Raw genomic sequence first — 69210 nt, forward strand, 5'->3', positions numbered from 1 at the left:
TCATGGCAAACTCCCACTGCTGGGGTTCCCTGACTGTCCCCCCCCCCCCCCCCGCCTCCTCACAGGACAGGGCAGGACAGAAGTCTGAAGACTGTGGGGTGGGGGGGCGGGGCTTCTTCCTACAGCGCTGGCTGGATGGCCACCGCGGAGCCACCCGAGAGCAAGGGCCCTCACCAAGGTGGCCAAGGTTGAGCACCGGTGCCGATGGCCACTAACGACCCGGATGAGTGAGGCTTGGAAAGTCCTGCTCTTGGAAGACGTGGATTGGAAGCCAACCTCGGACTGCTCATCAGCAGTCGGTCCGGCAGTCAACGTGCCTCGGCCTCACTCTGCATAAAGAGGTGCTCTCTGCTCCTCTGCCGGGAGCCTGACCCTAACGCCTGTGGGTTCCTGAGAAGCCAGAGCCCCAGCTCCTTCTTGTTAAGATGTAACAGCTGCTGGGAGCCGGCTTGGATTTCTCTCCCTGCCCATCCCCTCTCCGGATTCCAGAGAGGCCTGGGGACAGATGCACCGTTTAGAATTTCTTCAGGGGGGCGGCCAACAAGGGCATTCTTCCTATTCCTTGGGCTTCCCTTGCCCAAAATGGGAGATGAGCTGGGGGACAGCTGCACAGGCAGCAGGTCCCTGGGGAGATCCTTCCTGCCCAGGGTAGTAACACAGCCTCAGGAAAGAAACCCTCGGGAGCCGCCGCCTCCTTTGGCCTGGAGAGAGGTGCCTGCACCCAAGGGAGGTACAAGAGCGGGACTTGGGACCCCGTGTCGGGAGGGACGCGGTTTTGAATCCCGGCCCTGCCACGTGCTGCTCTGTTCATTTGGGCCACCGCCTGTTGCCCTGTCCCCAGTGTGGAGATAAACATCCCTAAACATCCCTACTCTCTAGGGTTGTTGCTGGGGTTCAGTGATGTGCCTAATAGCTTCTATTACAGCATCTGGCCAATTCCGGAGCGCGGGGACTACTGGGCCCCTTCTCTGCCACAGAGCGGGGGTCAGATGACTTTCTGTACTCAGCACAGATTAACCTTGGGGCATGTGGGTATGATGTGGCTTCTAGCACTGAGGGGCCCCAGTTCTGGAAAGTTCTCTTTGTTTTTTTTTTTTTTGGTTTTTTTTTTTTTTGGTGTTTTTTTTTTTTTCCACACAGGGTTTCTTGCAGTTGGGGTCTTGAAGCTTTCAGGTGTGGTATGCCTAGGCCTTGTTGTAACCAAACAGAGAAGGACATGGAAGAGGATAGAACTGATGGATGAGAGAGAGAGAGCCCTCCCACTGTAACGAGCTCCTGAGAAGACGGAAGAGGAAGAGCCAGACTTCACTGTTTGAAATTCCGCTGTTCTCTACCGTTTTGAAAGGCAGGGAGCGATTGGCTGTTTTCCTAGCCTCAGTTGTGCCGGAATCCCTGGATCTCTAGGAGAGTGGGAGCCAGCAGCACAGGAAGCACGAGGGCACCCTCTCACCTTTAAGACTTCCCACTCCAAGGGGCACCTGGGTGGCTCTGCCCGTTAAGCCTCCGACTTCGGCTCGGGCCATGATCTCATGGTTCACGAGTTTGAGCCCCGTGTCGGGCTCTGGGCTGACAGCTCTGAGCCTGGAGCCTGCTTTGGACTCTGTGTCTCCCTCTCTCTCTCTCTCTGCCCCTTCCCCCACTCGTGCTCTGTCTCTCTCTCTCTGTCAAAAATACAATAAAAAATATACGTTAAAAAAAAAAAAAAAAAAAAAAAAACAACTTCCCGCTCCATTTGCAGCCCGTGAAATGTATCGAGTCTCGGTTCAGGCCTCAGCTAGCCACGTGAGCTCCAGTAAGCACTTTATCTTCTGGAGTTCTTGATTTCTTCATCTGAAGAATGTGACTAATAACCCCTGACTTGTCTGTGTACGGGACTGTCCTGAGGACCCAAAGAACTTTGAGAACTTTGAGCGGGTTCCCTTCCACGTAGGCCACAGACACATACCTGCCCAGCCGGACTCGGGGACCGTCCCCCCACCGCCACCTCGAGTGATTGCCGTGGCAACTGAGTGCCCGGCTAACTCCCGCTCCTTGGTCTAGTTTCAGCTTAGATGTTGTTTCTTAAAGGTCTTCGGGCCTCAGACTGGGTCTCCCTCCTGTAAGCTCTCATAGCATTCTGCAGAATCCTCTTATCACGTGTGTCAGGAGTTGCATAGTGTGGTTGTGTGACCGTTTAGCATGTATCTTCGGTGCCAGACTCTAAGCTCCAGGAGGAAAAGGAGTACGTCTGTTGCACATCATCAGATCACCAGCACGTAACACAGTGCCTGGCACCGGACAGGTAGGTGCTCAATAAAATCCTTGCTGGATGAGGGAGTCAATTGCCTGCCTCGACCCCCTTTTATCCTTCAGTCAACCCCTGCTGCCAAGCGCCCATCTATTACGTCCCTCTTGCCCAACATCTCCTTATAAGGAGAAGGGCGACATCTCTCCTGTCTTCATAATTCAAGGAACAAGTCAGCTAGATCATAGTTGGCCTTCTTCCCATCTCCCATCACAGCAGACCTCGCCCAGAACCCAAGGCTGCAGGTGAGTAATTGCTAGTTATTTATTTATTTATCCTTGCGCAAGGCTGCCCTCTGGTGGTTAAACATGGAAGCGAGCACGGGAAGGATTGAACCGCCCCGGCTGAGCCGGGCTCAGAGGGTCCCCAGTGTGCCAGGAACAGGTAAGCGTTACAAGGAGGGCATCTGGGTGAAGATTCTTGTCAGTCTCCGTCCTTATTTTTTTTTATTAAAAATTTTTTTTAATGTTTTATTCATTTTTGAGACAGAGAGAGACAGAGCATGAGGAGGGGAGGGGCAGAGAGAGAGGGAGACACAGAATCCAAAGAGGTTCCAGGTTCTGAGCCGCCAGCACAGAGCCCGACGCGGGGCTCGAACTCACGAACCGCGAGATCATGACCCGAGCAGATGTCGGACGCTCCACCGACTGAGCCACCCAGGCGACCCTAGTCTCCATCCTTATGAATGTCTCCCTCCAAATCTAACAGGAAGCCCTTGGCCTAGGAAGAGCAAGAAAATAAAGCCTCATAGAAACCCCACCCTACCCTGGTGGGCGAAATAACTATTCTGTCCTCAGTGGTGAGCTGGCAAATGTTTAACAACCATCTCTCTCTCTCTCTCTCTCTGTCTCTCTCTCAGAGAATCCCGATGTGTAGCATTGACTGATTTCCATGGTAGAACTTCTCTCACCATGGCCGATTTCAAACTACCAATGTGATGTCACTTGAAAGTGTTGTTGGGAAAAACAAGCACTAAGGGGCCCGTCGCTGTATACTACATCACGGATGCGAGTAAGTCCAAGAACTTATTGGTTACTAGTAAAATAATTGGGAAGTCATGAGTTTGAGTATTTATTACATGTGCTTTCAACATCATATATCTAAATGCGAGCTTGTAATGTAATCCTGAATAAAAGCCCTGTTCAGCCACTGGCTTACAAAAGTCTGGGAAGTGTAATAATTGGTTCTGTAAGCCTCGTAGTAAGAGCTGGCTCCCGCATGCCATTGCTTCTCCCACTTCCCCCTTCTTTTTCTCCTCCTCCTCCTCTTCTTCGTACATGACTTCCCGGCATTCTGTGTGGGTAGGACGGATGGCGAGTATGGGAGTGAGCTTTGCTCCAGACGCTGCTATTTTCTGAGTCAGGAGCCATAAGGTGCTAAGGAAAGAGAATGAGAAAATGCAAATTTGGCTACTGCGGGACGCTTTCGCGTGTGTGTGTCTGTGTGCGTGTCTGTGTGCGTGTGCCCGCGTGTGTGTACGTGTGTCTGTGTGTATGTCTATGTTTCCGCGTGCACGTCTATGTCTGTGTGTATGTGTGTGTGTGTGTCTGTGTCTGTGTGCATGCACGTGTGTGTGTGCGTGTGCCTGCGTGTGTGTCCGTGTGTCTGTGTATGTCTATGTTTCCACATGCACGTCTATATGTCTGTGTGTATGTGTGTGTGTGTCTGTGTATCTGTTGTATGTGTGTCTGTGTATCTATGTGTGCGTGCATGTGTGTGTGTGTGTGCAGCCCGTGGGGGCAGGGGGCGGGGGTGAGTTTTGCAACTGGATCAGGGGGCCGATTCCGGCCTGGATGACAGACCACCGCGTGGAGGCGAGGCCCGCACCCTTCCCGCCGCACGGGGAGCGGTGAGCTAGCAGCAGCGGCCGGTGGGGAGGCGAGGCAGGCAGAAGTAGGCGCTGGGGAAGAAGCCCAGGTTGATGGGATTGCCGTCTAGGCGGATGTCTTCCAGCCGCCTCCGGCTGTGTTTGTGCTCCTCAGTGTCACAGAAGGCATCTTTCTGCATGGTCTCTATCATGTTATTCTGGAAAGAACACATTGACAGCTGCCAAACCTCCCCCTGGAGAGTCTGCCCCCAGGCAGCGCCGAAGGCACAGATCAATCCGCTCTCCCCACCAGCTCCCCTCTTGGGAGTGGAGAAACCGAGGCACATGAGGCCGAGGCCACGCAGCAAGGGGTGAGGAGAGAAGGCCCGTGGAGGATGGATATGGAGAGCAGAGAGGGAGGAGGAGGAGGAGGAGACAGAGGAAGGAACCAGCCGCCGGTGAGGTGGGGTGAAGGATGCTGAGGGACAGGAAGCATCTTTGGAAGGAAAGGAAGGCAGTCGCGCCGAGGCTGTGGGCGATGGCCTGGGCAAGACCTCGGCTCCAAGCCTCCAGTAAGCTCCCTGGGAAGGAGACCCCACCGCATTCTCAGGATGCCCCTGGGCTCTCTGCAATGCTCTTGGTCTTGGGCAGGCTGCTTACCTGCAGGTGCAGTGAGCGCAGGCTGGGGGGCAGGGGCCCGGGGATGGAGTCCAGCAAGTTGTCAGCCAGGTAGAGGAACTGCAGCTTCTCTAGCCCCTGGGGAGGAGGCAGAGGGCATGGGAGGCTGGCAGAGGTCGTGGGACCTGGCAGTGACAGGCGCCCAGCAGGGCCCCAGTGTTCACTGAGGGCCTCCTGAGCCTCAGCCACGTGTTAGGCTCGGGCCTGGGTGCTGCACGGGATGCCCAGTCTCTCAGGAGCTCACAGGCACTGACTCTCACCAGGGGCAGCAGGAGAGCTGCTGTCATTGAGGTCTGGCAGCTGGGGGAGGCTGCCGGAGCTGGTAATGAGGAGCAGCGAGGGGTAGGCGGGAGAGAGGGGGCGCGGACGGGGTGGAAGGGAGGACAAGGGGCCATCCCAGTTCAGCCTCAACTTTTCCCAAACGAGAAGTCTCCAAATCTGGTCCTGGAGGGGCTGTGAAGAGAATGTTCTAGAAACGTCTGGAATGGCAGAGTGAGAGCCGCAAGCACACGTGAGGCAGGCTGAGCGGGTGCGTGTGGCAGAGCTGGGCGTGAGCCCCTCCTCGCGGCCTCCCTGGCACCACTCCTGGAGCTCTCAGAGCCCTGTTGAGGGAGCAGTCGCAGGGGCCACGTTTGTGCCTCGGGTTTAGCCCTTTCCAGCACGAGTGGCCAGCCAGAGATCCATCAGATGGATGGATGCTCTCGCAAGCACTCGGTCAGAGAAAATCAGTTAGTAGTGGGCTTTTTTCCAAAGCCCACTTTTTTCCAAACTTTAGGTAGGGTTAGGGTTGGAGCCAGCACGATCGCAAGTCGCAGCACAGCCTAGGTTTTAGGGGCGTAGGTGCTGCGGGTGCCGAGAGGTGAATGGGACAGACGTGCCGAGAGGCCATGTGCCGGAAGAGGCAGAGAGAGAGCTGCTGACTCTCATTTCTGGTGCCAACCCCCCTCCCCCATTTCCAGGAACAAGCCCATGAGGCCTGCATTTCCTTTTCCTGGAAGTTCTTGGGATGGCGTGTCGTAAGACACCCTCTTCTGGAGTCAGAATCAGTTTCTTGAAACCAAAAAAAAAAAAAAAAAGTTTAATAAATGGGAACAGATGAAGAAAATGGGGTTTGATTTTCATACCCAGGATAGTGTTGGAGCAGGGACATCCCATGAGGGCAAGGTTGTGTGTGTGTGTGTGTGTGTGTGTGTGTGTGTGGTTGTGGGCATGCGTGGCAAGTGGTAAATGGAGGACTTTAGGCCCTGGCTCACCCTGAAGGCTTCGGGCTGTATTCCGGAGCTCTGGAGCCGGTTCAGGCGGACGTCCAGGACCTCGATGCCAGCGGGCAGCACGGGCAGAGCCGCCAGCTGGTTCTCTGGGAGGATCAGGTCCCGCAGGGCAGGCAGCAGGCGGAGGGCATCATCATCAATGGAGGAGATGGAATTGCTGGAAAGGTCGATCTTCTTCAGTTTTGCTATGGGGTATGGGGGAGAATACAGAAAGTCACGAGACGCGCTATCCTTCCTGGCCCTTGCTGGACCTACCTGTACCCTGCCCCATCCTTTTAAAGATAGGCAATGCCAGCCAGTTCTCCACCCGTGTGAGGTCCAAGCCAGAAGAAATGACGTGATAAACCAGGGCCTCCTGGGAAAGCCCTCAGATTCGGCCATACTTTCTCATGGAGTTCTGTCCTGTGTGGTGGCGGCCCGTGGATATGGGTTTGGTAGAAACCTTTGTAGGGCAAGACCCAATAGGCCCACCAATCCTTAGACCCATCCCACCCCCACTCTTCACCATTAGTTGACGTGAAAGGACGCCATGGCCCAGAAGGCTATGGGATTTAGTGGTAGCATCTGGATTTGAGCCCAGGTTTCCTATATGAGGCAGGGTATAAGGCATAGGAATAACATGCCTTAGGAATGTTAGGAATAGGAATAGGAATAGGTATAAGGCACAAGGAAAACACGGCAAACAAAAAATGGATAAATGGCGTCAGTGCCGTGGAGAGTCGACATAGCCTGGTCTTGTCCAGAGGCCAGGAGGGCACAGAGCTGTAGTGGCTGGGAATCCTGAAAATGGAGGCCTGATCCTATCTTCCCTTTCCCCGCTGTCCAGAGCTTTGGGGAGAACAAAGGTGGGCGGGTCGCTTCTGTTATCCAATATCTTCAAGGAAAGGAATCAGGGAGACTTGGGGCTATTTCCATTTGGTAGCTGGGGAGACTGAAAACGAACAGGGAAAGGCTAACACAGGTGGGACGCTGTGTGACAGCTCGTGTGGCTGGTGCCCAGGCGGAGGGCCCGTGGGCTTCCCTCCGCCAGTCCTGCCCTCCTCCTGTGCCAGAGCATTACATACTCAGCCCTTTGAAGTCTCCAGCTCGGATCCGGCTGATGCGGTTGAAGCGGGCGTACAGGTAAGTGGTTGTCTTGGGGAGAGGCGGGATGCTCTCCAGGTCAGCATCGTCACAGTACACGGAGGAACCAAGGCACACGCATACCAGACAGGTAGGCAGGCCTGGCTCAGCTGCAAGGCAGAACACAGGGAGACCCTTCTCAGACTGCCTTCAGCTTCCCCGACCAGTGGCCCTTGCTTGACCCAGGGAGTGTCTGAGCCACGGCTAGAACTCAATGTCGCAATGCGCTGAGGCAGTGCCGTGGGCTGCCCCCGACCCGGCCCTCAGCCCCCAACCCAAGAGGAGCAGATCCTCACCCAGTTGTCACCCAGTCTCGGCCCACTGGTCCTCTTATCAGGCCCCAATCCGATGCAGGTTTTCCCGGGCCTGTGTGGGTGTTTCTAGGACATCCATTGGTCTTTTTTCCATAGGGGCTCCTCTCTGGTCCCCAAAGGCACAATGAAGATAAACTAAAGGCAGAACTAGGCGAAATGGCTAATGGTTGCTGGTCCTGCCATCTGCCTTGTGGGCGAGGCGTTAGACACGTTCCGTCTGGCTCCGAGAAGCAGAATGAAGCCACGACGGAGTGGACAGTGCTTGCCTAGGATTCATTTCCCATTCTTATGGTGTCAGCATCCCAGGAAATAGCTCTCTCCTGTTCTCATGCCATGACCGGTGGTCATTAGACATAAGTCAGGCCTTCAAGCCCAAACTGGCTTTGAAAAGTTGGGACGGCTTTGCTGGCTCATACAACTGACTGGTGCAGGTAGTTTCTGTTACTTGCCACTACAAGAGATTACGGGAGACCACCGCTCATCCGACTCAAGGGCGAAATCCGTTAGCGGGGACACAGCTCCAAGATTAAGAGGCAGCTTTTCTTTGCAGGCAGTGACCACTATGGGTGGAGCAGAGAGGACCTCAGGGCCCTCCTTAGCCCAAGGCCTTGAATGGCAGATCAAGCCGAGGCCTTTTATGGTCTTTTTAAGCCCGGGGTTCTACAGCCCCGAGAGGTCATGGGTTCCTACGGATGCCCGGATACGCTAGATCCATCCAAGGCAAATATCTCAGGAGAACAGGAACCAGGGACAAGCAAGTCAGGAATTAACTGCATCCCTCCTCTGCATCAGTTTGATCCCCAAAGAGTGCCAACCCCTTATTGTCAGATGTGCCGGTGTCCCAGTCTCCAGGAGGGCATCAGGGAGAGGAAGAGAGCTGCTAAGGGGGAATTTAGAGCCGAAAAGCAGTATGACTGCTTCATCTGCCCCCATGCCAAGTGACAGCCACAAAGTTATTTATTCTCCTCTACAGGCTTTTAATTGTCTCTAATCTAATTACCACTCAACCCGCTCCCCTAGTGATGCTGTTAATTAAGGTAGGGTGGCTTTGCTAGGAAGAGTGGAGTTCTTGCTTTTCTTTTTTCTTTTTCTTTTTCTTTCTTTTTTTTTTTTTTTTGGCCTCCTATCCAGCAAAAAGCAGTAGGGACAGCTTACAGTAAAGGTTACAGTAAAGGTTAGCTTGTAACTCTCCCTTACAGTAAAGGTTAGCTCCCGACCCTTCCCTCCCTACCCCAACCGCACTTTACTGTAGTAGCCCCAGGGCTGGGTCATGGCTACATGGCCCATGACCTATGCGTACTGAGACCTGTGACCGTGAACTCACCGTGGCTGCTTGGGGAGCCTGGGAGGCCCAGCATAGTAGGCTTGGTCATGGTGGGCTTGGACGAGAGTGTCCTTGGATTCACCGTGCTCTGAGTGGAACCGATCCTGGTTGGAGGACCCAGGCTGGATCCCGCTTTGACCTGGAGACATAGCACGTAGCACACAGTAGGCCAGTTATTGGCTTTGGACTCTGGGGACCTCAGTGACCAATTTCAAACTTACAAAGAGTCACTGTGGAGAAAAGGGGGAGGGAGGAAGGGAACTTCTTAAAGAGCATCTGGTCCAGTATCTTCCTTACATGGAGGAGGAAATGGGCCCAGAGAGGAGAGCACCAGGGATCAAGGAGGCAGCTGGTGACCAAGCTGTCCAGAGCTGGAATCCATGTCTCTGGATCGCCCAGGCCGCCATGCTTCCTCTTGCTCAGCACTGAGCTCATGCAGCCAACGGGTGCGGGCTTCAGATCAGCCCCTGAAAAGGCCAGGAAGTGCTGAGAAAGAACTTCAGACTAGAAGACAGAGCAGATGGGGTTTGGAGCTTCTTTTTCTAGCGAGAATATGAAGACATCGCTGACTCCCACCCAGTGAGACGTGGCTTATGGTCTTATGTGACGGCAGGCTACAGATGTATGACTTCTATGGGGGATCCCGTCAAGTTTACTAGAAGCCGACAAAGAAACTGAACTTTTGCTGTCCTCTTTCTTAGCATTATCTACGTGATAAGTTCCTATGGAGGGACAAGAATTTCCACCTCCGGGAGAAAGACGTGGAGGCTTGAGATGCCTGCACTGTGGGCAGCTGGAGAGGGGCCAGGCCCCTGACACCCAGTTCCTACAGGGAACACAGTTGGTCTGCTGTGTGCTCCTTACCTCGGGGAGCTGGTCCCCATAGTCCATGAGCCCTTCGTAGTCGCTCAGGTCAATGACCTCATCGTAGTTGTCCAGGTCAGGGACGTAGTTCCCCAGATTCAGGACCGCGTAAGAATCTCCCTCCTCATTCGTCGGGTCTCTCCTCTTCCTCCCCTTTGGGGGAGAAGCTGTCCCTGCTTCTAGCAGCACCAGGGCCAGCAGGCTCAGGAAAGCCAGGAGCTTCATGGGGACCCTGGGAGGAAGTGGCAGCAGAAATGAGGAGGAGGTTAAATCACGTCGGAGCCCAGTCCTGGGGGACGGGCAGGAGGAGGGGCAGCCGTCTAAGAGGCAGGGTTCTCTCGGGCTTTGTGGGAACGACTCACTTCCCACCCCCACACTTGCCGACTCCATGTCGTTATACACTCAGTGCATCTATTGCGTGTGCAAGCCCCCTAACGGCTGGGGCTCTGTCTAGGGGGCTTCTCCTGCCAGCCCCTCCCACTGCCACCCAACTTCAGTGCCTGTGGGCTCTCACACACACTGAGTTTCGCTCACACAGGCACGTGTAGACACCTGGCAAAGGCTCGTTTACTCGTCTCATGCAAGGCTCCCTGTCTGCACACCTCCCTACTAATTAGGCATACACTCGTGCATTTATACAAATGTCCTCTCTAACGACCACATGCGCAGAGTACCATCATTAGTCACCAAGCTAGGTTTAGAGAAATCTCATCATCAAGGAGCCTTGCGGCTTTTTAAGAGATTATGCATCCATCACACATTTGCTCAACAAACATTTATGGGGCGTCTGTTATGTTCTGGGCACTGGACTCCTCTCTGGAGGTGCAGAAATAACTAAGGCACACCTAGCACGCTCAGAGTTCATGCTTTTCAAAACTGACATATAATGTAAAAAGAACGTTAGTTATAAAATATACTTCCTAAATGCAGCTTTTTTTTTTTTTTTTAATGCAGCTTTAAAAAAAAAAAACGTTTACTTGTTTGGAGAGAAAGAGAGAGAACATAAGTGGTGGCGGAGCAGAGAGAAAGGGGGACAGGGGACCCGAAGCAGGCTCCCCGCTGACAGCAGTGAGCTCGACCTCAAGAACTGTGAGATCATGACCTGAGCCGAAGTCGAAGTCGGAAGCTCAACCGACTGAGCCTCCCCGGGGGCACCCTTCAATACAGCTTTTTAAAAACAAATGATCACAGGAACAGAAAGCGTTCTTTGCATGTAGCTGGGGGGGGGGCATGTACACATCTAGAGAGTTCCCTAGATGTCTGCGTGTGTGCACCAGTGATTACGTGCGTGCGTGATGAGCACGTAAGCAGAAACGTCTGCGCGAGTTCCTGCACAGAGGCACAGATGGGTCAAGGAATGTGTGTGGTGCGGGTGTGAGGGAGCCGGCGTGTTTCTGATAGTGCAGCTGCAGAAATGTCTAGCACGTTCGTCTCCTTTATGCATTTCAGCTGGGCCCAGGGTAAGCCCTCTGCAGTGGCAAGAATGATTTTTTTCATCAGAGCTTTTGCCCCCCGAACCCCAGCGCCCAGCAGCCCCTTCCAACTTCTCTTGCCCAGAGGATGCGACTCCCTCCGTCCCCCTGCCCCCCCCCCAGTCCCTCCCAGCCTGCACCACAGCCCCTCATTTGCATACCAATCTCACCTCAAACCTTGAACCTTACCCCACACAATGCTGTTTCCGAAGGAACAGAGCCTCACAGCCTCCGGAGAAGTAGGGACTCTGCTGGAAAGGTCGTTTGCAGTGGGCCAGGGTAGACAGCGGGGTGCTGGCTGAGGCCAGCGTGTGGCCAATCAGACTTCTCTTCTTGCTGGTGTCCAGCTGTTCCCCCTTCTCTTTGCTCAGCGGGTCCCCCATCCTATTCCTTTGCTCAGTGGCTGGGAATTTCTCTCTCTCCCTCTACCTCCTCCACTGCCACCCCCACATGTACCGCCCCCCCCCCCCACCTCCCACTCTCTTCTCTCCTCTTTCTCTGTCTGCTGCTTTTCTCCTTTCCAGGCCGCTCTGAGGGGGCTGGCAGTTCCGACTCCCTAAGGGAACAGACAGCAGGTGGGGGGAGCATTCAGAGGGATGGGGCTTGACTTTCTTGCTTTCTTCCAGATAGAACCCGAAGATTCAAAGAGGCTGAGTTAAGGCACTCTGACCACACCACCACCCACCACCTGGAGCCCCAACATGGGGCCGTAACTGCCCAAAAGTCACCAGACGGAGGCAGTTCAAAGAGAAGGTGAACGGGGTTGGGGCAGGATTTGAAGACCCGGCTTCAAGTTCTCCAGTGATGATGACGATGATGACGGCAAGGAGGACACAAGGAATTCTCTCAGTCCACTGAGGGTGGACCCTAGAAAGGAATTCCTGATCATGAACACCAGGAGGCATTGTGTGGGGTCCTCAGGGGGCCGAGAAGAATCCTCTCCCCCCACCCCCCACCAAAGATGTATGTATCAGGAGAGATGCTCTTTTCCTTGGTGCCTCAGGCTAAGGGGTTCCCCAGTAGTCTGCCAGCCTGTGTGCTTGCCTGGGGGTGGGGGGTTCTTCCTTGCTGCCCCTTGCTCCCTACTCCCTCCCACCGACCACATACTGACTCCTGGCTGTGAAGCTCCCCGACGATCATCTAGTCCAAACCACTTACCCAACAGATAAGAAACCGAGGTCCAGCTGGGTGCAGTGACTTACCCAAGGTCACACCGAGCCAGGACCAGGGCTTAGATTTCTGACTCTCGGGCCAGAGAGTTGTCGTTTGTTCATATGACCCTGCCTCTTTTCACCTCATCCCCCATCCCCCACCCCAGCTCTGAGATCATGTGCCTCGATGCCCTCAGAACAGATGGCCTTGGCAGGACGCATCTCTGCCCTGGCATACCAGGTGAAGGGGCAGATCGAAGAGCCTGGCCCAAGGGCCAGTGCTTGGCCTGCAATGTTCCCGGGCACCAGCTGGTGTGGAGGAGGCATCCTCCAGCCCGAGGACCCGGTCACCGAAGATACGCCTGTTCCTGTGGCCCTGGTAGCCCACCATCTGGAGAGAGTCACCAACGGGGGCTCTGCTGGTGGAGGGAGAGATAGCCCTGGAGCCAGCAGGGTGCCCAGGAAGCAGATGGCACATTTGGCATGCTGTCCTCCCCCACTTTCTCTCCACAGCTTTGCAGGCGGAGACTAACCCTCCCCCACCCCAGACCCCAGTCAGGCTGGGCTCTGCCCACCCCCCCCACCATCCCACGCCATTAATTCCCTGCAAGCAAGGCAAATGCGAATGTTCATTCATTCCCCTTGCCGCCTGCTCCCACTCTCCCTCCCCACTTTCTCCGTGACGGCTCTGGCCCGAGACTGTTCCTCCCACACGCTCTGCCAACTCGGAGGAGGAGCCGGCGGGGCCCGCAGCCTGAGCCAGTCTCCTAGGGTGGATGCGCAGGCTCCCCCACATCCCGGCAAAGAGCCCCCTTCGGACTCAGGAGTCCCATCCTAGACCCCGTCCCAGCTTCTCCTCCCGCTTTTACAAGCTCTCCCTACACACGCTCTAGTTTCCGTGCATGTGTGTGATCTGTGGGAGCCCGCTCACCATCATGCGGTTGTGGCACACGGGGAGGGCGGTGCAGAGGCCCTTCTAATCCCCATGTCTCAGGAGAAGCACAAGGCATGCTGATGGAAAGGAGGTGGCAGGCAGTGGGGACAGGAGTCTGGCCAGTTGACCCCGTTGCTGCCCCTTGCATGGGCGGGGGTGGAAATTTCAGGAACCCTCCTGCTTTTTTGGACAACGTGTATATATTCCCTGCTGAGGCAGGCCACTCTGTGACCCTAAACACATTCCTCTTCCTTTCTCGGGCGTGCACACACACACACACACACACACACTGCAGGTTTTATATACTCCATGCCTTCCTACCTTTTGGCTTTTCTCTCCTGGTTATGTGATTCCCCCCCCCCCCCGCCCTTTCCCCCACCACGCAAAATCTGATTCATCCCTTAAGATCCAGCTCAAAAGATAGGAGTCCTTCTGGCGTCCCTCCACAGGGGTAGAGGCCCTCCCCACCATGCTCTTTGTACTCTGCCTTGCTACGAACACTTAGGACATGGAATTACTCCAAGGATTTTCCCCTTTACCAAGCTAAGAATTCCTCAAGGGCATGGACAAGGATATGGCCTACCCTTAATTCTGAGCTGGGAACCTTGCACATAGTCGATGTCCACTGAACTAAAGCAGGTATTAAGGGGTGAGGCAGTATCTGGCAGTTTTCGGCCTAAAGAAAATGGTGTAGGCCGGGAGGATCCCGAACCCACTTCTGAAATCGACCTTCTACCTGAAGGCAGATTTCTGGGCACCCGGTTCTTGCCCTTCTGCGTGGCCTGTAGAATCTCTCTTCTCGGCCCTTGATATAGCTTTGCCACTCTTCCGTGTTTGTTAACTACATCTCCGCAACTAAACCGGAAGTTTTCCTTGGTCAGGAACGGTGACTGTTTTGTGTCTTTCGGTATCTGGCTCAGTAATGAGCCTGTGGGAGACCCCCAACAATTTGATATCTGCGGGTTGAAAGAATCCAAGCCTTTGGGCTTCAAATGTAACTCTCAGATTGCCGATCTGACTTTAGGAACAGTGTTTTCTGACCGTTGTGAGTTTGGGAGAAATTTGCCGAGAAAAGGCGTTGGAATGGTTTTCTCAGAGTTTCTTAGGAATCAGATCCTTTCTCCACCCATCATCTCCTTAGAGCAGGTAAGAGGTGGGCGGTGGGAGGAGAAGGGTGGCAAGATAGCTCCAAGGCGCTCTTGACGTGTTCACACTGTCAAGTTCAAGCAGGATATTTTTCATATCACTTTATTTCCTCTGCTGTGAAGCGTGTTGGGATGTAGAAGTTGTTTCACAAAGTTAACATGGTTTTGGAGAAAGAACAGATCTATGTAGAGTAACCTACACACCTACTTACACACCTGGACGCGTAGATGTCAATGGCACTGAAAGAATGAACTTGTGTGTGGAGGAGGGGCTTCCTCAAATCCTAGGGAAATCCCTTCTGGCTTACAGCTGCAGGGAGCAACGGAGGAAGCAGACTTAATCTAGACGGGCCGATGGGATGATGCCGATTGTGTTGCTGCTGGAGCGAAACAGTTTAGGTTTGCAGGACCAGAAAGGACCCCTGCCCTCAGGGGAACCACAGGAGCTGTGCTCCCCCTGAGGGCCCCATGTGAGGGGCTGAGGTTTGCAAGGTGTGAAGGTGCAGAAGGGGGGCTTATCCAGGCTTAGCACGAGCTTGCTTATAGCCACAGTGATATACTGACTTTAAGCAGGAGCCTTGGAGAAACCAGCTGCAGCTAGGAAGAATGAGGCAGTTACATGGGAGCACAGCAGGGGTGGGGGGCACGGCGGGGGGAGGCTATGATGAAATGGGCCCCGTTTTCCGTAAATGAGCAAGAGAGAAAGACGAGATCAAGTACAATGGGAATTTCTTGAAGTTAAGGACCCGGCTTGATCCAATTTCTGAAACATCTCTGGAACTGGGTGGGCACGGTGTCTTACTTATTTCTAGAACATTCACCTCCACCAACATGTACACTAGGGAGCTGTAGAGGGGCCGCGTCCCCTGGAGGGCGGAAGGGACAGGGGATGGGAGCAGGTCCTGTGGGGTCCAGGCTCTGCTTGGAGGCCGGTCAAGCCCCTCACTTGGCCCGGGCAGGGAGGGTGGGGAAGTGTGAGGGGAGAGACAGTCCAGGTAGGGAATAAATTACTGCAAGGGAAAGGGATAATATTAGATAATTAGAGCATGGTTTAAAGAGTGGAGCTGCAGACTAGAGCATGAATGCTGGAGAGGCCTCGGTGCGCAGATGTGGGGACTGAGGGCAGAAGGGGCCGGCAAGGTCAGACAGCAAACAGGAACGAGCCATATCCTCACCTGCGTTCCTGAAGGTTCCCACTTGTGCTCACCCACGATAGGAATCAGCCCCTGGCCTCAAGGCCTCTGTACCTTCGCGCCCTTTGCATCCCAGAGGAGAGGGAGACTGTGCACTTCCCCCCTGGCTCTTCAAGTTGGAACCTGAGGCCGGCTCCTTGACTTCGTGAAACCACCCCAGAGAGAGGCGAGGGGGAAGACGGGAGCCAGCTGTGACCTGTACCAGCCACCAGGTGTCACTGATGCGTCTGCCTTAGAGGGGGAAGCCAATTTGAACTTGTGGAGGAGGCTTCTGGGAGATTTCCAGGTGCTCCGCCTCTCCCAGAACACTTTCTCGTGAACTGCTTCCGGGCTTTGGAGAGGCTTGGGCCGTCCACACTGATCGAGAACAGATGGCGGGGCAGGGCTAGTGACTCTGCACCCTTCCCTGTGGACACTGTGTTGCCTGAGGCCTAGCCTCATGTCTAGACGGGCAAGGGGCTGTGGGACCATCTGCACCCACAAGGGCCCAACCCCAGGGCTCTTGACTCCCTCCCCTCGCCCGCTGGCCGATACCTAGTTCTTAAAGCTACTTTCCTGGGCTGTTCCTCCCTGTCCTTCCTCTGGAAAGAGCGAGGCCCAGCCAGAAGGGTGTGTGCTGAGGAGAGCCCCAGCTATCCCTGTGAAGAGACTGCCAGATGTGGATCCTTGCAGGAACCCCGACCCTCTGCCTTCCTTCGGCCATTCCCTTGCATTTCCTTGCTGGAGAACACAGGCGGTAAAGAGCCAGCACGATGTGTGTGGTGCCAGTGGGCAGGGAGGTGGGGTGGCAGTGTTAGAAGGCGGGATCCTTGGCTAAGGGGCCTTCTGGGGCCGGAGCTGTCCATCATGGCGGCGTCTCCAGCAGGACTTGCCGAACCTCACCTCTGGGCTCCTCCCGACCGTCTTCGGCTTGCTTTGGCCAGGACCAAGTTCCGACGTCAGTCCATGGCCCGGACTTACCCAGCAGTGACAGGGAGGAGGAGGACAGAAGAGGATGTGAAGTCTTTAGCTCCTGGGGCTAGAGGTTTGGGTGTGCTGTGGGTGTCTGTGAGCGGGGTGAACCCCATCTAGCCCTTAGACGTCTTGCTCTAGAAGCCGCGGGTGCAGCGGCGTGTGTTGGCTAGGCCCTGCCTCAGGAAGGTGGGACGAGAAAGGCAAAGCTGGGAGCAAAAAACAAAGAGAAAACGAATGGTGGGCACCGGCACGTGGGCCACTAGCATTCAAGTGCGCTCAGAGGAGACCCAGGGGCAGCGTAAGGCCTAAATGACCACGGATTGCAGCAGGCGGAAGCACATCATGAGGTCCAGTGGGATGGGCGGCTTCAGGTGGTTCCCGTCCAGCCTCAGGTAGCGCAGGTGTGGCACGTTCTCCAGATCCGAGGAGAAGTCATGGAAGGCGACTAGATTGTTGGGGCAAATCTGGGTCCCATTGATCTCTGTGGAGGAAGAAGGGAGAAGTCAGCCAGCGAGGTGGGTGGGGGGTTGGGACACACGGGGCTGGAGGCAAACACGAGCAAGGAAGAGGGGAAGGACGGCTGAGGATAAGAACCCGGGCTGGCCGCTGTCAGCGTGGGGAGTCTGCTTCAGATCTGTCCATCTCTCCCCGCCCCTCCCTCTCCACCCCCTCCCCCCACTCTCAAAAATAAAAAGAATAAAATAAAATAAATAAAAAAGAATTTGAGTTCTCTTCTCTGGGATTGGCTGACCTTGGGGAGCCGTGACCTTGGGTGCATGGGTTTACTCTATTCATTTGCAGAACGAACTAAGTCAGAATCGATCAACCACTGTTAGTGGAAATTCACTCTGCAGAGTCCTGGAAGAAGTAAACTGCGAGCTGAACCTTCACACGTGGGTGGGACCACAGCAGGTGGAGACCTGGGGGATGGTGTTCTGATAGAGTGACCTATTCTGATAGAGTTGCAGAGGCCGCAAAGCTCACGGTGACATCCGACATCCGGGAGTAGTAAATAGCACGATGAGATGCGCCAGGGCGATAAGCTGGGCAGGTAAGCAGTGGCCACGCTGTGGTCGGCTTTCCAGTGGAAAACGAGATTCCACCTCTGCTCAGATGACATCAGATATGTCACCTTCCAAATGAATTTCTTAATCTCCCTAAACCTTGCCTCTTTCATCATCATCTGTGGGGTCAGCATCATTGTTGCTGATGTTGGTTTCCTTCTTCCTCTCAATTCCTCATCAGAGTAGCAGAAAGAGCCCCGACAGAGGTGGGTTTTCTTCCTATGACCGCTGTGACTTTGGCCTGTCACCTTACCACCCTGACATTTCGTTCAAATCTGCGAAATGGGGGGCGCCTGGGTGGCTTGGTCGGTTATGCGTCCGACTTCAGCCCAGGTCATGATCTCACGGTCCGTGAGTTCAAGCCCCGCGTCGGGCTCTGTGCTGACAGCTCAGAGCCTGGAGCCTGTTTCAGATTCTGTGTCTCCCTCTCTCTCTGCCCCTCCTCTGTTCATGCTCTGTCTCTCTCTGTCTCAAAAAATAAATAAACGTTAAAAAAAATTTAAAAATCTGCGAAATGGGGACAGTGGTACCTGCCCCTCACCTCCAATGAGAGAATGCTGGTGAAGGCATTTTGCACACTGGAAAGGACGGGGCAGGTGGCAGCATTAAGATCATTGTTGAGAACATGGTTATCACACTGACCCAGGGCTCACTCCACCCATTCTGTCTGCCAGCGACACGGGAGACAGGCTGGGGGTAAGGGGTACCTGTGGAGGGGGTGTGATTTTTCGGACTTCAGCCTCAAAAGGCTGGTTATCTGCCAGCCGCCTGCTCTTCCATAACCCGATAGAAACCTGTGAGCCCTTTATTGAAGTGTTCTTTCTGCCTGTTTTCCCAACCCATCTAGCTTTCTGGGGGTAATGCATGCCATCAGCTTACTACCTGCAGGATAAAATTAGAGTTTCCCCTTTTCTTGAATTTGTTCTTTTGCAACCTTTGAAAAAGCCCTCCCCTAGCGGCACCTGGGTGGCTCAGTCGGGTGAGCGGCAGACTTCGGCTCAGGCCGTGACCTCATGGTTCATGAGCCTGCCTGGGATTCTCTCTCTCCCCCTCGCTCTGCCTCTCCCCCACTTATGTTCACTCTCTTTCTCTCTCAAAATAAATAAACTTAAAAAAGAAAGCCCTCCCCCACTTTCTGTAATTATTCCAGATGAGTGAATGAGACTGGTCTCCCATTCATTTGTTTCAAGATTGTCGAAATTCAACGATCTCACTCTCATTCTTGGGCTCGGAAACTAAGGATTGCTGATATGATTTCGGGGCTACGTCCCTTTTCCCTCGGTTGCCTTCATCCTATAGCTGCTGAGTTCCTGGTATGAATGTAGCCTGGTTTTATTCAAGGATCAGATGGGATTCTCCCTTGTTCTTAAAGCTTTCTGTTGATGGCTCTACTCAGACCTGACATTTTTGATCGAAGCAAAACTGGGACTTCCAGCCTCTTCTTCTGGGCTGTGATTTTTATCCAAAGCCCAGGATCCTAGAAGTGCAGCTGAGGCAAATTCTGCCTGAAATGTACTATCTTATATGACTAAATAGTCCAGCCTTCCAGATAGATTCAGAAAGAGCCTTCACACTGACATGTTTCTCTGGCTGCCACTTTTTTTTTTTTTTTTTTTTTGCCAGCTGCCTATCCTGAGTATGCGGCTGCCAGTCTGTGTACATCTTCAAGAGATTCTTCTAAACCTCATTTCAGTCTTGCTATCACAGCTTCTGCGGCAGACAGGCCCAGGACATTTCAGGGCAGGCATTTAAATGTCACCGTTCCGCTTTCATGAGAATGTCCATGACTCTATTCCGTGTCAACCCTACTACCTGTAGATCCGGAGGGCAGAGGAGCTGGGGCTAACGAGAAGGGACAGAGGAAGACAAGCTGTTACCCTCCAAGCATGGTACTCTAGGCACGTGATGTTAACCTATCAAATCCTCATATCGACTTTGTGACAGAAGGTACTATTCCCATTCTCACTTTACAGATGAGAAAACTTCTGTAGAGCTGACCTCTCTCTTCAAGGTCATATAGATAGTAAGTGACACGGTCAAGATTTGAAGTCCAGTGCCAAGTCAGGTGCTTTTTGGCTCCACCTCCTCCCCCCCGTGCTCCCAAGAAAGGGTTGAGGCAATAAGAACCTCCCCTTCCCTGGCTGTGGCCGTGGCCGCGGCCGCGGCCCTGCCCCACCCCCACTCACTCTCTATGCTGTTGTTGTTGAGGTACAGGTGCTCCAGATTGTTGCTGATGGCGGGCACGCTGCTGATCTTGTTGTGGGACAGGTGGAGCACGAGCAGATTGGAGATGTTGAAGGAGTTCTTGGGCAGCCCTCTGTCTGACAGCCTGTTGTAGTTAAGGCGAATGAAGGCGAGGTTGGGGAAGCCCTTGAAGTATCCATTAGGGATGGTCTCGATCCTGTTGCTGTCCAGGTAGAGCTGGTGGATGGCCGCGGGGACCTTGGGTGGCATCTTTCTCAGGATGTTGTGGGCCAGGTTGAGTTGCATGAGGTTCTTGAGGCCCTGGAAGGTGTCGGGCTTGAAGACGCCATCACTCAGCTTGTTGTGTTGGAGATCCAGGAGCAGCAGGCTCTCTAGCTTGCTGAAGACGCCGGGTGGGATTCTGGAGATCTGGTTCTGGCTCAGCCTCAGCTGCTCCAGGTTCCGGGGCAGGGCTGACGGCACCTCTTCGAGCTGGTTCTTCTCCATGTAGAGGAAAACCAGACTGGGTAGTTTCTCCAGTACCTTCTGGTCTATCTTGCGAATTCGGTTGTTATCCAGGTTGATCCACCTCAGGCCCGTGGCGTTCTGGAAGGACTCCACTGGGAGCTCAGTTATGAAGTTGTTCTGGAGATAGAGGTAATGGATGCGGGGTGGGATGACGGGGACCTTTCGAAGGTTGCGGCTGTCACAGTAGAGGGCAGAAGGGAAGTCAGAGGGGCAGTAGCATTCCCGGGGGCAGTCAGGGAAGATAGATGGAGGGCCTGGTGGGAGGGGAGGGGGCAGGTCTGTAGGCTCTGATGGCTCATGGGGCTGAACAAAGCCGGGTGTGGGCCTGGGTCTGGGCCTGGGCCTGGGCCTAGGTCTGGGGCGTCTTGTCAGCTGGCCTTGGGCCACTGAGGCCAAGATGAGGAGAAGTGGGAGGATCCAGCAGAGGGATGACCTCATGATCCAGGTGATGTACCTGAAGGGAGGAGACACACGAGATCATTAGCCATCTGGGCCTCCATAGTCAGGGGCCCTGTGTTGGTGGCTAGAGTTGGCCAGGATGGGTGCCAGGGGGGCTGTGGGAGGGACCTGTAGAAGCACTCTTCATTTGCCCGTATCCAGCAGATGGGAAAATAACAAGGGCTTGAGGGTCCAGACCCCTGGCCCAGAGGCCTAGCTGCTCAGTATGTTAAGCCTGCTCTGGCAAGGGTGAGCCATCCTTACAGAAAGCACGTTGGCTGTGAATCGGGAGCTCTGGGGCTTGCTGGAGAAGACCTTAACCCTAACCTACCCCTAACCCCTAACCTTAACCCTAACCCTAACCTCTCTAGCACTCGGTCTCCCTATCTGCAGCAGGAGAAAATCATCCTTGTTCCTGTAAGAGGGATGTTAGGAAACATAGAGTCCTAAGTGTTCCATCTGGAAGGGTCCTTAGAGATCCCGTAATCCAGTGGTGTTCAAACTGTGCCTCTATTTCTGTGGAGCACCCCCAAGGGAGGGAGACCGAGTGGGTGGATCTGGGGCACCCCACCTCACCCCCCGTGCCAACCCGAGCAGTCCCTTTGTTTTCAAATCTGTTATGTATAGAGGACTGGCCAAAGCGCGTATTTGAAAGAAGAGTTGCGTTGCTAAAAATGGTTTGAAATCCACCAATCAAGCCCAGACTCCACTGTTTACAAAAATTAAGCACTGGAGGGAAGAAGCGGCTTGCCAAGCAAGGGCAGGAAGCTGTTTAACAGCAAGCCCAGGACAAAGACCCAGGTCTCCTGCCTTCCAGAGCAGGGCTCGTGGAGGTCCTGGAAAGGAAAGAAAGTGCTGTAGACACGCTTGTGTCTTGTGTCTGCCCCTGCTCACTCCTTACCCCTGTGCTCAGCGCTGGTCTTTGCCAGCAGGAGGCATACCAAGAATTTCTCCCCAGATGTGGAGGCTCCTATGAAAATAAACAGGGAAGGGATCAAAAGCTGTAGGGAAATCACTTTCATTTCTTCGGACATGATACTGCTGCCCCCATAACCACTGGAATTGGTGGTTTTGAGACAGGATATGAAGAAGAACTTCCCGCTAGCCTCTGTGACATAGCGGAGTAGGTCACTGAAGGATATTTGGGGGTTGTGCTCCCAGTGCCTCTGATGACCCTTCAGAGGGAGTCACGTGGTTTGCGTTGACTTAAGCTGGAGAAAAAGCAATAGACCCGGGCTGCAGACAGAAAGTGGCAGCTCCCACAGGCTTCCTCCCCTCCCCTGGCTGGGAAGGGGGCAGGGAGGGGTTTCCTGTTCCCTCCCCTCCACAGGGCCATCAGCCGTAGGACACTCCCCTCTGGTCTGCAGCCAGGGTCCCGGTTCCCACACTGCTTCCCCAGGCCCTCCTTGCTGATTCCTCACAACGCGGTGGTCTGTCCCTCCCCTTCTGGGGTCTGGGCCACGGGGGACAGGCTTGCTGGGGTCCTCTGAGCTAGAGTGGGCCACAGAGTGTCCCCAGCTGCATCTGGACCCTGGGATCCCTGCATCTGTTCCAGGCCTCGTGCTGTCTTTCCTCTGAGCCCACATCAGCTTAGACTCCTCCCTTGCATGCTTCTTGCTGGCTTTGCTCAAAGGAAGATGATAGAAGCCTGGCACCAGCTGCTTCGTCCTGGGCCAGGTGTTCAGGAGGCACCGAGGGTGACAAGAAATAGGAGAGAGGGAGAGAGGGCAGAGCTCAACCCTGAGGGGCGGAGGGTGTCTCCCTTCACCTTTCACACACACACACATACAGGACACCTAGTCTGCTCTCCCTCTCATGCACACACACACACGCACACACACACACGCTCCCCTCTCTGCACCATACACCTATGTGTATGGTCCACATGCCATGTGCGTGCGTGTGTGTCCTTACATAGTACACTGAGAATGGGAGGGGGGTAAAGGGAGGGGGAAGGAAGGAGGACAGGAAGGGAATGAGGGAGGGAGGGAAGACAGATGAGCAGGAAGGAGGCAAGAGATTTCCCTGCAGCCTCTGTTGCCCTCCACCTCCGTCCAGAGGGGTCTCTCCCCAGGCAGGCTCCTCCAAGGGGGTCCATGGGGGCCATTTCCCCGGGCATCCTACCACAAAGAACCCCACAGTTAGATTCTTGACGTTAGCTCCAGCTGAGGATCCAACAGTCCCCAAAGGACTGGAAAGAGAAGACATTCATTGTAAACTGAACTTGAGTCTTGCTGCCGGGGCCCGTACCTTATTGACTGATGATTTATGAATTAACAGTTTACTAGCCCTGTGCTTTTCTTGAAAATAGCACAGTCATATGCATTTCAAGGGGGTGGTTCAAGGGTCCGTATGCTAAAAACAAACATTTTTTAAAGCCCCCAATTTCGTGACCCTTTTTGTTTTGACACGTCTTTATTTTCCAATTACCTGGAAGCTGGAAATAAGCAAAAGGCTTCCCAGCACTGGCTGCGTGGGGCTCCCTATTTCCCCTCCTTGCCCTTGTCACCCAAAGTGTCTACCAGGTACTGGGCCCCGAGTCATGCAAATAAAGCTGGTCCAGAGCTTCCAGCAAAGATCGCTCTTCTCAGAGCCATTAGGAGGTTTTAGAGAAAAAGTTCTCTGTGCCTGTTCCGTGGAGAAACACTGGATGGATCTGTTCAGCAACCCTTCTCTTAGCCCCACGGCTAACCACTCTGTGTGTGTGTGTGTGTGTGTGTGTGTGTGTGTGTGTGCGCCCATGCTTCTTTCTTGAGAAAACAGAGCTCATTTCTAAGGCTTTTCTCTTTAGGCAACGCCTCTTCCTGCTGGAGCCTAACTGTCCAGAGGGGGAGGTCCCGACAGCTCTGCCATTGCCCTGGTAATACACAGCGATGTCTTACGTCCCCCAAAGCAGAATCTGTGTGACGGGGTGGAGGTCCCTAGACTCTAAGGGAGTCATAACCCGCCCCCCCAACCCCCAACAAAGCCCGAAGTCACACTTTCTTATGTTCCTGCCTTCCAGAGCCTTCTGTCCAATCAAAAACTCCCTTAGGGTGGGTCATAAGTGTGTGTGATTTTTAAATTTCGTATGCTTTTGCAAGCACACCGCCCCAGCGTTCTGGGCGTTTCGCAGCGTTCTGCTGGGCTGTGTTCACTGCTTAGTCAATGGGCGCCTGTTAACCAGCTACAAGCACTAACCTCCCGCTGTTCTGGGCACGGGCTCTCAGAGACCTGCTGCTTCACGGGGGCAAAGCCCAGCCCAACATTCACTCTCTCCAGTTAAGAACATTTCCTACGAGAGTTCTCATTTGGAATTTCAGTTCCAAGTATTGGAGATCTGGGCTTGACTCCTGGCTCGGACCCTCCTCCCCAGGCCCCAAGCTCCTCATGTGTGTGGGGATGAAATGAAATCACACACACGCAGGCATGTCGTAGAACATTAAAATCTCTACAAGTGGCAGGGGTTTCACATATTCATCTGTTTGTTTATAAAAGAGCAGGTTCTCTAGGGAAGCTCTGATTTTTAAAGTGAGATAGCCCGCATCCCTACCTAGCTCCTGAATTCATTCATTTAAGGCTTGAAACCCAGGACTAATGTTGAGACGCAGGGCAGGGCTGGGTTGAGGTTCGCGTGGGTTTGCCAAGTCAGTAAGAGCAAGTTTAAAGGTAGTTGGCTTTGCGTGGAGAGTGTGGGATTGGGGTCGGCCTGGAAGTCAGGTTGGCCTGACAGAAGAAGGTTTACTCCATGCTACGGTCGACCCTTGAGCAACACGGGTTTGGATTGCGCGGGTGTGCTGATGCGCAGATGTTTTTCAATATATATATGTACAGCCCTGTAAATGTATTTTCTCTTCCTTCTGATGTTTTAAAATAACATGGTCTTTTCTCTAGCTTACTTCATCGTCAGAATGCAGCATATAATACATACAGCATACAAAGCATGTGTTTATCCACTGTTGGTTGTTGTTATCGGTGAAGCTCCTGGTCAACAGTAGGCTATCAGTAGTTAAGTTTTGGGGGAATCAAAAGTTACATGCCAATTTTCAACTGTGCAGCGGTGGGGGAGAGACTGGCACCCCTAACCTTGAGTTTTTCTAAGGGTCAACTGTACTCATTGGTAGTTTTTTTTCTTGTCAGATTTCCTGCCTAGCTGGTCACCCCTAAGCCTCCATGGCTTAACCCAGCCAGCATCCCTGCCATGGAGAATGGGGGTGCCCCCTGCCCCAGGGCTGTGCCCATTGGGATGACCCTCTTTCTTCGCTTCCTTCTTTCCGTTCTAAACTCAGACATTTGAAAGCTATCCTGCTCCCCTTTTCTCTTTCCGAAGCCCAGAAGGACAAAGTCAAGAGAATCAGGTGATCATTTGTCAACAGACGAGTGAGACAGCCTCAGGCTGCCTGTACCCCTTTTAAGGCCTCCAAGTAGGGCTGTGTGGACTTGTGCGGTCGTCAGGTAAGGAAAGGGCTGTGGAGGCATGATGAATTCAATACACTATTGATGCAGCTGGGGGTGAATCAGAATACAGGGGAGCCTGACTGGGGCGCTGGGGAGAGAGCTTTGTGAATTCTCAGCCCATCTTCTGCTACTTAGTTACGCGGCCCTGTCCTCAGCCTCAGTTTCCTTACCTGTAAAATGGGGATAACAAGTCTTCCCTATCCCTCTATTCCTCACTCAGCTGTTGTCAGAAACAAGTGTGATAAGCGACTTTAAAATGAACCACAGATCAACAAATACTAAAAATAAATATAACACTATTATGGAGAGACCATCTGTCTCCCCAGCGTCTACCACAAGGCAAAGTGTAAACAGAATGAAGTTTTTTTGGTCTGAGGCCACTAGTCCAGAAGAGCAAGTTTTCCATTCCAAGGGACTAAGAACAGAATGGGACGGGATGGCGGTCCTCCTCTGACAGCCTGTCGCCTCCCCGTATCCTTCGTTCTGCCTCCCTCTCCCGGTATCTCCACCCCCTGAAGAAAGCCTAGAAGAATCTGTCTGATGCCTTCAGCACTTCTATCTAGATCTGGGTCTCAACCCTGCAACTCTTCGGTTGCTCAGCTGGATACCGTGGGCAAACCTCCCACCTCTACCAACCTTCAGTGTCCTCATCTGTAACGTGGGCACATTAACCCCTTCTTAGCAGATTGCTTTGAAGGTTAAATAAGTAAGTGTGTTTAAAGTGAGTGCTCAGTGAATGTTAAGCTGTTGTTGACATTTTTTCAAAGCAATGGGGTCTCTTTAACTTGGCCAGAGGGCAACCCTGCCCTCTACCCAAAGGTAGGGATTCTCCCAGGTGGGTACTGGCTGGTGGCTTTCCCCCAGCTCTTAGACACCCAGCAACCTCCTCCCTTGGGGTCTGTGAGACCACACTTGGGCCTTAGAATCAACTATTTGGAGACCGTAGAAGCTCCCCAGCCGCCCAGGGGAAGGTTCACTTTGTCTTTCCAATTCACTAACCCCACCTGAAGTCTTTCTAGAGCAGGTGAAGGGATGCTGGCCAGGTAAGGCACAGGCTCACTTCTTCAGCAGGCCCTGGAGCCCCCTGTGATCCATGACTTCCCCTTCCAACCTCTTGCACCTGGCTTTTTTTGGCCTCTTCCAGCCTTGATGTGCTTCCTTCACATGCCCCATAAGTGGGGCTGCCCACCGGGGAGGTGAAGGGGGAGTGCAGAGCTTGGTGTTCAGCCCATCCTCTGAGCACATGGGAACAGACAGCTGTTGGGCAGGAGGAGAGGGGATCTAGAAGGGATGGGGAAGGGCCCAGTGCAGTGCTCAAGCAGATTAGCAAGTGAGAGGACACATAAGCTCTTTGGAGCTATTTTGGGGGGGGGGGACTCTCTTTCTGGAAGGTTCCCTATGATATGGTTGCCGCTGCTTGCAAGGAAGAGGCCCACAGCAGATCTTCCCTGTCCCTTCAGGTGCATGTTCCCACTCCTCGGAAGAGGGTGGCCCATTCAGGACACCCTGGAGGTCCTCCACTGGCGGTCCTTGTCCAGGAAACCGCACAGCCCTTCTGCCCAGCTAACACTGCCCAGGCATGGGTCTCTCTCAGGCCCCTCATTCAGGTGCTCAAACCCTAGCTGACCATTAGGATCCCCTCGAGTATTAAACAACAGTAGATTCCTGGGTTCCATCCCATAGGTCTATATTTTTAGTAGGCTCCCCCTCCCCCACAGGTAATTTTGAAGATCGACCCCATTTGGCAACCCTGATCTGCCCACCGCTACCTGTCCTGGGACAGCACTCTCTCTGCTTTTGTAGAGGCATAAGGTGGGGGGGGGGGTTGTGGAGGAGGGGGTCCAGCCTACTAGGAAATGAGACCCATTCAATTATCCACTTCAGCCTCCCCTCCCTGACTGATGGAAGAATTACCGTCTTTTTGCCCTCTGCCACAAGGACCCCTCGCCAACCTGGGATGATTTTGAAATTGCTTTAAAGAGAAATCTTCTCTGGCTGCCCACAGGGGGGAAAGAAAATCAATGAACTGTCCCCAGAGCTGGGAAGTAGGACCTCCAAGGCTTAGAAGTTGGGTTGCTCTCTTCCCTTTCTTTCCAAAAGCCAAGTGGTTTGGACCAGAGAGGGAAATTCAGAGCTACTGGGAAGACACTGTGCAAGTTGGAAAGGCACTTTTTTTTCTCCCTCCTACCCAATTAATTTCTAAAGAACGAAGCAACCCTTCCAGCGCCTGCCCTGGTTCATCTCCTCCCTGCTCGGCCTCACTCAGGACACATGATTTTCTTTTGGCTCTGCTATCTCAGTGGGAGACCCACTTTCTCTTTGCTCTTACAGCTGGGGAGGCATGTGAGAGGGTGAGAGACAAGACAGAGAGACCGAGAGAGACAGAGACTGAGTGAGTGTGTGTGTGTGTGTGTGTGTGTGTGTGTGCTGGCACCCAGTCACTATGTGGTTTAGCTCTGCACGTCGGATGCAGCCAGAGAGGGGACGGACAGGACACCTTCATATTGTGTGTGTATTGACGTGAGTGTGCAGGGAAAGCGCGGTCTCCCTGGGACGTGTGTGCGCCCATGATGGCCCGTGACAGTATGCGAAAGGTGCAAAGAAATGGGTTCTAGAGTCGGGTTTCCATAGAAACACCTGAGGTGTAGGAACACTGTGTGCAGCCTAACTCCCTGTGCGACGGCAAACATCGGCGCCCAGAAGGTGTGACTTTTGCATCAGGCAAATACGTAGGCACGGAATGAGGGAGAGAAGGTAGTGGAGGAGGGCGCAGAAGAAATGGGGAAGGCTAACTGGAGCTCATTTGAAAGGCAAAAAGGTGGGAGGAAGGAAGGAGGCAAGGAGGACGTAGAGACCAGATCAGTAACATCAGCTGGACAGAGCAGGAGGAACCCTGCTGGAGGAAGGGGTCTTTCCCCCCCCCGCATCTCCCCACTGGGCTTACCTGCACACACCTGCCTCTCCTCTGAGCTGTGGGTTTATTCCCCAGGCAAGGCTCCCCCTCTTCCTCCCCCACCCTTCGGTGGAGCTGTGGCAGCAGAGAGCCAGCTAGAAGTTCTGATCTCCCGGTGGTGCCTGCCCGCTTGTGTTTGCCTGACTTTGCTTCTACCAGATCCTAGTGGGGTGGGGAGGTTAGGTTAGGGGGAGGGATGGGCAGATTGCAGGGAGGGAGGAGAAGGAGGAGGGAGGGGAGGGAGGGAGGAGGAAGGAGGGAGGGAGGGAGGGAGCTTGGGAAAGGAGGAATGACAACAATAAAGTCTTTATTTGGCAGCCAAAACTCCCAAAGACTTCATCCACACACCATGCCCACTAACGGACTCGTTTTTAATAACATTTCCTTCTGTTGCTGCTGCTTCTGGGGGGGAGATTGTTTGACCCATGTTTGGAAAACAAGCCAAATGAACAGAGGAAACAGGCATGAAAAGCAACCTCTGTACAGGCCACAGCTGCATAGCTGGGTCCAGCCCCAGCCTGTTTCATGCCTCCTCCGAACAATCGCCCTGCCTCTGCTGCCCGTTGCTCCCCCGGTGTTAAATTCCCAAACCAGTGAGGGGCGTGGGGTGTTTCCCGAGCAGCGGTCATCCTGCCCTTTCCCACCTTCTCTAGGAGGGTTGCGAAGGGAGTGGGGTCTTGCCATACGGTGAGCTGGCAGGAAGATGGCCTCGGTTTGGCTGCTGGAGGGATGCTCTGAGGACCAGAGACGGCAAAGTCCGGCCCGGGGTCACACAGCAAAGGCGGGCAGAAGTAAGATTTGACGTAAGACCTAAAGTCACGGTCCCTTGCTCCTGGTTCACTTTTTCTATCACAGTAGAGAGAGCCGTGGCGCCTAGTGACAAGGAACTCCCTCCACCCACCTCCCATCGGTGGGGGGGGGGGGGGTAGAGGGAGGAACGCTGACATTAGGATCAGCAGCCCTGGGCTCTGCCACTCACGAGCGGTGCTATGGCGGGCAAGTCCCTCAGTTTCACGTGGAGCCTCAGTTTCCTCATCTGTGCAGTGGAGATAATACCTACCTCACGGGGTTGGCAGGATTAAATGAAATCACGGATGTGAGGGCACTTGATAAACTGGGAAGATGTTCGCGTTTAGGAGCGAGATTACGGTGCCTGGTGGTCAGCCTAAGCCGTGGAGGAGGGAAACGAAACCCACTCCTTCTTTCCCCACCCCCTTTCCACCCTAAACCTTGTGCCTTCCACGCCCTGCTGGGGAGGTGTTGCTGGAAGCCAGCACAACTCAAGGTTCACCTTAACCCTGGACGTGCCAGGCCACGTGTGCCTTTTTATTTTTCACCCAGGTGGCGTATGTCCCCTCCTGCAGGCTGAGCGCAGCAGACCCTAGACTTGCTCGTTTCCCTTGCTTGTGGCGGGTGGTACGTCGAGTTCCAGAAAGATGAGCAACACACATGAGGCACAGGAAGGATGGGCAGGGGGGTGGGAGGAGGGCTTAGACAGGATATGGGGCAGGGTTGTGACTTGTATCCATTTTTCATGGGGGTCCATCCAATCCCAGAGTCTTTGCTCCCTGATGGTGAGCAACCCCAAGCCGTGACAAGCCCGTGCGTCTCCCCCGCTCCCTCCTTCGTCTGCCTTATCCTGGGCTCAGCAGAGAGAATTGGGGTGAAGCATACAGACGGCCAGGAGGATATTCAGGAGTGCCTAGAGTTGCTCACGGGTGGCCCGTGGATCTAACGTGGCTTGAGGACCCAACGTGTTTTTTGCGTTTCTCTTGGCAAAAACCTGTTTCTCGTGGCAAAGTTAAAACCTATACACATTTACGCAGAATAGTATTAATAACCCGATAGGCCCAGCACCCAGCTTCAACACTCACCAACTCGCGGCCCACCTTGTTCCCTCCGTGTTCCCCCCTCCCCCAAACCCCACTGGAATATGATTTTTTAAATTTTTTAAAAAAGTTTATTTTTGAGAGACAGACAGAGTGTGAGCAGGGGAGGGGCAGAGAGAGAAAGAGAGACACAGAATCGGAAGCAGGCTCCAGGCTCTGAGCTGTCAGCACAGAGCCCGACGCAGGGCCCGAACCCATAAACTGAGAGATCGTGACTTGAGCTGCAGTCTGATACTGAGCTGACTGAACCACCCACGTGCCCCCCTCACTGGAAGGCTTTTAAGCAGTAATATTTTTTTTAAAACTGGATTTGAAGCTTTTAGGGAGAGAAAGCACTTCCCTGTGCAACATAATCAGCACCCTTTGTGCTATCTCGTCTTAGACTGGACGGGCTCGATGGCCCCGTTCAGTTACTTACCTGCCTGCTCTCCAAGACCTTTGCGTCCACAAGCAGTGGTCTAGGGGCAGCGACTGAGAAATGAGGTGAGTTGGGACAAATCAGGGATGCTATAAGGGAGAAGGGTCACCTCAACCAACCTGCCTTTCTCATCCCCTTGATGGAGGACATATCCAGCTCCACAGCGGCAGACAGGGGACTAGGTTCTCGAGAACAGGCTTTGCCTCTCATCCGCTGTGTGACCTTAGAGATGTCTCTCTCCCTCTCTGTCCTCAGTTCATCCTTTGGAAATGTGAGGTTGTACTAAGGTTGTACTAAGCGTTCTCCTCCAGCGAGTGTGAAGAGAGCCTGAGATCTGGGGTCAGGACCTTGGGCTAACATCTCAGTTCCGCTACTCTAGCTCCTTGGAGAGCAGGTCTTGAACATATCTTCGTCTAAGGCAATAACCCACGTCCTGCCCAGGCCACACCCGGGATAACTCGGGGCTCATTGGAAACATCAGCTGGGAGAGCATGTTGTGGTTCACTGGCTTCGTACGGCCAGACCTTGAGACTCCTCTAGAAAGATGTGGCTCCTCCAGAAAGAGCTTCCTGTCCCGGAGTCCTGGGGGACCCCAGTTGGTGCAGCTTCCCCCCAGTGTGTTAAGGACAACGTGAGGTCAATGCTGGGGAGAGCGGTGGAAAGTCCGGAGATGCTGGCTCCCGCTTGCTTCCTCCTAGGATGGGGCTGGGGGATGATGTGGGGCAGAAAATGCAGGGGGAGAGGCAGGGGAGGGAGGCAGCTCTCCGATGTGGTGGACTACACCAGGTCCCTCTCGCTCTTCCCACCAGGGTTGAAACTCTATCTCGGAGGCTCACTGCTTATTTGACCCACACAGGGAATGCTTGCAGCCCAGGGAGAAAGGGCATGACTGTGTATGATCCTTTCCGTAGAAATACAGAAGCGAGGACGCTCAGGCTCCCCACCTCCCCACTGCCCTGCCCCAACCCCTGCCAGGAAGGAGCAGTGTGGCCTGGAGGAGCTTTGGCTCAGACCACCCCGTGGTCACCGGGCGCACAGAGGCTGGCTCTGGGACGGACCCTCACGCCTCGCCAACCGCGGCTCACAGCGTAGGGTGGCTGGGGGTCTGGGCAAGTGAGCCACAGGGAGAAGCTGTGGGCATCCTGTGGCCACTTACCCCGCCCCCCCCACCCAGCCTGGGGGGCCGGGGTTGCCTGGGGTAAGTGGGCTCCTGGCGGTTGGAGGCAGCATCCCGTGTATCACGGCATAAACCCACAGCCCCCACCAGGGGCTTGGCCCACGCCGGGTGCTCAGTAGGAGTCTGTCTCATCACATTTAAGAGGGTTGAACAAGGAGATTCTCTGTCACTCGCTTTAAAAAAAAAAAAAAATGTTCGTTTTTGAACATGAATGGGTAATACAGTCTCTTGATTCGAAATCCAAAAGATACACGAGGGTGAACAAGGACCAGGCTTCTTCCCCTGCCTGTCTCCCCGTCGTCCAGTCTCCTCCAAGAGACAATCAGCGTACCAGTTTCTTGGGTCTTGCCGGGTTTATTTAACGCGCACACAGGCAGAAAGTACAAGCAAGCGTGCATTTTATTTTTCCTTAGTGGTGTATTTTGATGATCACTCCATAGTGGGGCCCACGGCTCTCTCTCTCTTTCTCTCTGGCCCGTATCTTTCTGACCAGTCCTTTCTGATAGCTGTTGGGTCCTCCTGCCCCATGTGTAAGGTAGGCAGTGCTGAGCCTGGAGCCTTACAAGCTTGGGTCCCCTCCTGGCTCTGCCTCCTCTCCATGTGGCCTGGGTGGCCTGGAGCTACTCGTTGGTCCTCTCCGAGCCTCCGTGTTCTCGGTTTCTCTGGGACAGGTATCCATGGCAGTACGTCGACTCAGCAGCGAAACAATCCTGTAATTTAACTTCCTTCTACACTTGGACTTTACTTCTGAATCTGAGCGCTCATTTCAGTGGCCCGGTGGAAAACTCTCTGTCCTTCGTCGTAGCCCTCCCCCTGGGAATATACAGCAGCTGGGGTGAGTTTGTGGGGCGCCAGGGCCTGGGTGGGTGTCCGGGTGGGGCGTGCCCACGGTTCCCTGCCGACGTTGCACCCGGGATGTACGTTCTTCATCGCCGAGGCCCCGGGCCGGCAGCCCTCTGCCACCTTCTGAGGCTGTGTACGGAGAGGACGCAAAGCTTCTCCGGGACTGCCATTTCCTCCTGGAGACGTGCTGGTGCCTGGCTCTCTACCAGGGCCTTACACTCCACAGAGCCCCACGTTCTCCCCCCACCTGGCCCCGACCGGGGGCCATTTCTTCTCTGGGGGAGGAGGCTTCCTTGTCCCCCTTACTTCTAGGCAAGACACTATATCTATGCCCCGAAGACCCCAAGGGCGCAGGCTTGTGGAAAATGAAGCCAGTGACCCTTGTAGGCTGCTTCCGTCTCCTGGGTGCCCTGAGGCAGGGAGCACAGAGCTGGTCTTCTTGTTTTAACCAGAGGGAAGGGGGGGTGGGGTGCAAAGACAGGGAAGGAAGAAACGGATTGTCTGTCGGCCACGTGGTGAGCGTACTGGGACAGGTGGACCCTGAAATCCCTTTCCACTCGATGTCCACGATCCTGTCCATGGTTGTCGGCTTGTGGGCCAGCTGAGCAGTCCCGGTACATTGTCAGCTGGTGTGACAGCACACGCTGACCTGGGAACGCTCGGTCAGCGTTACTTCTGGAGCTCCTCGGGTGCTGGAGGAGCCAGGCTCAAGGGAGTGGTGACCGCGTTCTGCCTTCCAAGGTGACGTCGCCCAGATTCCGGGATGCCTCTTTTGTCCTGCGATCGCACCATCCTGGAACTCTGGTCTAACTTAATTTTATGTTGTAAACATTGCTTTTCACAAGTCGCAGCACCTGGATCTGACTTTCAGCTTCCGGGTATAATCTGAGAAGTCGCTAGTGCAACCCTGCTCCATGTCACAGACTGTTAATGACACTGCCTCACGTGGGCACGGCCGTGCTGCAGCCATGTGACAATGACCAGCCTACGGACCTGCATGGTCAGTTATGCCTCGTGTCACGAGATCTAGGAGGACAGGAGCAAGGCAGCCACCATATATGACCTCAGGGGTCCTCACATCCACGTGGGCACCAAGCATCATCTTTAAACTGAATAACAGTGGGGCACCTGGGTGGCTCAGATGGTTAAGTGACCAGCTTGATCTTGTGGTTTGTGGGTTCTAGCCCCACAACGGGCTCTCTGAAATGGCACAGAGCCTGCTTTGGATCCTCTCTCCCCCTCTCTTTATGCCCCTCCCCTGCTGGCGCTCTCTCTCTCAAAAATAAACATTAAAAAATAAACTGAATAATAGTAAAAGTAATATCTAAAGTTTGTGGAGGCTTACAGGTGCCGGGCGTTCTTTTATACGTACAATTCTGATCCTCATTTGGCTCCATGAGTCAGGTACTGCTGTCATGCCCATTTTACAGGTGAGAGACTGAGGTGCTACAGTGCCCAAGGTCACACATCTAGTAATGACAGAGGAAGGATTTGAACCCAGGTTGTTCTGCCTCCAACGTCCTTGTTTGTGTACATTTGTGCTGTTGTGAAAGATAAAAATGCAAATCCTTTCAAATCATCCCCAGATCCAGGGCACCTGGGTGGCTCAATCAGTTAAATGTCTGACTTCGGCTCAGGTCATGATCTCACGGTTCATGAGTTCGAGCCCCACGTCAGGCTCTGTGCTGACAGCTCAGAGCCTGGAGCCTGCTTTGAATTCTGTGTCCCCCTCTCTCTCTGACCCTCCCCCACTTGTGCTCTGTCTCTGTCTCTCAAAAATAAATAAGTATAAAAAAAATTAAAAAAAAATCATCTCCAGATCTGTGCAGCTTGGTGTCATTAAGTGTTTTCTATTCATAGAAGTTTAACTATCCTCAGATATTTTTGTTTTTGTTTTTGATGCCGAAAAGAAATCCTCACACTTGAAACTGTTGAGAGCCACTGATCTAGGACTCAGTTTCTCCTTTCTAAAACAGTCTCAATTCCTGTCTTTCTTACCCTCCATATGGGCTCCCCAAGATCAAGTCTATTTCCTTAATGGTTTTTGTTTTTAAAGCTTATTTATTTTGAGAGGGAGAGAGTGTGTGCGAGCAGGGGAGAGGCAGAGAAAGAGAGAGGGAGAGAGAGAAAGAGAGAGAGAATCCCATGCAGGCTCCACGTTCTCAGAGCAGAGTCCGACGGGGGGCTCAATCCCACCAACCATGAGACCTCTTGAAATCAAGAGTCAAATGCTTAACCGACTGAGCCCCCCAGGTGCCCCTCTTTAATGGCTTTTACGCCCACCCCCCACTTTTCCTGCCATGTGCCTGGACCACTACTGGAGTTTCCTTCCGGGTCTCCCTGCCTGGCCCCTCCCTCCTGGCTCCTGCTAAGCACAGATCTCACCAGGTCACCCTTCAGTGGCTCCCCGTCTCCACAGCCACGGTTCGGACCCCCATAGTGCATGTCAGAGTCACCTGAGGGCTCTTAAAAATGCCTAAAGGCCCCAGCCTCTGATTCAGGCCGATCTGTATTTTTAAAGGCTGTCACCATGAGTGATCGAGGCCCACGCCCTTGGCTGACAGTTACAGGCACACAGGATGCAGCCCCGTCTCCATGCTCTGACCTCTGCTTACTTCCCCAGCCCCATTTCTCAAACTCTGAGGCTGTGTCACAGCGCCCGGAATACGCCAAGCTATTTCATATCTACACCTCCTTGCTCACCTCTCCTTCCGTCTAGAAACCACCCCTTTCCCCAGGTGTTCCACCTTCTAGAATCCTCTCCTGACAGTGCTTTCCTCTCCCACCGTGTGTAGGGATGACCACTCTGTCCATGTGCTGCAGCTGTCCCCTAGTATGTGTCCTTCCCAGGACCTGCACCACTTCCCCTCCCTCCTTTCTTCTCTCTGCCTGGTTTACCAGCTCCCCAGGCACCTGTGCCTGACCGGATCCCTTCTTGGAGCCCCAGGACCTGGTAGCGTTCTGACACGCGGCTGGTCTCCAGTGTCCTGTGCCCTGGCCCCAGCGTGACCGGCAGTGCGCCTGGAAGCACTAAGAATACTTTCTCCTCCTCTGTGTTTGCTGAGTCATTGCAAACCCCTCCTGCGTGTTTCTGCAGCCTTCTGACTTCCTAATCTATTTTCCGGGACCCACGAGGCGTGTTATTTCCCAAAACACAGACATGATCATGCAATTCCCTTGCTTAGGCGTCTGCAGTGTCTGTCGCCTGTTTACAGGATGGAATTCGAACGTTTTAGCATGACACTTGGGGCCCCCGTCGTCTGATCCCGCTTTCTTGCCATTTTCATTTCCTTCCATAGTTCTTCTAGCACCTGAGAACCAGATTGGTGAGATCAGGTTTTCCTGGTTTTTGCGTCTCTAGGCCTTTGCTCAGCCTGGCTTCAGATGTCCTTCTTCCCTTATTCTCCATTTGGGGAACTCCTATTCACCCTGCAAGGTCCAAATCATATCATATACTGCCTTCTATATGGCACTCTCCCTGATCCCTACAGGCAGAGTGCTCCCACCAGTGCTCCCCCAGGCCACAGCTCTGGTACTGTGCTTACTCTGTTCCTGCAGTTACCGCTCACTTCCCTGTCTACCCCCTCTGTGGGACTGAGGGTCTCCAAGGCAGAAAACTAGGTCCTGATGGGGCACCTGGGTGGCTCAGTCGGTTGAGCGTCCGACTTCGGCTCAGGTCGTGATCTCACGGCTCGTGAGTTCGAGCCCCGCGTCGGGCTCTGTGCTGACGGCTCGGAGCCTGGAGCCCGCTTCGGAGCCTGTGTCTCCCTCTCTCTCTGCCTCTAACCCACCTGCATTCTGTCTGTCTCTGTCAAAAATAAACATTAAAAAAAAGAAAAAAAAAAAAAAAAGAAAAGAAAACCAGATCCTGGCAAAGGACCTGACAGATATATAAGGATCAGAACAGCTAACGTTTACCAAGAACTTACTATGCACCAGGCATGCACTTTGCATTGGCTTGTGAAATCCACATAACCACCCCAGGAATGGGTACTATCATCCCTTTACAGAATATTATACAGTCACTAAATGTTGAAGCCAGGATTTGAACCCAGGCAGCCTGGCTCCAAGGTCCTTGCTGTCTACACTATACTGACAGTACTCACAGAATGAATGGTAATCCGCAGTGTGTGTGTGTGTGTGGGGGGGGGGTATTAGTTAATAAAACATGATATGACTCAGTTTCTGCCCACGCCATGCCTGGTGTCAAGAACCCTGGTCTCTGGAGGCCTGGTCTGTGGTTTTTACTGAAATAACAGAACTCCCATCTCTTCTCTAGCAGGTGACACGGATGCTCGCCCACCTCTTCCATTGCCGCACAAGCCTCAGCCTTCTTTCTTCTTATGTCTCCTTTATTCTGTTTTGCAAAGTCTGAGAAAAATGACTGGTTGGCCTGCGGCTCGAGGAGCATGTCCCATCTCCCTCCTGGCCCCCTGGGCCCCCTCCTTCCACCTTTGATGCACAGCCCTGGCCTTATTCAGAGGCAAATCACAGCCTTATTCAGGGGCTGAGCCACAAGGCTGCCCAACCCCGGCTCCCTTCTGAGTCCCTGAGCCTCCTGACTCCGGGCCCTGTGAAGGGAAAGGACCCAGCCAGAGGCAAAGATGGAGGCCAGAATGTTCTCCGGCCCCCAGCTTCCTGCTTTCTCAGCCTGCTGGGTCAGAAGTGCTCCCGGAGGATGTCTCAAGCCATGTGCAAATGAAATCCCACCCACTGCCCCGGGCTTCTGTAGCCTCCTGGGGCTGGTGACACATAGCAGTAGGCTGAAGCAGAAAGGAGGGGGAGCCCTGCCCCTGTGTAGCTGTCTTGCCTGTGCCCTGGCTTGATTCTCCAGCGTGAAGCCGCCACCCAGCTTGTGTGCAAGTAAGCATCCCTTCGCCAAGGAAAGGGGCCCCCTGAGCAGGCCCTCCGCTCCTACACTCACCCTGCCTTCCACCCACATTCATCTGCCTGTGGTTTGTTCTTGGGTCTCCTATGTCCACTCTTCCTGTGGCATTGCTCGGCCCTTAGGCTATCAGCTTGACCGTGTCCCCAGACAGAGGCCGCGTCTCCCCCATCAGACTGGCACTTCCGAAAGCAGTGTGAGAAGGGATTTTCTCGGGTGATGGCGTGGGAAAGAGCTAAGAGCAGCCATGCTTGGCTACCTCCTTGTTCTCCCTCCCCATAGTCGGTGCCCTGCGAGGGTGGCAGGGGGCCTTGGGGGTCCATTCAAAGGGCTCCATGGGGCAAGCGAGGAGACTTGCTCTCTTCTACTCTGAGAGCTGACTCACAGTCTAAAACGGGCAATACACACATAGACAGACAGGATACCAAGGTACATCAAGACCCATAACGGCTGTCTGACCCCAAAGATACACAGTAAAGGATACTTTTTTATGGCCGTGGCTCAGAAAACAGTATTATGGAAGGATCCAGAGCATTGTTATGAAGTGTCTTCGCCAAGAGACACTGTGTTTCCTTCGTGTGTTTACGCTGGCCTTGGCATCCATCAACAGAGGATTTAGCCAAGGGAGCTCCAGCCTGAAGGCTGGGAGCTGGGAAGTAATTTACTGGGCACAGCTGTTGCCCCATCGATCCAGTCACCTCTGCATTGAGCTCATGTGGCCACCCCGGCCAGCTCTTAGACAACCGTCCTGGATGCCCTTTTTTGGGAGGCATTCTGGGAATGGGACAAGGGATTGTGCAGCAAGAACCCCCACCCCCAACCCAGGCTCCGAGTCGTGGCCTCCTGTGATGCGCCCCTCGCCCCCCGCCATGCGGCCCTGGAAGTTGCTCTTTGCTAATCTGAGGGCCTCAGACCTGCTGTCCCATCCCATAAGGCGGTTCTGAGGACAGAGCAGGGCTTTCGGGCTGGAAACAGTGATGTTAGCCATGGAGCGGCCCATCTTGGCCCACCTCAGGTGTGGGGAATTTTCGGGCCCAGCTGAGCCAAGCCACAGAACGAAGGCAAAAAGGCAAAACATGTTTTGGAAGGTGGTTGGCAGCCCCATCTGTCTGCTCCGTGGGCCAGGGCTCAACGAGAGGCTGTGGGCTTGGCAAAGTGCTGTGGGGGCTGGGGAAGACAGCAGGACAGTGGTGGCTCCGCTTTCCCTAGAGACCCCCAGGAAGGAAGGCCATCCGCCCCACCGTGCTTCCTTCCCCCAGTCTTCGGTGGCCTGGCACTTCAGCCTGAAATGTTCTTGTCGGGAAAGTCTTCCTTTCGCCGACCTTGCCTGATTTCAGGCTCCTTTCTTGTATGTAGAGCCTTATTGGGAAACAGGGAGGCCCCCTTCTGCCTAAAGCGGAACTTGGATTTGCGGAGCTTTGGGCTCCTTGGAGACGGGTGCCGGGTAACCGGCGGCGTTGTCATTGGCCCTGCTCTAGCACTAGCGTTACTCGTCCTTAGGCCCTTCTGAACTCAGTAGCTCTCCGGCAGGCAGGCGGCCACTGCTCCCTCCTGTCTGTTCTGGAGACGGGGGTGCGGGAGACCAGGCAGAGGGGAGCCGGCCACCTCCAGGATCTCGCTCGTGGCAGGGCTGAGGCGGGGCGGGTGTGATGTGGGCGAGCTGGCCCATGAGGCTGTCACACTCTGGCTCCGTGGCCTGGAGACCCTTTTCCTCCCGACCGTCTCCTGCCTTCTCTGCCCCCTTGGCCCCCTTCACCTGTGCTTCCGGCCTCCTCTCCTCCTCCGCTGCTGCTGCTGCTTTGCTCCTGGCCGCCTCCTCTCTCTTCCCACCCGGGGAGAGCTCGGGAGGGGTATGAAATTCATTAGCGGCCACATTGCCGCGGGATTAAGTCATGGGCCGCGGCTCACCAGCAGTGCTCTCCTCCCCTCCCATCGGGCCCAACAGCCTCCGCACCCTGCAGGCCCGCCAGGACTGCCCGGCTTCAGCTCAGCTCCGGTGCCCACTGCCCCCCAGGCCCTGGGCCGCGCCAGAGCCAGGTCCCTTCCCCCACCCCCAGCAATGAGGGCCAGGGGGCTCCAGTGAAGGCCAGGGGGCTCCAAGCTTAGCCGCTCACTTCTCAGCGTCCCTCCTGGGGTCTCCCCCCACCCTTCGGGTGCCACGCTGTCATCTAAGCCCAGCGCTGGGCCCTTTTTCTGGCCACCTAGCCCGCCATTGCCGTGAGTCCCAAGCCCATCATCTGGTCCCCCTGCTGCCTCCCTGTCAGGGCTCCGGTGCCAGCCCTGTCATCTCACCACCTGAGGCCTCTCGCCTGATACCTTCCGCTCTCAGAAAGATCTTGACGCTGCCTTCAGAGGGATTATTTAAGTGAAATCAGTCAGGCTTCCCCTTTCGACTCACAGCTGTGTGAGGCTCACAGTGTGTCCCGGCGCCCTGCACGGGCCTGGCGTCCGTTCATGGAGGCTTACTGGGCACCTACTGGGTGCCTGGCACCATGTTAGGCTCTGAAGATGCCAAAGCAGACTTGTCCCCTGCCCTCCTGCAGGGCTAGTCTAGTGGGAGAAACAGAAAATAAAACACCTTTAAAACGATCACAGCATAGGGGCGCCTGGCTGGCATGGCCTACAGAGCATGCCAGTCTTGACCTCTGGGCCACGAGTTCAAGCCCCATGTTGGGCGTGGAGCCTACTTTAAAAAAAAAAGGATCACAGTGTAAAACCTAAATCTGTACAATTATTTTCAGTCCTATGTCGACAGAACCAAAAAATAAATGTAAAAATATCTCAAATCACCATATCATAGGTAGTGCTTTGGAGAGAAAGGATACATAGGAGCTGCCCAATACATAGGCATGAATGATGAATTAACTACAATTTCTTTAAACCTATTTCTTGCCCCTACTTGCTTCCAAGCCTGAAGGCTGTCTGGTCTATACCACTTAAAAATATCCTTAATTATATCGCATCCTAAATTAGTCTCTCATTTGTTTGCCTTGTGTTAGTCTTGTCTCATTAATCATAATCATCGTAATTTTCATGTGTTAAATGGCTACTCTGTGCCAGGCGAATGTTAAGAACCTTGATATATTGCCTCATTTAAATTTTTGTTTGTTTGTTTGTTTGTTTTTGGTTTTTTTTGGGTTTTTTTTTTTGCCTCATTTAAATTTTTATCCCCATTTCAAACATAGGCAAACCGAGGCTTGGATTAAAGAACTTGTCAAAAGCCACACAGCTAGCACCAGTAGATCTGTGTCTTACATTTCTTCATCACCCCATGGGCAGGGGCCCCCAGGATTCCCCAAAACTTACTGGGAAACCAAGCAGATGGGGACGGACAGACCTGGAAGGATAGCTCTGTCCCAGGCTCCTGCTGGATCTACTACTTGGAGGTCTCCTGCCTCGGTGCCTTCACACACCTCTCTGCACCTGAGGAAGCACTGTCAGAAGCACAGGAAGGCCCACCGTGTTCTCCAGGCCATGATGCTCATGTCCCAGAACACTCCACCATCTTCGCTTCTGTGTCTCTCTACTTACCCTCCCTTCCGCGAAGGTCTGCCCATAAGGGAGGTAGGGATAAGGCATTCTGGGCCCTTCTCTTCTTGTAAGACAAGGCTGCCGTCTCCAAGAGGCATCTCTGGGTTCATCCCGCCTATCTCAAGCTCCTCAGTTCCTCCAGACCCATTCCCACTCAGCTCTGGATTTCTTTTAATAACCCAACCCCATGTGCTACCTACTGACCCATCTTAACAGCCATACACGCTCATTAGCACTGCATTTATAAATGGGGGAATTTCACTCTCCACCTATAATCAGACTCTAGACTCACAGATGGCTAGGACAGTGAACGGTGCCTAGTCTTTACTCTCTCTTAAGGGTCCTGTACAGGGCCTCTTACTACTCTGTAATCCATTCTTCATCAAGAACAAGAGGTATTTTTTCTTACTTTTAAACCAACTTTCTTTTTTAAGTTACGGTTTGCATAGAGTAAAATGTACCCTGTTTAAGCGTGCAGTTGGATGACCTTTGGCAATGTACATACTCATTGGGGTAACCTTCACCCCAACAGATGTAAAATGTTTCCATTACCCTGAAAAACTCCATCGTGTCACCACTATGCCCCAACCATCCAGTGGGATTTCCAATCTCCAGTGATAGTGGGCTAAATTATTTGAAGCAACTCTACCACTGAAAAAAAAGCAAAACTGATAAGCCAGATATTAAATTTTTCCCCCTAAAAAACAAGAGCGGACAAGAAAGTAAGTAATGGAGAATGCACAACCAGGCCAAACTGAAGAGGAAAAACGGAAAAGCCAGAGACAGAAAGTAAAGGTTTGGCCCGAGGGTGTTGCTGATCCCAGTACATTTGAACTTTTGTCTTGATACCTGCAAGGGCCAGGGGGATGCAAATCACAGCGTGGGTCTTGAAGAAGCCAGGAAGATATTCTCCTCCATAAGCAAGGACCCCAAAGGACCACACCCTGAGGGGGAAGATAAACCAAGGTTAAACTAGCTTGGCAAAAATTTCACAGAGTTCCTATCAATGTCTGGTTCAGAGAACCTCAAAAACACCCACAAGTGCCTGCCCAAAGCAAAAACCAAAACGAAACAATAACGCTTTTCTGGAGGAAGACACTCTTATCCCCTCCATCTATCTCAACAAATCATTTTTCAAGTATTATGAACAGCAAACACAAAATAATCAAATATACCAGAGAATGGGCACCATAAGGAAGAAAGGACAGATACAACAGACAAGAGAAACCAAACGGCAAAAATGTCAGATTTTATATTTATCAGACACAGATTATAGAACAAGTATGATTACAATGTTTAGATAAATAAAAGATGTGCTTGAGTGTACTTGTAGTTAATAAGAAACTACAAAACTTCTATCTGGGAAAAGAACAAATCAAACTTCCAGAAGTAATAAATTCACAATAATGAATTTATAGTGAATGTATATGAATATAAATATATACATATAATGAATATTATAACGAATATAAATATAATGAATATAAATAAAATGAATTTATATAAATAATGAATTTATTATTATTCCTTATTATGAATGAAAGCCCAAAGGATGCAATTGGAGAGAACTAATAAACTAGAAGATAGAAAAATTAACCAAAATTTAGCCCAGAGGAATAAAAAGATGGAGACTATTCAGGAAAAGTTAAGATCTGTAGAGGGACGGAGGGAGAGGAACCAACATACGTGTAATCGGAGTCCCAGAAATAAAAGAGAGAGAACTTGTCTCAAAGACAGTAAGGTAAATGAATAAGAGCGGACAATGCTCCAGAATTGATGAAACACAACAACAAATCACAAATTCAAGAAAGCAAATGAATCTCCAGCATGATAAACAGACATCCACAACCAGACATATCATCGTGGAACTGTAGTAGATCAAAACACAAAGAAAAACATGAAACACATATTATCTTAAAAATTTGCTTCAGGGGTGCCTGGGTGGCTCAGTTGGTTAAGCTTCTGACTCCAGCTCAGGTCATAATCTCACGGTTCATGAGTTCGAGCCCTGCATTGGGCTCTGTGCTGACAGCTCGGAGCCTGGAGTCTGCTTCCGATTCTGTGTCTCCCTCTCTCTCTCTGTCCCTTCCCCAATCACACTCTCTCTCTCTCTCCTTCAAAAATTAATACCCATTTGAAAAAAAAATTGTTTCGGTATCCTGAAATAAAATAGCTGCCCCACTAAAATTCTTTTTTTTCAGTGAAAATACATTTCAAGAATGAGGGTGAAATACAGATGCTTTCAGATGATAAAGTAAAAAACAAAACAGGGCATTTGCTCCGAGCTGATTCTCACTATGGGAAATCCTGATCTTTGGGCAGAAGGAAAATGAGCCCGAATGGAAGGTCTGAGAGGCGAGAAAGAATGAAGGCAAATAAAGTGGCAAATATGTGGGTAAATCTAAATGAACGTTCACTATATGAAACGGTAACAATAATGTCTTGTGAGGTTTCAAACGAGAAGATATAATGGGTTTCTCAGACTTGTAATGTCCCAACTGAGACCTCTGACGTTTCCCCCAAGCCTGACCCCATCAGATTCCTCCCCATCTAAACAAGTGGCAACTCCATTTTATCAATTGCCTGAATTTTAGAGTTCTCTGTGTCTCTTTCTCTTACCCCTCCCACCCAATCCACCGGCAAGTGCTGTTAGTTCTGCCCAGTGTGGACCCTGGCCTGTACCGGCTTGCAAGAGCCAATTGCAAAATTGTTAGGAATCCTGTGAGCCAGTTGACATCCTGTGGGTAGCTCGAAACCAGCCATGTCAGGAATATTTACACCACGGGAACTAGCCGCATCCCCAAAGACCTGGTTGGTAAGCCTTTACCGCCACACCATTGCATTTGCATTTGTCTATCAGGTATGTCCAGAATTGGGTCACTCCTCGCCAACCTTCACAGTCGCCACCCTGGCCCCAGCCACCATCATTTCCTCCCCCCGGATTATCGCAATGGCCTCGTGAAGGCTCTTTTGGCTTCATTCTTTGCTTCTCTTCATTCTAGTCTCAACACAGCCGCAAGAATGATCCCGTTCCCCCAATGGTTTCCAATCTCCTTCAGAGTAAAACCCAAGGCCCCATGTACTTTGGCTTCCTCCTCCCTTACCTTCTTACCTCTCTGACCTCTAATTCTACCATATACCCCCTTTCCCGCCCCTCTTGCCCCTTCCTTTTTGCCACTCCAGTACTCTCCTTGGGCCTCAGGACCTTTGTACTTGCTGTTTCTTCTTTCTGGACGTTCCTCCTGCAGATGAGTGCACTATTCCCCCTTCTCCTCTCATTCAGGTCTTTATCACTTTTCCTCTCCTCGGTGAGGCTATCTCTGGCCACCCTATCTGTAACTGAAATTCCTGCACAAAACTTTCCTGCTAACTTTCTCCTTAGCGGTTATTATTAACACATTAAAACTTTTTACAAATTTATCTTCACATTATGTCTCTCCACTTAGAATAGTATAAGCTTCGGGGCGCCTGGGTGGCCTAGTCGGTTAAGTGCCCAGCTTTGGCTCGGGTCAAGACCTCGAGGTCCGTGAGCGAGTTCGAGCCCCGCGTCGGGCTCTGTGGTGACAGCTCGGAGCCTGGAACCTGCTTCGGATTCTGTGTCTCTCCCTCTCTCTCTGCCCCTCCCCCGCTCTTGCTTTGTCTCTGTCTCTCAAAAATAAACATTAAAAAAATTAGAATAATATAAGCTTCACATGAGTGTTTTTGTCGAGTTATATCCATAACCTCCAAAATGAAATCTGACGTTCATGTGTGACGACCCCCTCCCCCCCTGCCGCCGGGGCACTTGAATGTTTGAATTCAGATGGGGAGGGTGGGGGCTAATCCCAGCTTCACTGGCATCTTGGAGGCGAATGTGTGGGCCCAAGTCGGCAAACTGGCAGCCTTGAGTCAAGTCCAGCCCAAGAATGTGTTTTGTTTAGCCCACTAGACATTCTAAGATAAATTAAATCAGTTTCCGACATGAAAAACTGGGGAAATTTCACATTTAAAAAATCCAGATTTTCAGCTTCTCTGGAAAAATCCAAAGACCTCGCAATCCTGAGGCTGCATTCCCACCTGGCAATAATCAGCAGGCAGCAGGCAGCGCCCGCTATCCTGTCCCCACCCTGCTCCCTGCCCGCTTTACTCACTCACGAGTCCGGGACCTGCCTGGTCTCCGGCTTAGGTTTACGACTGTCCAAAGGTGAGGTTCGTGATAAGACCTCTGAACTGGAGGCAGAGGCCCTGAGTGTTAGTTCCTCACCTGTAAATGGAGATAGTGTCAATACCCACTCAAAAGGCAGTTATGAGACGGCATCTGGGAATGGGCAGTGGGGGTTGCAAAGCCTAGAACATTCCGAAGGGACCCGCATGCCCCCTCACAGCAATTCACGTAAGCACTTCATAAGGGGCTTCCAGCATGCCGCTGTCCAGGCCGGTCGCGTCCGAGGGTCCCACCCGCATATTCTACTCAACATCATCTGCCACTGCGATGACATCTGGCTCCCGACAGAGCAGGTCCCCAGCCTGTCCCAGGACCCTTACTCAGCCCCCTTCCCGGCACATCTGTTCTGCCAGGCTGTCTCGGTGGCAGAGTCGTAGGGTCTGTGGCGTCCCCACCACCCAAGGCTCCACCGTACCAGGTCCTGGGCAGCTGGGCCGGCCACGCCTGACAGGTGGATGCCAAGAGATCATTTATAGGATCCTGCGCAGCCCGGGTCCTGGGAGGGGCTGCCTGCCCCACAGCGCCCACCAGCACTGCCTCTGGAGCCCAGTGTGGTTCCTGCAGGGCTCCCTGCCCGTGACCAGAAAGGCAGGAATGTGGTGAGGGGGACACCATTCCCCGGGCCTACGGTGGGTTTGGGGTGGGAAGGCCGTTAACTGGGAGGCTTCAGGAACATGCCGGGAAGCCACAGGAATGCCAGAGGAGCGGGGAGGCAGGAACAGTAGGGACGCCGCCAGAGTTCACGGCTCCCGACTGCCACGTCTGTGGGGCTCAGAATCCTGGCTTTGAGGAACCGTGTGGTCACTTACCAGCTGTGCTGCCTGAGGCCAGTCATTGAACGTCTTCGTGCCTGGTTCCCTCCTCTGCGAAGAGGACGCATCATTACCTGCTTTCCAGTCGTGAGAATCACACGAAACTCGGGGGGAATCACATCCGTTTAACTGACGAGACGATCACATTATGAGCTCCTGCTGTGTGGAAGACCCCGTTGCAAGCACTTTGCACACGCTCACTCACGAGCCCCACGACGTAGGTGCCGTTGTCTCCATGTCACGGATGAGGAACCTGAGGCACAGCAAGGTTACGGAACTTGCCTGTGAATTTACGTTGAGTGAGTGGCAGAGCGGGATTGGAAACCAAGAAGTCGGGGGTCTAGCGTTCAGGACCCTTTTAAGCTCTTGCTGTGCCTTTTTTTCTAGAAAATAGCGCTGAGACGACCCTAAAATCGACATTGAAGTGCAAGGCAAGTTGTTCAGTCTGTCTGGAAGTGGAACAGACAGGCTGTCCGAGTCTCTTGAGCATCGTGGGGTAGCAGCACTTGCAGGGAAGTTTGCATGCCCGGAGGTCCCCCGGGGAGAGGTTTGCACGCGGAGGCCCATAGCCTCCAACTGGGGAGAAAGAAGGATCGGCACGAGAAACATCCCTGCTGTGGAGTCGTGCATGAACGCGCAAGAGGACAGCCATATGCCATTTCCAGGAAGGCTTCTGGAAGACGTGGTCCCTGAAGGATAGGGACATTGAAAAATGGGAAGCCGGTGACAATGGGGGCCACGCAGGTGTCATGGTTGTGCCGTGACTTGGGGACCTGCTCACTGACTTTTCTGCACTGTTTTCTGAATCCTTCTTGCCCTTCCTAACAAACCTCCGGCGGGGAGTGTCCCACGATTCATTCTGTGGTAAGGGGCAGGATTCTGGAGTCTCAACGACCTTGTTCAGCTTGCCAGGAGCTATGAATGGGCATAGTGAGTGGCCTGCCTCTTTGTAATAACTTGATGATATAAACTAGTCCTCTGGTCACTTTCCGCCCAAGAGAGCAAGTGCCATCTAGAGGCTGCGTCTCGGGGCTAGTGGCCGTGAGAAGAAGGAGGTGGGAAACAAGAATGCCATCTTCACTCCGACGCTGTCACTCTCGGGGTCTGTCCTGTGCCGAGCCCTCTCATCTTTGGGGGGAGGCTGGCTCAGGCTGGACTGTCCTGGGGCTTCACGGGTGGGTTTCTGGAAGCCCTCGTCTGCCGCCACATGAGTAGTTCTCTTTTCCAGAAAATAATCACATCTGTTCCTGGATCCTCTCCTCCCCTCCCTAGACGTGATCAGAACAGAGTGAGACACTTCTCGTCCCCGAAAAAGTCATGTTTATAAAATGAATACGGTTTATAAATAAACCAATGAATCATTGGTTTAGGTTTCTCTAAACCAATCAGCTCTCTAGAAAGTATGATTCACTCATTCGTTCATTCATTAACTATGTCCTCATCTATAAATGGGATTAATAAAGTATCTCACGGGGAAACTATGAGGTACTGAATGGGCTAGTGCATGGAAAGCCTCTAGGATGTCGTCAGTGTTTGCTCACGCTATTGGGTACGGGCCCTGCTCTGTGTGCCCTGTCCTGCTCTCAAGGAGTTCATAGTCTGGTGCATCCAAGCAATAGGAACACAAAGAAAGGCCCCGCAATTGTGGTTCCCTATGCAGGGTGAGGCTCAGAACCCCCTGATTCACCGGAGAGGAGGCAGAACCGGAGCATCTGTATTTGATTAAAGGTGCACAGGTATAAGAGGCTGCCCTACAGCATGGTGGGTGTCACGTAGAAGTGGAGAAGGCCACTGAGCACGGGCGGATCAGGTCTGCAGGGGAGGCTTTCTGGGGCAGGCAGGTACCGCCTGAAGGTTGCCGGCAAAGAGGGCGGGCGACTCCCCTCGGGTAGAAGGACCAGCTACATCACATTGACGGCATTTCCTGGAAACTCCAAGAGTCATTTGCAGCCTGGTGCTGGCTGAAGTCCTGGGAGTAGCTGGGATGACCCAGAGGCAGTGAGTGGGGGTTGGGGGGAGTAATGCGGGAAGAATTGGGCTCAGGTGTCACTTCTACACACGAGACTCGCCTTTACGGAACACCACGCTCTGCAAAGGCAACCCTGACGGTCAACTGCTAACATACTAGGAAAGTCAGGGATGCTCCCCTTGGAGATAAGGGACAAGAGCAAGGACAAAATGAGTGGGGAGTGAAAGATGTCATTGTCACTACTCCAAGTTCAGGTGAGACCAGCTTGTGAGGTCATGTTGGTAGGGTCCTTGCAGATGGGATGCCCCAGTTCTCTGGATGAGGGGGTAGCTGCCCTGGCAGGCTGGGGAACCAGGGATCACACTCATGGTCCCTCAAGAGCTGTAAATATTCAGGGACGCCCCCCTTTTTTTCTGGAGGGGTTTCTGAGAAATGCCTTATTCCATTCCAGTTAGCACAAAGGGACTTGCTGACTGGTGGCACCCGCTTTGCCGTAAAGCATCCCACACACGAGGGAACCGAGGCTGACCTCAGGGTCCTCCCACCCTCTCCCCACTTGCACCCGTGAATATAGCTACAGGAAAAGTCCTGCCAAAGGAGGCAACTTTAAGCAAGTTTAGCTACAGATTCAACAGAGGGTATCCTTTTAGAAAATAAAATTAACCAAACTGGGGGCAAGCACAGAAAATAGCGAACATGTGGGCACCATATTAAAAGCCTTTAGGCTGGGCAGGAAAATTTTTGGAAATAGTAACTCATGTTATCACATTGTTTCCTTCTCTTCTGCCCTTCCCCTCCAAGTCAGGCCTTTCTCTGTTCATAGCCTCAGGACAGGGTTGTATCAGCAGAACAAAATCACTCTCCGCTTGGCTTTGTCTCCTGGACTAGATGATAGGATAAGATAAAAGATTTGGGAGAGGACTCTCCTCCTCCCCTTGTCCAGAGTGACACTTGCTAAAATTCAGAAGTATGGCATTCGAGGAGGGGGACAGAGCACAGACATTGATGAGCTTTGGAGAAGCTGGCCCTACACCCATTTCTTCACTCAGTGTCCAGGCTGAGTCGCAGAGAAGGGGAATTACCAGGAATTACAAGGAATCTATGAATGAGGGGTCTGGACCTTACATCCTGGGACAGTTCCAGGTAGTAATGAGCTCGGGGAAGAAAAAGGCTTGTACGGGCTATCTTGGCAGGTGAAGGTCTTATGGAATTTTCTCTGTGTTCCATATGAGGTGGGGCTCCAGGAGTCACTGCCAAGTGGCTGAGAAGTTAACAGAGAGCCATCAATCTGAAGGGATCATGGGGCAGGAACAAGGGGCATCTACCCACAACCTGAAACGTCCATTGACCAAGACCAGTGGGGTAGTGGAGGTCCCAAAGGAGGCTTCTGCGAACGGGGACATGGACCCACTCTACCCTATCCATTAGACACAACTCTGGGAAGGGGGTTGGTTCTTGAAGATTCTGCCAGTCCACGTGAATGAAAAGTCAAAACAGAAATGAAAGAAAACAAGAGTCACACCTCTTGCACACATGACTTTGTGAACGATTCATAAAATTTAGATCATACTGACATACAGATTTAACAAATTGCCTTTAAAAAAAACTGGGACTCTCTGGGCGCCTGGGTGGCTCCGTCGGTTAAGCGTCCGACTTTGGCTCAGGTCATGAACTTGCGGTTTGTGAGTTCGAGCCCCGCGTCGGGCTCTGTGCTGACGGCTCGGAGCCTGGAGCCTGCTTCGGATTCGTGTCTCCCTCTCTCTCTGTTCCTCCCCAGCTTCTACTCTGTCCCTCCCTCTCTCCCAAAAATAAGTAAAGATTAAAACCATTTTTTAATAAAAAAATTAAAACACTGGGACTTTCGGGGAAGATATAAGATGGGTGACCACTGTACTGTAAGTGCCTTAAATTTTTTTTTATTTGACTGTAGCTGACACAATGTTACATTAATTTCAGGTATACAACATAGTCATTCAACTTCACCACAAATGTAGCTATTTAAGTGCCTTTTAAAAGAAGCAGGAAAAATTATTCCAACCCCTCCCCCTTGGAAAAAAAAAAGAGAGAGAGAGGGAGAGAGAAAGAGGGTCATTGTAGCGCTAGCAGCCATTTTCCAAACATTTCACTGAAAAAAAAAAAAAATCTCTTGAATCTAGTCATTCATTCATCTTAGGCAAATATGGAAAAACTGGAAGAATTCGCACTGAACAGTGAAGTTACCAGAACAGGGGCTAGAGATGGAAAAGGTTTTGCAATTTTGTAGCTGTCGCCACCTCGGGTGGTGTAATGGGGTCATGAACGCAGTGTGTTTTAGCGCCTGCTGGTGAGGGGAGCCTGGAGGAGAGTCCAGACACAGGCTCCTTTGACCTTTATGTCTTTAATGTCCCGGCGGCCTTGATGTCTGGAACAGCGGCCTCACCCACTCCTGTGAAGGGCACCCTGGAGAGTCCTGCACTCTCCACACCCTACCCGCCCCCCCCCCCCCCCCCCCCCCCCCCCGCCCACTCCAGTCTGTGAGGTGGAGCCATGGAACCTTCAGTGGCTTCCCACTGGGATGGGCTGCAAACACACACTTGGAAAATATTCTTGTTGAAGAAGACGGGGACCCCTAACGAGGGAGAAAAGGGCTTTGGAGGGCTGCAGGGGGGGAGGGATTCATGTTAGACGTCAGGGAGCATTTCCAGATCAGCTGGACCAAAAAGCACAGGTTCGTGTCCCCAGGGAAACTGGGATGGTGGGAGTTGGGTCAGGTTGCCTGGAGGGGGCACCTGGGTGGCTCAGTTGGTAAGTGTCTGACTTCAGCTCAGGTCTTGAGCTCGCGGTTGATGAGTTCGAGCCCCGCATCAGACTCTGTGCTGACAGCTCAGAGCCTGGAGCCTGCTTCGGATTCTGCGTCTCCCATTCTCTCTGCCCCGCCCCCCACTCGCACTCTGCCTGTCTCTCTTTCAAAACTAAATAAACATTTAAAAAAATGCCTGGAAACAGGGGGCGACTCCCTCACTTAATGCCATCATTCAGTTTTGCATTTTTTAAAGGGCCTTCCAGGAGTAGGAGACAGAAACTGGAGGTGTGTCTGTGACTAGAGCAGAGAAATGGACAGAACAGAGAAGATAACAGTCTACCCTCCCTCCCCTGACCCTGTCCCGGAGTCTCTTGTCAAACTTAGGAATATTTCTGAATTCATTAGCCCACCCCTCTGACCTTGCCCATTGTGGGGATGGAGAACAGAAACTCCTCGCTTGGGTCAAGGCCGTGCACCCCTGTCTCCCCCCTTCCCAGCATCTTGTCCTCTAGATAAAGACCCAGGGATGAAGTCAGCTGTGTAATGAGTTATTCAGAGGTAACCAAGCAGTGAGAGTCTAAACATTTTTTCCAGCACTTGCTCTATGCCAGGCCCTTGATGTAGTCTGTCCTATTTAATTCCTCTGGGAGGTAGGGACATTCATCGGCTCCATTTTTCAAAGAAAAATGGCTTTCAGAGGAAGCCAAGGCTCACAGAGGCGAAGTAACTCACCTACGGCTGCATGGGCTTTAAGAGGTGGGTTGGGGTTTAAACTCCGGTCGCTCTGACTCCAGAGCCCAGGATCGTAACTCCTAGGCTTTAGCATTTTCTAGAAAGGATGTGGTGAGTGCCGTATAGAAAGCTGAGAGATAACTAGACAAGTGCAGGAAAAGAGAAGAGGTGGAAAGCCCATTTTAAAACTATAGACGGGGTCTTTGGGGCAACGTGGAAACTTCTGTTGTTGAAAACAGTCACCCTGTCCCTGTTTGGCAACTACAGACGTGGAGGCCGTGTCTGCTAAAAGCTTATGGAAAAGGGAAGTTGGAGTAAATGAGCTGGAAGGTTTGGAATGCACTAACAACTTCCTCCAAGTACAGGTTTCCCCCCAATATTGGAGAGTGGGGCCTTCCTGTGAAAACGTTTGTAAGGGGGCGGGGCGCCTGGGTGGTTCTGTCGGTTGAGTGTCTGCGTCCAACTCTTGATTTCAGCTCAGGTCATGATCCCAGGGTTGGGCATGGAGCCCCGTGTCGGGCTCTGCCCTGAGAGTGGAGCCTGCTTAAGATTCTCTCTCCTTCTGCCCCTCCCCTTCTTGGGCGTGGGCTCTCTCTAACAAAAACCGAAAACATGGTATAAAGAAACACTTACCATTAATTTACGTGGAAAAAAACTGTGAGCATTCCCAGACCCCTGAAATAACCTGTCTTAGGCTTTTCTGATACCTCAGGACACATCTTGCCATCGGACACACAGAATGAGTGGAGATAGAGCCCGGATGCTCACAGACGAAGTTCAAAGCTCTGGCGGCTGGATGCTGAGCTGCTGAGGGTTGTTCCGGGGAAGGAGCTGGGGGCGGGGGGCGGTCTTGCTTCTCGGGGGGGGGGGGGGGGGGGGAAGCGCGCTGCGTGTGAAGGCTCCCTGCAAAACCAACACCACACCCTGTTTTTGCTCGCCGTCTTTGTTCATGAAAGCGAAAACCCTCTTGGGATTTCTCACGGTTAGCGAACAGGGGTACCAATGTGGGTCCTTCGCAAAAGCGGAGGGGCACTCCGAGAACTCTGGAAAACAGGGTACCTCTGAAGGCCCAGCTTGCTCCTCCCCCACCCCCCCGCTCAACTCCAGGTCCCAGCTCGGCTCGCTAACTCCCAGGCCTTCCGTGGAACCACACTCCCCACCCCGTCCGACGCCACCAAACTTCGGGCCTAACCCTCTGGCTTCCAGGGAAATGGGGGGGGGGGGGGGATGGCCTGGGATGACAGCTCCAAGGGAAGCTGCCAAGCCTGCCCTGCTTCCAGAAGCCAATGGAAGGCATGATACAGAGAGGAGGAGAGCCAAGCTATCACTGGGTGGGAGCTGGATTCTCTGTCTGGACGATCTGTGGGCACCTGTCCAAAGTTTTGTCCCTGGGGTCTCCCTGAAGAGTCTGAAGGGACTGGGGCAGGGTAGGAGGGGTGGTCAGTAGCTCTCTGAGGGTAGACATTTTTGGTGAAAGATTGAGCAGGGGTAACCGGCTGTCTGGGAGACAGGCCTGGCTTAAAATGGAGGCTGGCTGCTGGGCTTCCACAGGGTGTTGAGAGAACTGGCAGGAAGCTGCAGGCTTCCTTTTCGTTTTCAAAATAAAGTTTATTTATTTACTTATTTGTTTGTTTGCTTATTTATTTAGAGCATGTGTGCCAGCAGGGGAGGGGCAGAGAGAGAGGGAGAGAGAATCCCAAGCAGGCTGTGCACTGTCAGTGTGGAGCCGGACACGGGGCTCGATTTCACAAACCGTGAGATCGTGACCTGAGTCGAAGTCAGGAGTCGGATGCTCCACCAACTGAGCCACCCAGTTGGCTCCTGCCAGCTTTCTTATGACAAGCTTGGAAAATTCCAGAACATCTCTTCTGCCACATTCTCTTAGTCAAACAAGCCACTAAGACCAACCCAGATCTCAAAAGGGGGGGTAGTAGCCATTTTTAATCCACCACACATCCCCATCTGCCAGAAGGAATAAGTGAGGCCCATAGTGGTACCTGACTGCTTCCCGGTCATACAGTTCTTAGGTATGTTAGTTTTGTATTGCTGCTGTAACAAACTATCACAAACTTAGTGGCTTATAACAACACATTTATTCTCTTATAGTTCTGAAGTCAGAAGTCTGCAATGCGTCTTACAGGTGAAAATCAAGGTTTCAACAGACCGTGTTTCTTCTGGCGGCCCTAAAGGAGAATTTGTCTTCTTGCCTTTGGCAGCTTCTAGAGGCTGCCTGCATTCCTTGGCCCTGCCCTTCATCCTCCAACCTCTGCTCTGCCCTCACATCTCCCCTCTGACTTTGACCCCTGTGATTAGACTGGACCCATCTGAATAATGCTGGGTAGTTTCTCCATCTCAAGATCCTTTTTTTTTTTTTTCTTATGGTGAAAAAATTAATATTTAGATTTAGCCAGCTGGACTCAGTTTAGGTGATCCGAATTTTGTTGGCAACATCCAAAGCCTCATAGTCGGGAGCCAGTGGAACACATACCTTCTTTCCATCGGGCCTGATCAGGTGTTGTTGACCTTGGCCGCATCAATGTCCTAGAGCACCTTCACAGCCTGTTCGATCTGGTGCTTGTCGGTCCATCTCAAGATCCGTAATCCCATCTGTAAGGTCCCTTTTTGACACATAAAGGAATGTATCCACGGGTTCTGGGAATTAGGGTGTGGACATTGAGGGGCTTTTAGTCCATCTACTATAGACACTAGATCTGACCTAGAACAGAGGCTCCCAGCTCATGAGGTGCTTTCCATGATAGCATGAGGAGACGCCTCTATAAGTTATGGATTGCTTCAAAAATGCAGTGTAACTGACCAACCCCCAAACCCGAGGCCTGAAAACTCTACCTGTCCATATAGCTCACAAGCCTGCTGGGGATGGGTGGCTCTTCTCACCTTCCCTGGTCTTGTTCACATATTTGTGGGTCGGCTCTCTTCAGGTGGTACAACTGAGGCACATCGGCTCCTTTCCGCCTCTCTCGTACCGTCCAACGGGCCGGCCCGCCTCATTTTCCGGTCAAAGGCAGGAGTGCAGGTGCCCCAGAAGAAACATGCAGATGCATTTAAAGCCTCTGCCTGACCCACATCTGCTAACAAGGTATCAGCCAAGGCAAGTCATATGGTTGGGGTAGGGAAGGCATGCTAAGATTTCACGGCAAGAGTATGGATACTGGGAGGGGTGAAGAATTCGGACTATGAACTAGATTTTCCTCTTTATCTCAGGCTCCCTGTGATATAGGTGTTTCAGTTCCAGGTGCCGGCAGATGCTAAGTTCACCAGTGAGCATTTGTTATGGGCTCACAAGGATGCTGCGGCTGTCTTCTCCAAAGGTGGCCACGCCTGTATTTTTATCCCATTCCTTCTTGCAATGCGGCTGGATCTCCCACCAAGACGTGGGGTTGAATCATCCCCTTGCATCAGTGGGAGCCTGGGATTGCCCTGACCAATAGAGCACAACAGACGTGATGCTATGCGACTTCCAAAGCTAGGTTAGAAAATAGGATTCAGCTTCTGCCTACCTCCTTCTGTTTCAAGACGGTTTGCCTTTGGAGCCCAACAACCATGTTTTGAGGAAGCCCAGGCCACATGGACAGGTTCAGGGGAAGAGGGAGCAAGGCCTTCCGCCAAAAGTCAGCACTTACTTGCCAGCCCTGTGAATAGGTAACCTTTGGAAGTGGATCCTCCAGGCTCAATCAGAACTTTAGCTCCTGCAGCCTTGACTGGCCTTTTGACCACAACCACGTGAGAGGTGAACCAGAACTACCCAGCCAAGCCACTCTCAGATTCCCGATCCACGGAAACACCGAGAGATAATAAATAAGGATTGTTTTTTAAGTCATTAACGTTTGAGGTGATTTGTTATGCAGCATTAGCTAACTAGTACAGACCTATTCGTGAGGCTTAATGCAGAATAAGAATAAATATAGTCTGGGACCTTAAGGAACCTACAGTCCCCAGGTGACCAAGCAGACATTAACGGAATCAGTAGCAGTATATGTCTTAGTTTGTTTGGGCCGCTATTACAGAATACTACAGACTAGGTGGCTTATAAACAATGCAAATTTACTTCTCACGGTTCTGGAGGCTGGGAAGTCCAATGTCAAGTTACCAGCAGCTTTGGTGTTAGGTAAGAGACCACCTCCTGATTCATAGCCCTCTTCTCGACTGTATCCTCACATAGCAGGAGGGATAAAGGAACTCCCTGGGGTCTCTTTTATATAAAGGCCCTGATCCATTCAGGAGGGCAGAATGGGCATCAGTTCACTTGCCACAGGCCTCACATCCGAATGTCATCACATTGGGGGATGAGGATTTCAACAGATGACTTTTAGGGGGACACAAACATTCAGTCGATAGCAATATCGAAAGTAATTCATATCATCAGGGTTTTCTAGGGTTGCCAAGAGGAAGGGTGGGTCAGAGATCTGGTGACCATATTTTCCCACCTCAGCATCGGGACAATTGACTAATGGTGGCTCATTGTAGCTCAGGATGGGAGCAAAATATTTAGATCATGGCTGACCAGAATAGCCAAGTCGGTACAGTCACTTTGTCCAGAAACAGTTCTGTCCTGCTGGGACTTGGCATGATCTTAGAAGGACTATCTGTGGTGACAGCTCCAGCGAAGGGGGGGAAGAAAAGGATCACCGCATGAACGTTTCCAGCCTTTGGCCTTCTCTTGTGCCTGGGAAAGAGGGGCTTTACCGAGTCATCTGTTTCACTCCCGGCTTTGCCAGACTGTTTAGGCAGTGTCTGTGTCCGTGTAGACAGACTGTAGGCTTCTGTGTTGCCGGATCAGGAGAAGGGAGACAAGAAGGAGGAGAAGGGGTGTGTGGCTTCAGCTGGAAGAGGATTTTGGGAAGTAAGAATCTGGAAGAGAGGTACAGGATCCGACCTGGTATGCAGAAAAATAAATGGGAGAGGAAAAACAGGATTTTGAGAAGATTGTTCTGAGCCACCGCGTCCTCTTTGTAGTATTGGAGAATCTGCACAAACAGCTTGAGTTATTTTGAAACATTTACCGGTTGCCAGACTGAGTGGATTTGATGGCAACCACCACGAGAGCGGGCCGTGTGGGTGATGGCTCAAGGGCTGCAGAGATTTCAGAGCAGAGAGGAATGGGGTGTGGTGAGCGGTTCTTCGCGGTGGAGACAGTTGGGTCGGTGGCTATGAGGGGAAGAGTCTGGAAGCCAAGGAAATGTTCATTTGTTCCAGCGTGACTTATGACCTGGAGAATTCGGGCTGCCCCAGGCCCAGCCGTGTCCAGATGTGTGCGCAGAGCTCAAAGGCCCAGGGCTTTTACGGGCCCGTTTGTGGCGTCACTGACCACTCTGGCCGTAGCCCCTGGAGCGGCTCTGGGAGGGACGGGCTTGGCCGGAGCTGCCCCATCGCTCAGAGCTGAGGGAGCCAGGGCCTGGAGGGAGAAGTGTGAGGTTTGCTGGGCCCCCGTGAGGAGCTCAGAAGTAAAGACAGGGAGGACAGAACCGTCTTGAGAGTGAGCAGTGTGTGTGTGAGTGTGTGTGTGTGTGTGTGTGTGTAAAGAGCTGCCTCAGTTTTCTGGAATTTCCCAAGAGACTGTGAGTTTTCCCAGCAAGGGCTGATTCTTATCTGAGTTTGTCCCTCAGAACTAACACCATGCCTGACAGGTTGTAATTGCTCAGTAAACAAGGGTAAAAGGAGGGAGGAAGAGAGGGGAGGAAGGGGGAGGGGGGAGGGGGGAGGGGAGGGAGGGGGAGGGGAAAGGAGCAAAGCACAAGGGTTGGCTGGTTCTGTGCTTGTCTGATGGCCTGATGTTAGTGTTCAGTTTCTTTTTTCGTTTTTTAAATATTTATTTATTAAAAAAATTCTTTTTCTTCGACATTTATTTATTTATTTATTGAGAGACAGAGACACAGAGCATGAGCAAGGGAGGGGTAGAGAGAGAGGGAGACACAGAATCCGAAGCAGGCTCCAGGCTCTGAGCTGTCAGCGAGGAGCCCGACGCGGGGCTCGAACTCGCTGCTCGTGAGATCATGACCTGAGCTGAAGTCGGATGCTCCACCGACTGAGCCCCCCAGGGACCCCTAGGGTTAAGTGGGGTTTAAGTCCTCTTGTTCTCTCTGATCAACCATGCCTCTTCTCTCAGGTGAACACTGAGATGTGAGGAACGCACTGGGGATCTGATGGCATGGGTTCAAATCCACATCCACCACTTTAGCCGTGGGACCAAAGCAAGTTACTTTGAAGAGTTATATACGTTTCAGGCTCCTGTAAAAGAAGTCGGGGCTTTGCCGCAATGAGGGGCAAATGAAATAAGGGTCAGCAAACCCCTGACACAGCCCCTAGCACATGGGTCTCAGGGGTGCTGAGCTCTCCCTTCCCTTTGGTGGATAAGCTCAGTCTTTGCCCATGTCTGGCAGCTGATCTGACCGTTCCTTACACTTTAAATTCTCCAAGCTGCCTTCCTGCTCTTTCCTCCTTATCTCTGGCCTTGTTTCCTCCTGACATCTTCCAGGCTCAGTTACTCCTCCCTGGCCCCTCTTCCTGCAGCGTTTTTCTCACTAGCTCTGCTTAACCCCCTTGGTAGACCTATGGCAGTGACCCTGGGATATAAAGGACCAACACCGCACCCAGAGATGAGCCCTAAGGATGGGGCTGTTCACTTGGTGGCTTCTGGAGAGTTAACACCCACCTTCTTCTAGCAGCCGAACACAGCTTAATATGGGGGAGGGGGGCAGTGCGGGGAATAAAATTAAAATCAAATAGAAAAAACCCGGATGTTCCCGCATTCCAGAGCATTCCAGGGCTCTGTCTCAGCCCCGGGTCAACTCCATCCTTCTCCAGCCTTCCATCGCACCCCTCCACCCCCCGCCCTGGCCTCAATGGCTTCTCGGTCACCCTCCCCTCCAACTGTGCCCTCCTACTTCTGCCTAGAGAGACAGTGAGCTGCAGGCTGTTGGAAGCCTGGGTTTCACTGCCATCTCCCCCACCCCAAAGGTGGGAGGATTACGCGGGGTACCCCCGCCCCCATGCAGGCATTTAAAGCAACAGCCCGCTTCTGTCTCAGAGATTGCATTGGGATACGCCCACCAGCGGGGAGGGGGTCTCTGTCTGGTTTGAAGGACGACACCGGGGCTGGGGTCAGCTCATCCTCATAATGAGTGTGCTGTGCCCTCCGGCAAAGCCCCGAGAATCCAGGCAAGGGCTTGGTGGTCATGGCGGAGAGAGCGCAGGGGCCGTGCCCCAGGCCGACCCCCCTGCAAGGGCAGGAACAGCGTGCGGGCAGCAGGGACACCCCGGCTTCTGGAGCCCTCTCTACCAGTGGGACCCAAAGCCTCGGGAGGGAGTGAGATCAGGGCCTGCTTTCTGTCCACCGTGGGGCACCAGTGTACCGCGAGGAGGGCCCAGGAGGAGCTGCCAGCGTGGCTCTGTCCAGGGTGAGGAGTGAGTGGCTCGGGGAGGAGTCGCTCCAAGACAGCCTGGCAAGCCCTTGTCACATTCCAAAACGCAGAGGACCAAGAACCCCCGCCTGGCCTGAGACACCCGGAGGCTGGCGTCTCGCCCAGGCGCCTCCTCCCTCCCAGCCCCTCCCTTCTCTGCTTTCCCCTCTGCATCCTGGGGCCGGAGGTTCACTTGGAGTTTCCATCTTCCTTCCTTGCAGAGGGTCTGTGCTGGAATTGGGGAGAGTAGGGAAAGGGACGTGTGTCCGCTAGAACTTCGCACTTTGTTGACCGTTGCTGGAAACCAGACACAGCCGGAAAACGTGCGCTGAGCACCTCCGAGTGCCGACCGGCCCCGGAACAAAGTCACGAAGAGGTCTGGCCTCTGCCCCGAGGGGCTGTCTGTCTAGAGGGAGGACACTGTGCTTATGGGAGGGAGAGACCTTGAACGCCTCATCGGCCGGGCACCTCAAAGGAGATCAAAACAGGAGCTGTCACTGAAGCTTCTAAACCTCTGTAAGCCACAGGCTGCACGAGGGTGGGAACCGTAGCTGCTTGGTCTCGGCCAGTGCCTAGCACCGTGCTGGGCCCACTGGAGGAGATTAATGCACATTTCAAGGTTGAACGAATGAATGAGTGAGTGAATGAATGAATGAAATGAGGTGGTCCAAGAGGGCTTCCTGGAGGAAAGGGAATCTAAATAGTGCCTGAGAGGGTGGGCAGGATTGGACCAGGCCAAGCAGAAGGGCATTTATCCCAGGCGGCCTTGTAAAGAAAGGCAGGAAAGGGGACTGTCCACAGAAGGGTGGTTCTGGAAAAAGACAAGAGGAACGTCGCCTCTGTTACTCTCAGGATAAAGCGCGGCATCTCCCCCAAGCCCTTTTGCTGGCTTCGTGAGCCACTTTAGTACTGTCTCTGATCTCTGTCTCTGACTGGTGTCTCTGTCTCTCCCTTCCAGCTGACTCAAGTTTTCATCTGTAATCGTCCTCATGCCCCCTGGCAGGAAGGCTCTCACCCTCCGCCTCCACGTCGGTGGTCTCTCCCTCACAGGGTCCTCCCTTCCCAGTCAGGCCAGTCAGGCCTCCTCGTGTGGCCACATGGCCCCTTGCTTGCCCCACGCTCACACTTACCACGGTCCCCCAGCCGTGATCGCGTTGCCATATTCCCCCAGCAACTGCCAACCAAGGTCAGAGACGTGGGACTAGGACTCCAGCAACACCGACTCCAATGTCTGAGGCAGCTGGTATCCAGGGACCCAAAGTGCAGCCGCCCTAACAGAGATCGTGTGTCCCAAACATCTTCGACCCGGCTCATGTGGATCTTTCCTTCTCATCTCTAGGTGGTGGAGGCTGAGCTGAAGTGGCCTTGGCTTGCAAAGCTTTTCCATAAAGCGGTAACGATTTCTAATCACGCTTGGCAAACATTGCCTTTGTGGATGTGGATTCCCCATTAGTCTGTAAGCCCCCCGGAGCTGGAGGTCAAGGCTCACTCTCCTGTGTATGGCTCCTTAACTGCCACGCCAGTCACACAGCAGACTTAATAAATAACTGGGTATTTATTTGGTTAATTAACCAATCACATCCTCTTAAAGAAGGGGTCATCGTAATGTCCAGTCTCGGCCTTCAATCTTTTTTTTAAAATATAATTTATTGTCAAATTGGTTTCCATACAACACCCAGTGCTCATCCCAAGTGCCCTCCTCCATGCCCATCACCCACTTTCCCCTCTCCCCCAACCCCCATCAACTCTCAGTTTGTTCTCTGTATTTAAGAGTCTCTCATGGTTTGCCTCCCTCCCTCTCTGTCTGTAACTTTTGTCCCCCTTCCCTTCCCCCATGGTCTTCTGTTAAGTATCTCAAGACCCACATATGAGTGAACATATATGGTATCTGTCCTTCTCTGACTGACTTATTTCACTTAGCGTAATACCTTCCAGTTCCAACCATGTTGCTGTAAATGGCCAGATTTCATTCTTTCTCATCGCCAAGGAGTATTCCATTGTATCTATAAACCACGTCTTCTTTATTCATTCGCCAGTTGATGGACATTTAGGCTCTTTCCATAATTTGGCTATTGTTGAAAGTGCTGCTATAAGCATTGGGGTACATAGTTGGCCCTCAGTCTTGAATGGGCTTGCAGGCAGGGTACCCACACCTAGAGTGTATGTGCAAAATAGAATATACTACCAGAAGTCGGAATGAGAAGGCTATGGCAGTCAATGGGAAGCAGGTTCCCAACGGAATATGCTTAGAGTTGGAAAAGGCTTTAGAGAGCACCTAGCCGGCGCCCTCACCTTATAGGATTGGAAACTGAGACCAGAAGATGGAAATTATTTTTCCAAGGTCACGAGACATCTGGCACCTTTTTGCATGTGAGATCCACACGATTGACCTTGGTCCTTGAGGACCAGCGGTCACCCCACGACCGCAGGCTCTCTCCCTCGACTGCCACTCAGCCTCCTCCTGCTGCCTTTCCCAAGAAGTAGCCTGGTGGAAAGATCGTGGGCATTTGGGTGATTCTGCTACTTAGTCGGCCTTGCTCACCTCTCAATTCTTCTTTTATGAAAGGGAGATCTGGCACCTGCACCGAGGCCAGTGTGTGAATTCTGGGTGAGAAAATGGCAGACCCAGTGGTGACTCAGTGAATGTCAATTCTGTCTTCTTCCTCCCAGTTGTTGGGAATTGTTCTGGCTTCTCCGTCCTTTCCCTGGCTCCTAGAAACTCATAAAGACTACTTAGAAGGGCTTCTAGGGGACTTTTTTGGCCCACTCTCCAAAACATCCCCTCCATCCGAGTTCCTGAGGGGGACATCCTGCCGTGTAACTCATGCCAGCAGATCAAGGCAGGTAGGATTCCCCCCCACTGTGCCTGGGATCTAACCCAACACTTCTTGCGGCAGTCTAGGGAGGAAGCCATCTTCCTTATTTTGCCTTCCAGAAGGATGCAAAAAAACTCCTTTTTCTGTCCTCCTTCCTTTTTGTATGTTGTGTGTTTATGCTTTCTTCCATGTCCTAACCTACCTTCTCCTTCCCCTTCCCCAGGGCTCTGGCGCTACCCCCACCTCCCTCTCTGGCCTCCCTATCCCTGTCCTTCGTCTTCAGATGGCTCCACGCGATGTGTCCCCTACACGGCCTCCTCCCACAGCGTCTCGCCGGGATCCAAGCATCTCAGCCACACTCGGTCCCTGCTTCTGGCAAAGAGCTTATCTCTGTCCCCACACGCAGCTCCTGTGGCAGGCAGTTTGGGCAGAGGGACACCAAATAACTCCAGTGAATCTGCAGACAGGGTCCCACCTGCAATTTCACCCAGCTGCCTGCTTGGGGAGAAGTAGGAATTGAGGCCGCCCTCTTGGCTCCTCTGACAAAACACCAGGAGACCCCCCGGGGCCTCCGTGTGTTCCACAAGATGGAACCTCTCCATGCTACCTCTCCTTGCCCCAGACCCTCCTCCCTGGGCTTCACTGGCCCTTCACCAGAAAGTTCCAGGGCAGGCTGAGGCAATCTGCTTGGAAAACAAACCCTGTGCCGAGCTGCCGCAGGATGGGCCAAGGGGTTTTGGTTGAATCCAAAAACTCTGAGCCTGGACCAAACCTCATAAATCAGGAGGGGATTTTTGGTTGTTATTTTAGGGCAGCCTGTCTTTTCTTGTGCTGCCTGCCTCCCTGCTCCCTTTTGCCTCCCCCCTCCTCCCTCGCCCCTCTCCCCCTCCTGGAGGTGGGGAAGGTCAGGAATAGAGGGCAGGCAGAAGGGCCGGAAGGGAAATAATGGGTTGATTTAGCAGGAACCACATCCCTACCTGGCTGTGCCCCTGACTTTCAGTCTGACTAGAAGGTCTCATCGATATTCCAGTCCTGGCCAGCATGGGACACAGCACGACCCTGGAGCACATTCTACCTTTGCCAAAGCACCTTCATTTCTATGAACCCATGTCCCTTGGAGCCCTGGGTAGTGCCGGTAGAGAGACTGGCGTCAGAGGTCACCGAGGTCAGCTGTGTCCAGGCCTGATGTCCTCCCCGCACGCTGGCCCAGCAGGCCTCTGGCACCTGCCCTTTGCATCTGGGACCACCTCCTTGGAGAGCGTGTCTTCTGTTGATAGATAGGGGACTTCCAGAAGTTTCTACGCATATTGAGGTGCTTGAGAGCGTGGACTCTGGTTCAAAATCAATCTCTGCCCCTAATGACTGTGGAGGCTTTGGCAAGTTATTTGGCCTCTCGGGGGTCTCAGCTTCCTCGTGTGTGACACAGTGGTCATGCTGGCCCCTGCCTCCCAGCGCTGTTCGGAGGACTAATCACCACCGTGCAGAAGGTGCTAGAAGTGGTCCATGGTGCCTACTAAGTGCACATCAGCATTTGTTCAACGAGAGGGTCACGATTCTGAAATCCAGGATCACACCGATGACAGTCCTCTCTCCGGTATGGAGCTCTCCGGGCCTGAGGCTCTTCTTCTCCGGGCCCTTCATTTGCTCAACAAATATTTATTGAACACTTACCATGTGTATCTGTCTTTGGCCTTGTGCTTGCTGTGCGAAGGAAACAAAATGGCCCTGTGCCCCAAATGAATAAATAATCTCAGACCGTGCTGTGGACCGTGAAGGAAGCTGGGGTCAGGGTGCTGGGCCAGAGAACGGCAGGGCAAGCCCACGTCGTGGGGGCTGGCGTGCATGAGCCGCGGTCCCGGGGCTGGGCCCGGAGCCCAGACCCGCAGGACGAGAAGGAGCGGCTGCAGGAGCTGGGAGGTGTGGAAGAGCATTTTGGGCAGAGGGAACAGCGTGTGTGAGGGCCTGCGAGGGGAGGGCTGGAGAATGGGTAGAATCAGAGTTAGGGGTGGGGCTTTATTCCACGTACAGCGTGAAGTGTGGAGGGGGTCTCCGAGGCAGGGTGGCACGGGCCTGTTTCGGTTGTCAGAGCCCGCTCCGGCTGCCGTGTGGCCGCGGCTTGGTTGTGTAGGAAGTGAGGACGGGAGACGTTGGCGGGGTCCGCAGCGATCGAGGTGAGAGACGCTGGTGTCTCTGGCCGAGAAGTGGCCGGGGACAGGAGAGGGCACCAAGGTGAGATGTTCCGGAGGCAGAAGGCAGGGTTGAGAAGTGGCACGTGTGGAAAGCCTTCAGGGCTTTAGGGGCTGTGAAGCTTGCCGTGACTGGTGCTGGCTGGATGTGAGGGAATGGCCTGGAGGGTGGTGTTGAGGATGACTCCCCACAGCGCGGCTGGAGCCCCGGGAGGACGAAGAGGGGGATCGTGACGTCCCCAAACATCCCTTTCGGCAACATTTCCAAACACCCTCTTCTGAACGTGCTCCGTTTGGCCTCTAAGGAACACTTGGAGTACGGGTCTTAGAACAATATAGAAGGCTCTGGAAAACAGGTCTTTTTAGCACAGACCAGAAAAATGACTCTTGCCTCCCCGTCCTAAATTCCATGCTTCCATCCCAGAACATTCAGGGTCTGGATCCAGAGGAACCCTGGCTCTACCTCTTGCTAGCTATGAGTTCTTGGGTCGACTGCTTAAATGTCTCTGTGCCTCCACTCCGTCTTCTGCCAAAGGGGGATAATAGAGTAGTGCCCACCCCATAGGGTATTTTGAGGATGGCAAGAGATTGTGCTGAGCGCACTGTAAACATCCCCGTCCTGCATCTCTTTGTGTTTCTCTTACCAGCAACTTGAGTCACAACACGCTCATCATCCCGTAACACCTAAAAGCTTTCCTACACACGCCGCTCCTAAGCCCCGTCTCCATCATTCTGCGCTCGCGCACTTGGATTTTTCGACTCAGGTGCCGGGCCTGACACTTATCCCTGTTAAATCTCATTTTGTGAGACGCAGTGAGACGCAGCCCGTGTCCCGGCCAGCCCGTCAGTTTCCTTTTTTATTTTGATGAAGGGAAGGTCCCGCGGTGCATGCAAAATTCACGGGTGTGGCCACAGAGGCTTCCAGGGATGGTGCTTTCGCCGGCTCTTGCCTGCTGGGGAGTGGCCCCTGGCCTTGAGAGGTGACAGGGGGCAGGTTGGGGCTGAGATGGAGCTGGCGATAGTGCCAAACACTGCCTTGGCTTGAGGATGATCCGGCAAGACCGTCCCGGTTCCTTCTCCCAAGTCAGATGCTGGCTTTGAGTTTTGAGGTGTAGGGCCAGAGGGGCTTGTTCAAAGGCCTTTAGTGGGTCGGCCAGTGACACAGGCCTAGGGCTTGGGCCACAGCTCACCTCTCTCTCCAAAGGACCCCCTCCCCCCCACCTTATGGTCTCACCTCTTTCCAAACCACTCTGTCACCCTCTCTGACCTTAGATCAGAGAAGACTGTGGGCTGGAAGTAAAGAGACGTCCAGCCCTATATAGCCGTCTTTTCTCTCTTATTCACACAGGGTGGGGGTTGCTCAGGTGGCTTTGACGTTAGCCGCACACCTGCCCCCACACACGCCTCCTGTTTCTGTGCTGGTCAGAACAACCTCTTCCATGTTGGTTGGGGGAATTGTGCTGGGCCCAACTCACATCTCTCCTCTGAACCTTTCCAAAGCCCCCATGCCCACCTTGGAGCGGGTGTCCTCATAGCAGAGGTGGGTGGCTTTGATGGTCATACACGGCCACGTGCACTACTCTCCTGGGGGAGTCTCTCTCCCCTAACTTCCCAGGGACAGGAGGGTCTCCCATCAGGCTGAGAGCCCCCAAGGCAGACCTGTGTATCTCAGGAGTTCTCTTCCTGCTCCCCGAACACCCACTGGGCTCTGCTCATGGAGGGAACTGAACATGAAGGTGCCCTTGGCACTTAGCAAAGGCCTGCAAAGAGAGCCAACCCTAGAAGCCCCGTGAGGCAATGGCCCTTTGATTCCATGGTTCCCTGAGACTCCAGGAGAGTGGGGAGTGAGGGACACGTTCGGACGCCAAGCATGTGTGGCTGCCTTCCGGGCCAGATACAACATGCCTTTGGTACAACTGGAAGACTTAACCGGATTCCAGAACTGATGGGCGCCTCAGTCCGGGGCCCACCACTGGTCTCCTTCCCCCATTAATGCCCTCCTTGTTCACCGCGTGTGCTGTGAGGTATTTTTCCAGGTGGTGGGTTCTAGGGAGACTCGAATTTCCCTAACAAGCAGGCTTGCAAATAACGAGGAGGGCAAGCAGAGCCGGGGAGGCAGCTCCTCTTAGATTCTAACACTGACAACCACATAGTAACCCTCGCTGAGGCAACCCGCCCCCACCAGATATTAGGAAAGAAATTCTAGAAGGGAACTTCTTCTTCAGGTTGCTCATTCCTCAAGTAAACCTTGGCTAATTCTCTCTGCCAGTCTGCTGGTCTGGCTTGGGGAGGACTTGGGAGGAAGGGGCTGAGATGGAGAATAGAGAAGAAAGATATAACCGCCTTATACTGCACAACTCTTTCTGCCTTTTCAAAGTGCTTTTGCCTCTATAAGCCCAATGTTGACTACGTGCTCTTATTATACACCATCCACCTGTCCAACTTCTGGTGGGAGCCTACTGTGTGCACGAGGGATGTGGTGATGAATTAGAAGTAGAGAAGATAAGGGGCGCCTGGGTGGCTCAGTCGGTTGGGCGTCCGACTTCAGCTCAGGTCACGATCTCGCAGTTTGTGGGTTCGAGCCCCGCATTGGGCTGTGTGCTGACAGCTCAGAACCTGGAGCCTGCTTTGGGTTCTGTGTCTCTCTCTCTCTCTCTTTGCCCCTCCCCCGCTCATGCTCAGTCTCTCTCAAAAATAAATAAACATTAAAAATATATATATTTAGAAGTAGAGAAGATAAAAGCCTGGGTTGGGGAAGGCAGAATAAACACATGACGAGGAGTTAGGGTAGTAAAAAGGGTAATGGGGGCTGAAGAGGGAGAACACCCACCCTTTGCAAAGGAAGTGATGGCTGACCTGGGCTGCTCCCGATAGCAGAGTCAAGGAGGAGAAGGAAGGAAGAAGGTTCTTCGTTTCGTCTAACCAAGTCTCCTTACAACTGATGCTCAGCAGCTGAGAGCTGCCAGCCCGGGGAAAGGCCTAGAAACCACAGTGCATCAGGAAAAGCCGAAGGAGCTTTGGAGTCTGACCTGGAGAAGAGGCTCGGAGATGAGGAAGAGCCTCATCGTCATGTGAACCAACGGATGCTATAAAGACAAAACGGATGCTCCGTCTGACTCCCGCAGGGGGGACCAGGCTAGTGGGGGGGAAGGGGAATATTTGAGCCCAGCGGAGAAAGACAACACGTGGTGTAGTGCAGACAGACCAGCCAGGGGCGATGCCCCTCCCCCACCAAAAGGACATCTGGCCACGTCTGGGGACGATTTCGGTTGTCGCGACTGGAGGAGGAGGTGTTACCGGCATCCAGTGGTCAGGGGCCAGCGATGCTGCTATCTGTCTTACACTGCTCAAGAGGGGTCCCTCAACAAAGAATTCTTCAGCCCCAAATGCCAAGAGTGCCCAGATCAATGTGGCAGTAAGAACACAGGCTTGGGTTCAAAGCTCAAATGCCGGCCTGGAGACCTTGGGCAGGTTACTCAAGCTGTCTTGTTGGCAGAGCCCTCACCTATGACCAGGAGTAACAGCACGGAACTTACCGGTCAGAGCACCATTCAGTGGGGCTTTTCTGTACAGTGCCTGCTAGGACAACATGAGGGAAATGTTTGTTGCCTTTAGTCAGCAGGACCGTCCGATCCTGGATCACAGCACCAGAGAGGCCTGCGCTGTGAGGAATTTTCTGTCTCTGGAAGCGCCCAGCTTCTAGCGGGGAATGTCACAGAGGCTCTTCTCAAATGGGTGGGATATTAGGTTACATGATGTGGCGGTCACTTGGTCCTTCCGTCCCAGCATTCATCTCCCTGGAGGGGGATCCTGGCGTCTGCACTTTAGTCCAACACCCCCATGGACCCGAGAGATGTACTGTTCTGGAAACCAAAGAACCGATGAGCGAGTCTGATAAAAGTAGTTCCAGAACCTCACTCCCCACACCTTCAATAATGTCCCTCCCCCACCTACGCCAGCCCTGTGTTCTGGCCTTTAAATGTTTCTTTGTTTTTGAGAGAGAGAGAGAGAGAGAGAGAGAGCGCACGCGCACGCGCACGCACAAGCAAGAGTGGGGGAGGGGTAGAGAGAGACAGAGGGGACAGAGGATCCGAAGCAGTCTCCTCAAGGTCAGCGCGGAGCCCAACGCAGGGCTCAAACCCACGGCCCGTGAGATTATGACCTGAGCCAAAGTGTCGGACCCTTCACTGTCTGAGCCACGTAGGGGTCCCCTGGACTTTAATAGAAGGTTGGAAACTGAAGAGGGGTCCCAAAAAGTAACGCAAAGGACACAAAGGTCAGAAGAGGATCCAGGAAGACGGGGAAGTTATCTGCGTGAGGCTGAGGGGAGCCCCGCCCGTGACCTGAGGCATCGAGTGGGACATTAGCCACTGTTCTCTGCCTCCTCGGCCAGAAGGAGGAAAGAGCCTCATCTGTAACAAGAGGCAGGTGAGAATGATGGGCCTCCCTGTCAAAAAAGCCAGGACTCTGACCCAGGTGCGGGAAGGGTGGCTGCTGTGTAGACGCTATCTCGGGAACCTCTGGAGACACCCCAGTGAATGGCCGCACCACCCGGCAGGGCTGGAATCAGCACCCCCATGCCCATTCCCCCCACGCAGCCTGGAAGGGCCAGACGGGGAGGAGAGTGGCAATAATAAAGAGACCTCAGGCATGTATTTCATTCAATGGTTTATTCAGGGCACAATGAGGGTCGCTAGGGTTTCCTGAAGGGTCTGCTTTGGCTTGAGGGCCTCCCTCTGCCCCTGGCCGTCACTGCCAGGCGGTCAAGAGATTTGTCATCATTGGCCTTCCTCTGAACCTCTATCACTGTCTGCTTTGGCAGCTGAACTTGATTTCTCCAGATGTTGCTGTCTGCGGCTGCCATCCCATTATGCTGTCTGGGTGTGTGTGTGTGTGGGGGGGATCCCACAAACTCGGGTGTGTATCTGGGTGTGGGGGGGGGATCCCACAAACCCGGGCAATGCAAACTGCCTGCATCTGTTCTCACCACCGTTCCCACCCTAAGCTCTGGCTAAACCGGACTGTTTGCGATTTCCTAACCCTTCCAGCACGCTCCCAGCTTGGGCCTTTGCTTCCGCCGTTTCCCTGCCTGAAAGTTCACGCTTCATCCATGCAGATTCTACTCCTCCTTCCATCTCTACCCATTCTCCCCTCTGCCTCGTTTATAACCCACTGGTTTTGCTAAGGGAAGGGAGAGCAATGTGCCCTCCTAACACTATTGACTTTCAAGGCTCCCTTGTTTCTAGGAGTGATGATGTGGTATAGTTCTGGCCAACAAGATAAAAGTGATAGAAATTTGCTTTAACCAAAAAGATGAAGGTAAAACGGGCACGTGTCTGGAATGTGGACTCCCTGGAAAGTCTTTGATGCGTAACTTGTGACCCACAAAGGCCACATGTTAAGGATGCTGGCTTGGGAGACAGAGGGACTT

At 53.0% G+C, this 69210-nt stretch overlaps 2 protein-coding genes across 5 annotated transcripts; both read right to left on the minus strand.

The window, feature by feature from the left end:
* Positions 1 to 3856: 3856 nt before the first annotated feature.
* OPTC (opticin) lies at positions 3857 to 12810 on the minus strand. Of its 2 annotated transcripts, XM_053209381.1 has the most exons (8): positions 12693 to 12810; positions 11326 to 11434; positions 9665 to 9896; positions 8801 to 8939; positions 7105 to 7272; positions 6023 to 6225; positions 4752 to 4847; positions 3857 to 4309 (listed from the first exon to the last, which is right to left on the minus strand). In XM_053209381.1, the coding sequence occupies exons 1-8, from the start codon at positions 12763 to 12765 to the stop codon at positions 4139 to 4141; spliced, it is 1191 nt and encodes a 396-aa protein (XP_053065356.1). In that variant the 5' UTR covers positions 12766 to 12810; the 3' UTR covers positions 3857 to 4138. The 2 variants fall into 2 exon arrangements, with proteins under 2 accessions (XP_053065356.1, XP_026930564.1); XM_027074763.2 differs by lacking the exon at positions 12693 to 12810 and having other exon boundaries at positions 11326 to 11591.
* A 1643-nt stretch (positions 12811 to 14453) lies between these two features.
* On the minus strand, positions 14454 to 39147 carry PRELP (proline and arginine rich end leucine rich repeat protein). 3 transcript variants are annotated; one of them, XM_053209109.1, is made up of 3 exons: positions 39086 to 39147; positions 19764 to 20743; positions 14454 to 16994 (listed from the first exon to the last, which is right to left on the minus strand). In XM_053209109.1, exons 2-3 carry the CDS (start codon positions 20725 to 20727, stop codon positions 16819 to 16821), a joined length of 1140 nt encoding a protein of 379 aa, XP_053065084.1. In that variant the 5' UTR covers positions 20728 to 20743; positions 39086 to 39147; the 3' UTR covers positions 14454 to 16818. The 3 variants fall into 3 exon arrangements, with proteins under 3 accessions (XP_053065084.1, XP_014923311.1, XP_014923382.1); XM_015067825.3 differs by lacking the exon at positions 39086 to 39147 and adding an exon at positions 28109 to 28276; XM_015067896.3 differs by lacking the exon at positions 39086 to 39147 and adding an exon at positions 28119 to 28272.
* Between the last annotated feature and the right edge of the window lie 30063 nt (positions 39148 to 69210).

The sequence above is a fragment of the Acinonyx jubatus genome, chromosome E4 (genome assembly GCF_027475565.1).
Source record: "Acinonyx jubatus isolate Ajub_Pintada_27869175 chromosome E4, VMU_Ajub_asm_v1.0, whole genome shotgun sequence".
NCBI lineage: Eukaryota > Metazoa > Chordata > Mammalia > Carnivora > Felidae > Acinonyx > Acinonyx jubatus.

What these genes read in the sequence shown, in the direction of transcription:
- OPTC (XM_027074763.2), bottom strand. Translation starts at nt 11,519, where the DNA reads ATGGGGGACCCGCTGAGCAAAGAGAAGGGGGAACAGCTGGACACCAGC. An exon ending in CGGAAACAGCATTGTGTGGG is followed by an intron (nt 9,897 to 11,325) that starts GTAAGGTTCAAG and finishes ACTTCCTCCCAG; the next exon opens with GGTCCCCATGAAGCTCCTGG. An exon ending in TGCGCTCACTGCACCTGCAG is followed by an intron (nt 4,310 to 4,751) that starts GTAAGCAGCCTG and finishes TGTTCTTTCCAG; the next exon opens with AATAACATGATAGAGACCAT.
- PRELP (XM_053209109.1), bottom strand. Translation starts at nt 20,727, where the DNA reads ATGAGGTCATCCCTCTGCTGGATCCTCCCACTTCTCCTCATCTTGGCC. An exon ending in CAACAACAACAGCATAGAGA is followed by an intron (nt 16,995 to 19,763) that starts GTGAGTGGGGGT and finishes CTTCCTCCACAG; the next exon opens with AGATCAATGGGACCCAGATT.